The sequence below is a fragment of the Heterodontus francisci genome, chromosome 25, assembly GCF_036365525.1.
Source record: "Heterodontus francisci isolate sHetFra1 chromosome 25, sHetFra1.hap1, whole genome shotgun sequence".
NCBI lineage: Eukaryota > Metazoa > Chordata > Chondrichthyes > Heterodontiformes > Heterodontidae > Heterodontus > Heterodontus francisci.
In genome coordinates this window covers 18,251,435-18,323,523 of record NC_090395.1, presented here as the reverse complement: position 1 = coordinate 18,323,523, position 72,089 = coordinate 18,251,435, and positions in this window count along the sequence as shown.

The following is a 72,089-nucleotide window of genomic DNA, read 5'->3' as shown; positions in this document are numbered from 1 at the left end:
TTCAAATGTAACAGGAGTATGCTGAAATGTAACAGGAGTGTGTTGAAATGAAACAGGAGTGTGTTGAAATGTAACAGGAGTATGCTGAAATGTAACAGGAGTGTGCTGAAATGTAAGAGGAGTATGCTGAAATGTAACAGGAGTATGCTGAAATGGAACGGGAGTGTGTTGAAATGTAACAGGAGTATGCTGAAATGTAACAGGAGTGTGTTGAAATGTAACAGGAGTGTGTTGAAATGTAACAGGAGTATGCTGAAATGTAACAGGAGGATGTTGAAATGTAACAGCAGTATGTTGAAATGTAACAGGAGTGTGCCGAAATGTAACAGGAGTTGCCGAAGTGTAACAGGAGTGTGTTGAATCACAACAGGAGTGTGCCAAAATGTAACAGGAGTATGTTGAAATGGAACAGGAGTATGCTGAAATGTAACAGGAGTGTGTTCAAATGTAACAGCAGTCTGTTGAAATGTAACAGGAGTGTGTTCAAATGTAACAGGAGTATGCTGAATAGTAACAGGAGTGTGTTGAAATGAAACAGGAGTGTGTTGAAATGTAACAGGAGTATGCTGAAATGTAACAGGAGTATGCTGAAATGTAACAGGAGTATGCTGAAATGTAACGGGAGTGTGTTGAAATGTAACAGGAGTATGCTGAAATGCAACAGGAGTGTGTTGAAATGTAACAGGAGTGTGTCGAAATGTAACAGGAGTATTCTGAAATGTAACAGGAGTGTGTTGAAATGTAACAGGAGTATGTTGAAATGCAACAGGAGTGTGTTGAAATGTAACAGGAGTATGTTGAAATGTAACAGGAGTATGCTGAAATGTAACAGGAATGTGTTGAAATGTAACAGGAGTATGTTGAAATGTAACAAGAGTGTGTTCAAATGTAACAGGAATATGTTGAAATGCAACAGAAGTGTGCCGAAATGTAACAGGAGTATGATGAAATGTAACAGGAGTATGTTGAAATGTAACAGGAGTGTGCCGAAATGTAACAGGAGTTTGCCGAAGTGTAACAGGAGTGTGTTGAAACATAACAGGAGTGTGCCGAAATGTAACAGGAGTGTGTTGATATGTACCAAGAGTGTGCCAAAATGTAACAGGAGTGTGTTGAAACGCAACAAGAGTGTGCCGAAATGTAACAGGAGTGCTTTGAAAGTAACAGGAGTGTTTTCAAATGAAACAGGAGTATGTTGAAATGTAACAGGAATATGCTGAAATGTTACAGGAGCATGCTGAAATGTAACAGGAGTGTGTTCAAATGTAACGGGAGCGTGTTGAAATGTAACAGGAGTATGCTGAAATGTAACAGGAGTGTGTTCAAATGGAACAGGAGTATGTCAAAATGTAACAGGAGTGTGTTCAAATGTAACAGGAATGCGTTCAAATGTAACAGGAGTATGCTGAAATGTAACAGGAGTGTGTTGAAACGCAACAAGAGTGTGCCGAAATGTAACAGGAGTGCTTTGAAATGTAACAGGAGTGTGTTCAAATGTAACAGGAGTATGTTGAAATGGAACAGGAGTGTGTTCAAATGTAACAGGAGTGCGTTCAAATGTAACAGGAGTATGCTGAAATGTAACAGGAGTGTGTTGAAACGCAACAAGAGTGTGCCGAAATGTAACAGGAGTGCTTTGAAATGTAACAGGACTGTGTTCAAATGTAACAGGAGTATGTTGAAATGCAACAGGAATATGCTGAAATGTAACAGGAGTATGCTGAAATGTAACAGGAGTATGCTGAAATGTAACAGGAGCGTGTTCAAATGTAACAGTAGTATGTTGAAATGTAACAGGAGTATGTTGAAATGTAACAGGAGTGTGTTCAAATGTAACAGGAGTATGCTGAAATGTAACAGGAGTGTGTTGAAATGTAACAGAATTGTGTTGAAATGTAACAGGAGTATGCTGAAATGTAACAGGAGTGTGCTGAAATGTAACAGGAGTATGCTGAAATGTAACAGGAGTATGCTGAAGTGTAACGGGAGTGTGTTCAAATGTAACAGGGGTATGCTGAAATGTAACAGGAGTATGCTGAAATGCAACAGAAGTGTGTTGAAATGTAACAGGAGTATGTTGAAATGTAACAGGAGTGTGTTGAAATGTAACAGGAGTATGCTGAAATGTAACAGGAGGATGTTGAAATGTAACAGTTGTATGTTGAAATGTAACAGGAGTGTGCCGAAATGTAACAGGAGTTGCCGAAGTGTAACAGGAGTGTGTTGAATCATAACAGGAGTGTGCCAAAATGTAACAGGAGTATGTTGAAATGTAACAGGAGTATGCTGAAATGTAACAGGAGTGTGTTCAAATGTAACAGCAGTATGTTGAAATGTAACAGGAGTGTGTTCAAATGTAACAGGAGTATGCTGAAATGTAACAGGAGTGTGTTGAAATGAAACAGGAGTGTGTTGAAATGTAACAGGAGTATGCTGAAATGTAACAGGAGTGTGCTGAAATGTAAGAGGAGTATGCTGAAATGTAACAGGAGTATGCTGAAATGGAACGGGAGTGTGTTGAAATGTAACAGGAGTATGCTGAAATGTAACAGGAGTATGCTGAAATGCAACAGGAGTGTGTTGAAATGTAACAGGAGTGTGTCGAAATGTAACAGGAGTATGCTGAAATGTAACTGGAGTGTGTTGAAATGTAACAGGAGTATGTTGAAATGCAACAGGAGTGTGTTGAAATGTAACAGGAGTATGCTGAAATGTAACAGGAGTATGCTGAAATGTAACAGGAGTGTGTTGAAATGTAACAGGAGTGTGTTGAAATGTAACAGGAGTATGCTGAAATGTAACAGGAGTATGTTGAAATGTAACAGCAGTATGCTGAAATGTAACAGGAGTGTGTTGAAATGTTACAGGAGTATGTTGAAATGTAACAGGAGTGTGTTGAAATGTAGCAGGAGTAGATTAGATTTTTGATTAGAGATACAGCACTGAAACAGGCCCTTCGGCCCACCGAGTCTGTGCCGAACATCAACCACCCATTTATACTAATCCTACACTAATCCCATATTCCTACCAAACATCCCCACCTGTCCCTACATTCCCTACCACCTACCTACACTAGTGACAATTTATAATGGCCAATTTACCTATCAACCTGCAAGTCTTTTGGCTTGTGGGAGGAAACCGGAGCACCCGGAGGAAACCCACGCAGACACAGGGAGTACCCGGAATCGAACCCGGGTCCCTGGAGCTGTGAGGCTGCGGTGCTAACCACTGAGCCACTGAAATGTAACAGGAGTGTGTTGAAATGTAACAGGAGTATGTTGAAATGCAACAGGAGTGTGTTGGAATGTAACAGGAGTATGCTGAAATGTAACAGGAGTATGCTGAAATGTAACAGGAGTGTGTTGAAATGTAACAGGAGTATGCTGAAATGTAACAGAAGTATGCTGAAATGTAACGGGAGTGTGTTGAAATGTAACAGGAGTATGTTGAAATGTAACAGGAGTATGCTGAAATGTAACAGGAGGATGTTGAAATGTAAAAGGAGGATGTTGAAATGTAACAGGAGTATGCTGAAATGTAACAGGAGTGTGTTCAAATGTAACAGGAGTATGTTAAAATGTAACAGGAGTGTGTTCAAATGTAACAGGAGTATGCTGAAATGTAACAGGAGTGTGTTGAAGCGCAACAAGAGTGTGCCGAAATGTAACAGGAGTGCTTTGAAAGTAACAGGAGTGTTTCCAAATGTAACAGGAGTATGTTGAAATGTAACAGGAATATGCTGAAATGCAACAGGAGTATGTTGAAATGTAACAGGAGTGTGTTGAAATGTAACAGGAGTATGCTGAAATGTAACAGGAGTATGCTGAAATGTAACAGGAGTGTGTTGAAATGTAACAGGAGTGTGTTGAAATGTAACAGGAGTATGCTGAAATGTAACAGGAGGATGTTGAAATGTAAAAGGAGGATGTTGAAATGTAACAGCAGTATGTTGAAATGTAACAGGAGTGTGCCAAAATGTAACAGGAGTATGTTGAAATGTAACAGGAGTATGCTGAAATGTAACAGGAGTGTGTTCAAATGTAACAGCAGTATGTTGAAATGTAACAGGAGTGTGTTCAAATGTAACAGGAGTATGCTGAAATGTAACAGGAGTGTGTTGAAATGAAACAGGAGTGTGTTGAAATGTAACAGGAGTATGCTGAAATGTAACAGGAGTGTGCTGAAATGTAACAGGAGTATGCTGAAATGTAACAGAAGTATGCTGAAATGTAACGGGAGTGTGTTGAAATGTAACAGGAGTATGCTGAAATGTAACAGGAGTATGCTGAAATGCAACAGGAGTATGCTGAAATGTGACAGGAGTGTGTTTAAATGTAACAGGAGTGTGTTGAAATGTAACAGGAGTATGCTGAAATGTAACAGGAGTGTGCTGAAATGTAACAGGAGTATGCTGAAATGTAACAGAAGTATGCTGAAATGTAACGGGAGTGTGTTGAAATGTAACAGGAGTATGCTGAAATGTAACAGGAGTATGCTGAAATGTAACAGGAGTATGCTGAAATGTGACAGGAGTGTGTTTAAATGTAACAGGAGTGTGTTGAAATGTAACAGGAGTATGCTGAAATGTAACAGGAGTGTGCTGAAATGTAACAGGAGTCTGCTGAAATGTAACAGGAGTATGCTGAAATGTAACGGGAGTGTGTTGAAATGTAACAGGAGTATGCTGAAATGTAACAGGAGTATGCTGAAATGCAACAGGAGTGTGTTGAAATGTAACAGGAGTGTGTCGAAATGTAACAGGAGTATGCTGAAATGTAACAGGAGTGTGTTGAAATGTAACAGGAGTATGCTGAAATGTAACAGGAGTATGCTGAAATGTAACAGGAGTGTTTTGAAATGTAACAGGAGTGTGTTGAAATGTAACAGGAGTATGCTGAAATGTAACAGGAGTATGTTGAAATGTAACAGCAGTCTGCTGAAATGTAACAGGAGTGTGTTGAAATGTAACAGGAGTATGTTGAAATGTAACAGGAGTGTGTTGAAATGTAGCAGGAGCATGCTGAAATGTAACAGGAGTGTGTTCAAATGTAACAGCAGTATGCTGAAATGTAAAAGGAGTATGCTGAAATGTAACAGGAGTGTGTTGAAATGTAACAGGAGTGTGTTGAAATGTAACAGGAGTATGCTGAAACGTAACAGAAGTGTATTGAAACGTAACAGAAGTGTGCTGAGATGTTTCAGGAGAGTGCCGATAAGTAACAGGAGTGTGTTGAAATGTAACAGGAGTGTGCCGAAATGTAACAGGAATGTGTTGATGTGTAACAAGAGTGTGCCAGAATGTAACAGGAGTGTGTTGAAGCGCAACAAGAGTGTGCCGAAATGTAACAGGAGTGCTTTGAAAGTAACAGGTATGTGTTCAAATGTAACAGGTGTATATTGAAATGTAACAGGAGTATGCTGAAATGTAACAGGAGTATGCTGAAATGTAACAGGAGTGTGATCAAATGTAACAGGAGGATGCTGAAATGTAACAGGAGTGTGCTGAAATGTAACAGGAGTGTGTTGAAATGTAACAGGAGTATGCTGAAATGTAACAGGAGTGTGTTGAAACGTAACAGGAGTGTGCCAAAATGTAACAGGAGTGTGTTGAAATGCAACAGGAGTATGCTGAAACGAAACAGAAGTGTATTGAAACGTAACAGAAGTGTGCCGAGATGTAACAGGAGAGTGCCGATAAGTAACAGGAGTGTGTTGAAATGTACCAGGAGTGTGTTGATATGTAACAAGAGTGTGCCAAAACGTAACAGGAGAGTGCTGAAACGCAACAGGAGAGTGCCGAAGTGTAACAGGAGTGCTCTGAAATGTAACGGGAGTGTGTTCAAATGTAACAGGAGTGTGTTGAAATGTAACAGGAGTATTTTGAAAGGTAACAGGAGTATGCTGAAATGTAACGGGAGTATGCTGAAATGTAACGGGAGTGTGTTGCAATGTAACGGGAGTGTGTTGAAATGTAACAGGAGTCTGTTGAAATGTAACAGCAGTATGCTGAAATGTAACAGGAGTGTGTTCAAATGTAACAGGAGTATGCTGAAATGTAACAGGAGTATGCTGAAATGTGACAGGAGTGTGTTGAAATGTAACAGGAGTATGTTGAAATGTAACAGGAGTAAGCTGAAATGTAACAGGAGTGTGTTCAAATGTAACAGGAGTATGTTGAAATGTAACAGGAGAGTGTTGAAATGTAACAGGAGTGTGTTGAAACATAACAGGAGTGTGCCAAAATGTAACAGGAGTGTTTTGAAATGCAACAGGAGTATGCTGAAACGTAACAGAAGTGTATTGAAACGTAACAGAAGTGTGCTGAGATGTAACAGAAGTGTGCCGAGATGTAACAGGAGAGTGCCGATAAGGAACAGGAGTGTAGTGATATGTAACAAGAGTGTGCCGAAATGTAACAGGAGTGTGTTGAAACGCAACAGCAGTGTGCCGAAATGTAACAGGAGTGCTTTGAAATGTAACAACAGTGTGTTGAAATGTAACAGGAGTGTGCTCAAATGTAACAGTAGTATGTTGAAAAGTAACAGGAATATGCTGAAATGTAACAAGAGTATGCTGAAATGTAACAGGAGTGTGTTGAAATGTAACAGGAATGTGTAGAAATGTAACAGGGGTGTGTTGAAATGTAACAGGAGAGTGTTGAAATGTAACAGGAGTATGCTGAAATGTAACAGGAGTGTGTTGAAATGTAACAGGAGTATGCTGAAATGTAACGGGAGTGTGTTGAAATATAACAGGAGTATGCTGAAATGTAACGGGAGTGTGTTCAAATGTAACAGGAATATGTTGAAATGTAACAGAAGTGTGCGAAATGTAACAGGAGTATGTTCAAATGTAACAGGAGTATGTTGAAATGTAACAGGAGTGTGCCGAAATGTAACAGGAGTTGCCGAAGTGTAACAGGAGTGTGTTGAAATGCAACAGGAGTATGCTGAAACATAACAGAAGTGTATTGAAACGGAACAGAAGTGTGCTGAGATGTAACAGAAGTGTGCCGAGATGTAACAGGAGAGTGCCGATAAGTAACAGGAGTGTGTTGATATGTAACAAGAGTGTGCCAAAATGTAACAGGAGTGTGTTGAAACGCAACAGGAGTGTGTTGAAATGTAACAGGACTATGTTGAAATGTAACAGGAGTGTGTTGAAATGGAACAGGAGTATGCTGAAATGTAACAGGAGTATGTTGAAATGTAACAGGAGTATGCTGAAATGTAACAGGAGTGTGTTGAAATGTAACAGGAGTACTTTGAAATGTAACAGGAGTATGCTGAAATGTAACAGGAGTATAGTGAAATGTAACAGGATTGTTTTAAAATGTAACAGGAGTATGCTGAAATGTAACAGGAGTGTGTTCAAATGTAACAGGAATATGTTGAAATGTAACAGGAGTGTGCCGAAATGTAACAGGAGTTTGCCGAAGTGTAACAGGAGTGTGTTGAAACATAACAGGAGTGTGCCAAAATGTAACAGGAGTGTGCTGAAATGCAACAGGAGTATGCTGAAACGTAACAGAAGTGCATTGAAATGTAACAGAAGTGTGCTGAGATGTAACAGGAGAGTGCCGATAAGTAACAGGAGTGTGTTGAAATGTAACAGGAGTGTGCCGAAACGTAACAGGAGTGTGTTGATATGTAACAAGAGTGTGCCGAAATATAACAGGAGTGTGTTGAAACGCAACAAGAGTGTGCCGAAATGTAACAGGAGTGCTTTGAAATGTAACAGGAGTGTGTTCAAATGTAACAAGAGTATGTTGAAATGTATCAGGAATATGCTGAAATGTAACAGGAGCATGCTGAAATGCAACAGGAGTGTGTTCAAATGTAACGGGAGTGTGTTGAAATGGAACAGGAGTGTGTTGAAACGTAACAGGAGTATGCTGAAATGTAACAGGAGTGTGTTCAAATGTAACAGGAGTATGCTGAAATGTAACAGGAGTGTGTTCAAATGTAAGAGGAGTGTGTTGAAATGTAACAGGAGTATGCTGAAATGTAACAGGAGTGTGTTGAAATGTAACAGGACTATGTTGAAATGTAACAGGAGTGTGTTGAAATGGAACAGGAGTATGCTGAAATGTAACAGGAGTATGTTGAAATGTAACAGGAGTACTTTGAAATGTAACAGGAGTGTGTTGAAATGAAACAGGAGTATGCTGAAATGTAACAGGAGTATGCTGAAATGTAACAGGAGTATAGTGAAATGTAACAGGAGTGTTTTAAAATGTAACAGGAGTATGCTGAAATGTAACAGGAGTGTGTTCAAATGTAACAGGAATATGTTGAAATGTAACAGGAGTGTGCCGAAATGTAACAGGAGTTTGCCGAAGTGTAACAGGAGTGTGTTGAAACATAACAGGAGTGTGCCAAAATGTAACAGGAGTGCTTTCAAATGCAACAACAGAGTGTTGAAATGTCACAGGAATATGCTGAAATGTAACAGGAGTATGCTGAAATGTGACAGGAGTGTTTTTAAATGTAACAGGAGTGTGTTGAAATGTAACAGGAGTATGCTGAAATGTAACAGGAGTATGCTGAAATGTAACAGGAGTGTGTTGAAATGTAACAGGAGTATGCTGAAATGTAATAGGAGTGTGTTCAAATGTAACAGGAGTGTGTTGAAATGTAACAGGAGTATGCTGAAATGTAACAGGAGTATGCTGAAATCTAACAGGAGTGTGTTGAAATGTAACAGGAGTATGCTGAAATGTAACAGGAGTGTGTTGAAATGTAACAGGAGTATGCTGAAATGTAATAGGAGTGTGTTCAAATGTAACAGGAGTGTGTTGAAATGTAACAGGAGTATGCTGAAATGTAACAGCAGTGTGCTGAAATGTAACAGGAGTATGCTGATATGTAACAGGAGTATGCTGAAATGTAACAGGAGTGTGTTCAAATGTAACAGGAGTATGCTGAAATGTAACGGGAGTGTGTTGAAATGTAACAGGAGTATGCTGAAATGTAACAGGAGTATGCTGAAATGTAACAGGAGTATCGTGAAATGTAACAGGAGTGTTTTAAAATGTAACAGGAGACTGCTGAAATGTAACAGGAGTGTGTTCAAATGTAACAGGAATATGTTGAAATGTAACAGGAGTGTGCCGAAATGTAACAGGAGTTTGCCGAAGTGTAACAGGAGTGTGTTGAAACATCACAGGAGTGTGCCAAAATGTAACAGGGGTGTGTTGAAATGCAACAGGAGTATGCTGAAACGTAACAGAAGTGCATTGAAACGTAACAGAAGTGTGCTGAGATGTAACAGGAGAGTGCCTATAAGTAACAGGAGTGTGTTGAAATGTAACAGGAGTGTGCCGAAATGTAACAGGAGTGTGTTGATATGTAACAAGAGTGTGCCGAAATGTAACAGGAGTGTGTTGAAACGCAACAAGAGTGTGCCGAAATGTAACAGGAGTGCTTTGAAACGTAACAGAAGTGTGCTGAGATGTAACAGGAGAGTGCCGATAAGTAACAGGAGTGTGTTGAAATGTAACAGGAGTGTGCTGAAATGTAGCAGGAGTGTGTTGAAATGTAACAGGAGTGTGTTGAAATGTAACAGGAGTTTGTTGAAATGTAACAGGAGTGTGTTGAAAGGTAACAGGAGTATGCTGAAATGTAACAGGAGTGTGTTGAAATTTAACAGGAGTATGCTGAAATGTAACAGGATTATGTTGAAATGTAACAGGAGTATGCTGAAATGTAACAGTAGTGTGTTGAAATGTAACAGGAGTATGTTGAAATGTAACAGGAGTGTGTTCAAATGTAACAGGAATATGTTGAAATGTAACAGGTGTATGTTGAAATGTAACATGAGTATGCAGAAATGTAACAGGAGTATGCTGAAATGTAACAGGAGTGTGATCAAATGTAACAGGAGTATGCAGAAATGTAACAGGAGTATGCTGAAATGTAACAGGAGTATGCTGAAATGTAACAGGAGTGTGTTGAAATGTAACAGGAGTATGCTGAAATGTAATAGGAGTGTGTTCAAATGTAACAGGAGTGTGTTGAAATGTAACAGGAGTATGCTGAAATGTAACAGGAATATGCTGAAATCTAACAGGAGTGTGTTGAAATGTAACAGGAGTATGCTGAAATGTAACAGGAGTGTGTTGAAATGTAACAGGAGTATGCTGAAATGTAATAGGAGTGTGTTCAAATGTAACAGGAGTGTGTTGAAATGTAACAGGAGTATGCTGAAATGTAACAGCAGTGTGCTGAAATGTAACAGGAGTATGCTGATATGTAACAGGAGTATGCTGAAATGTAACAGGAGTGTGTTCAAATGTAACAGGAGTATGCTGAAATGTAACGGGAGTGTGTTGAAATGTAACAGGAGTATGCTGAAATGTAACAGGAGTATGCTGAAATGTAACAGGAGTATAGTGAAATGTAACAGGAGTGTTTTAAAATGTAACAGGAGACTGCTGAAATGTAACAGGAGTGTGTTCAAATGTAACAGGAATATGTTGAAATGTAACAGGAGTGTGCCGAAATGTAACAGGAGTTTGCCGAAGTGTAACAGGAGTGTGTTGAAACATAACAGGAGTGTGCCAAAATGTAACAGGAGTGTGTTGAAATGCAACAGGAGTATGCTGAAACGTAACAGAAGTGCATTGAAACGTAACAGAAGTGCGCTGAGATGTAACAGGAGAGTGCCTATAAGTAACAGGAGTGTGTTGAAATGTAACAGGAGTGTGCCGAAATGTAACAGGAGTGTGTTGATATGTAACAAGAGTGTGCCGAAATGTAACAGGAGTGTGTTGAAACGCAACAAGAGTGTGCCGAAATGTAACAGGAGTGCTTTGAAACGTAACAGAAGTGTGCTGAGATGTAACAGGAGAGTGCCGATAAGTAACAGGAGTGTGTTGAAATGTAACAGGAGTGTGCTGAAATGTAGCAGGAGTGTGTTGAAATGTAACAGGAGTGTGTTGAAATGTAACAGGAGTTTGTTGAAATGTAACAGGAGTGTGTTGAAAGGTAACAGGAGTATGCTGAAATGTAACAGGAGTGTGTTGAAATTTAACAGGAGTATGCTGAAATGTAACAGGATTATGTTGAAATGTAACAGGAGTATGCTGAAATGTAACAGTAGTGTGTTGAAATGTAACAGGAGTATGTTGAAATGTAACAGGAGTGAGTTCAAATGTAACAGGAATATGTTGAAATGTAACAGGTGTATGTTGAAATGTAACATGAGTATGCAGAAATGTAACAGGAGTATGCTGAAATGTAACAGGAGTGTGATCAAATGTAACAGGAGTATGCAGAAATGTAACAGGAGTATGCTGAAATGTAACAGGAGTGTGATCAAATGTAACAGGAGTATGCTGAAATGTAACAGGAGTATGTTGAAATGTAACAGAAGTATGCTGAAATGTAACAGGAGTATGCTGAAATGTAACAGGAGTGTGCCGAAATGTAACAGGAGTTGCCAAAGTGCAACAGGAGTGTGTTGAATCATAACAGGAGTGTGCCAAAATGCAACAGGAGTATGTTGAAATGTAACAGTAGTATGCTGAAATGTAACAGGAGTGTGTTCAAATGTAACAGCAGTATGTTGAAATGTAACAGGAGTGTGTTCAAATGTAACAGGAGTATGCTGAAATGTGACAGGAGTGTGTTGAAATGTAACAGGAGTGTGTTGAAATGTAACAGGAGTATGCTGAAATGTAACAGGAGTGTGCTGAAATGTAACAGGAGGATGCTGAAATGTAACAGGAGTATGCTGAAATGTAACGGGAGTGTGTTGAAATGTAACAGGAGTATGCTGAAATGTAACAGGAGTATGCTGAAATGCAACAGGAGTGTGTTGAAATGTAACAGGAGTGTGTCGAAATGGAACAGGAGTATGCTGAAATGTAACAGGAGTGTGTTGAAATGTAACAGGAGTATGTTGAAATGTAACAGGAGTGTGTTGAAATGTAACAGGAGTATGCTGAAATGTAACAGGAGTATGCTGAAATGTAACAGGAGTGTGTTGAAATGGAACAGGAGTGTGTTGAAATGTAACAGGAGTATGCTGAAATGTAACAGGAATGTGTTGAAATGTAACAGGAGTGTGTTGAAATGTAACAGGAGTATGTTGAAATGTAACAGGAGTGTGTTGAAATGTAGCAGGAGTATGCTGAAATGTAACAGGAATGTGTTCAAATGTAACAGGAGTATGCTGAAATGTAAAAGGAGTATGCTGAAATGTAACAGGAGTGTGTTGAAATGTAGCAGGAGTGTGTTGAAATGTAACAGGAGTGTGTTGAAATGTAACAGGAGTATGCTGAAACGTACCAGAAGTGTATTGAAACGTAACAGAAGTGTGCTGAGATGTATCAGGAGAGTGCCGATAAGTAACAGGAGTGTGTTGAAATGTAACAGGAGTGTGCCGAAATGTAACAGGAATGTGTTGATATGTAACAAGAGTGTGCCAGAATGTAACAGGAGTGTGTTGAAGCGCAACAAGAGTGTGCCGAAATGTAACAGGAGTGCTTTGAAAGTAACAGGTATGTGTTCAAATGTAACAGGTGTATGTTGAAATGTAACAGGAGTATGCTGAAATGTAACAGGAGTATGCTGAAATTAACAGGAGTGTGATCAAATGTAACAGGAGTATGCTGAAATGTAACAGGAGTGTGCTGAAATGTAACAGGAGTGTGTTGAAATGTAACAGGAGTATGCTGAAATGTAACAGGAGTGTGTTGAAACATAACAGGAGTGTGCCAAAATGTAACAGGAGTGTGTTGAAATGCAACAGGAGTATGCTGAAACGAAACAGAAGTGTATTGAAACGTAACAGAAGTGTGCCGAGATGTAACAGGAGAGTGCCGATAAGTAACAGGAGTGTGTTGAAATGTACCAGGAGTATGTTGATCTGTAACAAGAGTGTGCCAAAATGTAACAGGAGAGAGCTGAAACGCAACAGGAGTGTGCCGAAATGTAACAGGAGTGCTTTGAAATGTAACGGGAGTGTGTTCAAATGTAACAGGTGTGTGTTCAAATGTAACAGGAGTATTTTGAAAGGTAACAGGAGTATGCTGAAATGTAACAGGAGTATGCTGAAATGTGACAGGAGTGTGTTGAAATGTAACAGGAGTATGTTGAAATGTAACAGGAGTATGCTGAAATGTAACAGGAGTGTGTTCAAATGTAACAGGAGTATGTTGAAATGTAACAGGAGTGTGTTGAAATGTAACAGGAGTGTGTTGAAACATAACAGGAGTATGCTGAAATGTAACAGGAGTGTGTTGAAATGTAACAGGAGTGTGTTGAAATGTAACAGGAGTATGCTGAAATGTAACAGGAGTGTGTTGAAATGAAACAGGAGTATGCTGAAATGTAACAGGAGTATGCTGAAATGTAACAGGAGTGTGTTGAAATGTAACAGGAGTGTGTTGAAATGTAACAGGAGTATGCTGAAATGTAACAGGAGTATGTTGAAATGTAACAGCAGTCTGCTGAAATGTAACAGGAGTGTGTTGAAATGTAACAGGAGTATGTTGAAATGTAACAGGAGTGTGTTGAAATGTAGCAGGAGTATGCTGAAATGTAACAGGAATGTGTTCAAATCTAACAGGAGTATGCTGAAATGTAAAAGGAGTATGCTGAAATGTAACAGGAGTGTGTTGAAATGTAACAGGAGTGTGTTGAAATGTAACAGGAGTGTGTTGAAATGTAACAGGAGTATGCTGAAACGTAACAGAAGTGTATTGAAACGTAACAGAAGTGTGCTGAGATGTATCAGGAGAGTGCCGATAAGTAACAGGAGTGTGTTGAAATGTAACAGGAGTGTGCCGAAATGTAACAGGAATGTGTTGATATGTAACAAGAGTGTGCCAGAATGTAACAGGAGTGTGTTGAAGCGCAACAAGAGTGTGCCGAAATGTAACAGGAGTGCTTTGAAAGTAACAGGTATGTGTTCAAATGTAACAGGTGTATGTTGAAATGTAACAGGAGTATGCTGAAATGTAACAGGAGTATGCTGAAATGTAACAGGAGTGTGATCAAATGTAACAGGAGTATGCTGAAATGTAACAGGAGTGTGCTGAAATGTAACAGGAGTGTGTTGAAATGTAACAGGAGTATGCTGAAATGTAACAGGAGTGTGTTGAAACATAACAGGAGTGTGCCAAAATGTAACAGGAGTGTGTTGAAATGCAACAGGAGTATGCTGAAACGAAACAGAAGTGTATTGAAACGTAACAGAAGTGTGCCGAGATGTAACAGGAGAGTGCCGATAAGTAACAGGAGTGTGTTGAAATGTACCAGGAGTATGTTGATATGTAACAAGAGTGTGCCAAAATGTAACAGGAGAGAGCTGAAACGCAACAGGAGTGTGCCGAAATGTAACAGGAGTGCTTTGAAATGTAACGGGAGTGTGTTCAAATGTAACAGGAGTGTGTTCAAATGTAACAGGAGTATTTTGAAAGGTAACAGGAGTATGCTGAAATTTAACGGGAGTATGCTGAAATGTAGCGGGAGTGTGTTGCAATGTAACGGGAGTGTGTTGAAATGTAACAGGAGTGTGTTGAAATGTAACAGGAGTATGCTGAAATGTAACAGGAGTGTGTTCAAATGTAACAGGAGTATGCTGAAATGTAACAGGAGTATGCTGAAATGTGACAGGAGTGTGTTGAAATGTAACAGGAGTATGTTGAAATGTAACAGGAGTATGCTGAAATGTAACAGGAGTGTGTTGAAATGTAACAGGACTATGTTGAAATGTAACAGGAGTGTGTTGAAATGGAACAGGAGTATGCTGAAATGTAACAGGAGTATGTTGAAATGTAACAGGAGTATGCTGAAATGCAACAGGAGTGTGTTGAAATGTAACAGAAGTGTATTGAAACGTAACAGAAGTGTGCTGAGATGTAACAGAAGTGTGCCGAGATGTAACAGGAGATTGCCGATAAGTAACAGGAGTGTGTTGATATGTAACAAGAGTGTGCCGAAATGTAACAGGAGTGTGTTGAAACGCAACAGCAGTGTGCCGAAATGTAACAGGAGTGCTTTGAAATGTAACAACAGTGTGTTGAAATGTAACAGGAGTGTGTTCAAATGTTACAGTAGTATGTTGAAAAGTAACAGGAATATGCTGAAATGTAACAAGAGCATGCTGAAATGTAACAGGAGTGTGTAGAAATGTAACAGGAGTGTGTAGAAATGTAACAGGGGTGTGTTGAAATGTAACAGGAGAGTGTTGAAATGTAACAGGAGTATGCTGAAATGTAACAGGAGTGTGTTGAAATGTAACAGGAGTATGCTGAAATGTAACGGGAGTGTGTTGAAATATAACAGGAGTATGCTGAAAAGTAACGGGAGTGTGTTCAAATGTACCAGGAATATGTTGAAATGTAACAGAAGTGTGCGAAATGTAACAGGAGTATGTTCAAATGTAACAGGAGTATGTTGAAATGTAACAGGAGTGTGCCGAAATGTAACAGGAGTTGCCGAAGAGTAACAGGAGTGTATTGAATCATAACAGGAGTGTGCCAAAATGTAACAGGAGTGTGTTGAAATGCAACAGGAGTATGCTGAAACCTAACAGAAGTGTATTGAAACGTAACAGAAGTGTGCCGAGATGTAACAGAAGTGTGCCGAGATGTAACAGGAGAGTGCCGACAAGTAACAGGAGTGTGTTGATATGTAACAAGAGTGTGCCAAAATGTAACAGGAGTGTGTTGAAACGCAACAGGAGTGTGCCGAAATGTAACAGGAGTGCTTTGAAATGTAACAACAGTGTGTTGAAATGTAACAGGAATATGCTGAAATGTAACAGGAGTATGCTGAAATGTGACTGGAGTGTTTTTAAATGTAACAGGAGTGTGTTGAACGGTAACAGGGGTGTGTTGAAATCTAACAGGAATGTGTTGAAATGTAACAGGAGTATGCTGAAATGTAACAGGAGTGTGTTGAAATGTAACAGGAGTATGCTGAAATGTAATAGGAGTGTGTTCAAATGTAACAGGGGTGTGTTGAAATGTAACAGGAGTATGTTGAAATGTAACAGCAGTGTGCTGAAATGTAACAGGAGTATGCTGATATGTAACAGGAGTATGCTGAAATGTAAAGGGAGTGTGTAGAAATGTAACAGGAGTATGCTGAAATGTAACGGGAGTATGTTGAAATGTAACAGGAGTATGCTGAAATGTAACAGGAGTCTGCTGAAATGTAACAGGAGTGTGTTCAAATGTAACAGGAGTGTGTTGAAATGTAACAGGAGTATGCTGAAATGTAACAGGAGTGTGTTGAAATGTAACAGGACTATGTTGAAATGTAACAGGAGTGTGTTGAAATGGAACAGGAGTATGCTGAAATGTAACAGGAGTATGTTGAAATGTAACAGGAGTATGCTGAAATGTAACAGGAGTGTGTTGAAATGTAACAGGAGTACTTTGAAATGTAACAGGAGTGTGTTGAAATGTAACAGGAGTATGCTGAAATGTAACAGGAGTATGCTGAAATGTAACAGGAGTATAGTGAAATGTAACAGGAGTGTTTTAAAATGTAACAGGAGTATGCTGAAATGTAACAGGAGTGTGTTCAAATGTAACAGGAATATGTTGAAATGTAACAGGAGTGTGTAGAAATGTAACAGGGGTGTGTTGAAATGTAACAGGAGAGTGTTGAAATGTAACAGGAGTATGCTGAAATGTAACAGGAGTGTGTTGAAATGTAACAGGAGTATGCTGAAATGTAACGGGAGTGTGTTGAAATATAACAGGCGTATGCTGAAATGTAACGGGAGTGTGTTCAAATGTACCAGGAATATGTTGAAATGTAACAGAAGTGTGTTGAAACATAACAGGAGTGTGCCAAAATGTAACAGGAGTGTGTTGAAATGCAACAGGAGTATGCTGAAACGTAACAGAAGTGCATTGAAATGTAACAGAAGTGTGCTGAGATGTAACAGGAGAGTGCCGATAAGTAACAGGAGTGTGTTGAAATGTAACAGGAGTGTGCCGAAATGTAACAGGAGTGTGTTGATATGTAACAAGAGTGTGCCGAAATGTAACAGGAGTGCTTTGAAATGTAACAGGAGTGTGTTCAAATGTAACAAGAGTATGTTGAAATGTATCAGAAATATGATGAAATGTAACAGGAGCATGCTGAAATGCAACAGGAGTGTGTTCAAATGTAACGGGAGTGGGTTGAAATGTAACAGGAGTGTGTTGAAATGTAACAGGAGTATGCTGAAATGTAACAGGAGTGTGTTCAAATGTAACAGGAGTACGTTGAAATGTAACAGGAGTCTGTTCAAATGTGACAGGAGTATGCTGAAATGTAACTGGAGTGTGTTGAAATGTAACAGGAGTATGCTGAAATGTAACAGGAGTGTGCTGAAATGTAACAGGAGTATGCTGAAATGTAACAGGAGTGTGTTCAAATGTAACGTGAGTGTGTTGAAATGTAACAGGAGTGTGTTGAAATGTAACAGGAGTGTGTTGAAATGTAACAGGAGTATGCTGAAATGTAACAGGAGTGTGTTCAAATGTAACAGGAGTATGCTGAAATGTAACAGGAGTGTGTTGAAATGTAACAGGAGTATGCTGAAATGTAACAGGAGTGTGTTGAAATGTAACAGGAGTATGCTGAAATGTAACAGGAGTGTGCTGAAATGTAACAGGAGTATGCTGAAATGTAACAGGAGTATGCTGAAATGTAACGGGAGTGTGTTGAAATCTAACAGGAGAATGCTGAAATGTAACAGGAGTATGCTGAAATGTAGCGGGAGTGTGTTGCAATGTAACGGGAGTGTGTTGAAATGTAACAGGAGTGTGTTGAAATGTAACAGGAGTATGCTGAAATGTAACAGGAGTGTGTTCAAATGTAACAAGAGTGTGCCAAAATGTAACAGGAGTGTGTTGAAATGCAACAGGAGTGTGCCGAAATGTAACAGGAGTGCTTTGAAATGTAACAACAGAGTGTTGAAATGTAACAGGAATATGCTGAAATGTAACAGGAGTATGCTGAAATGTGACAGGAGTGTTTTTAAATGTAACAGGAGTGTGTTGAAATGTAACAGGGGTGTGTTGAAATCTAACAGGAATGTGTTGAAATGTAACAGGAGTATGCTGAAATGTAACAGGAGTGTGTTGAAATGTAACAGGAGTATGCTGAAATGTAATAGGAGTGTGTTCAAATGTAACAGGGGTGTGTTGAAATGTAACAGGAGTATGTTGAAATGTAACAGCAGTGTGCTGAAATGTAACAGGAGTATGCTGATATGTAACAGGAGTATGCTGAAATGTAACGGGAGTGTGTAGAAATGTAACAGGAGTATGCTGAAATGTAACGGGAGTATGTTGAAATGTAACAGGAGTATGCTGAAATGTAACAGGAGTCTGCTGAAATGTAACAGGAGTGTGTTCAAATGTAACAGGATTGTGTTGAAATGTAACAGGAGTATGCTGAAATGTAACAGGAGTGTGTTGAAATGTAACAGGACTATGTTGAAATGTAACAGGAGTGTGTTGAAATGGAACAGGAGTATGCTGAAATGTAACAGGAGTATGTTGAAATGTAACAGGAGTATGCTGAAATGTAACAGGAGTGTGTTGAAATGTAACAGGAGTACTTTGAAATGTAACAGGAGTGTGTTGAAATGTAACAGGAGTTTGCCGAAGTGTAACAGGAGTGTGTTGAAACACAACAGGAGTGTGCCAAAATGTAACAGGAGTGTGTTGAAATGCAACAGGAGTATGCTGAAACGTAACAGAAGTGCATTGAAATGTAACAGAAGTGTGCTGAGATGTAACAGGAGAGTGCCGATAAGTAACAGGAGTGTGTTGAAATGTAACAGGAGTGTGCCGAAATGTAACAGGAGTGTGTTGATATGTAACAAGAGTGTGCCGACATGTAACAGGAGTGCTTTGAAATGTAACAGGAGTGTGTTCAAATGTAACAAGAGTATGTTGAAATGTATCAGGAATATGCTGAAATGTAACAGGAGCATGCTGAAATGCAACAGGAGTGTGTTCAAATGTAACGGGAGTGTGTTGAAATGTAACGGGAGTGTGTTGAAATGTAACAGGAGTATGCTGAAATGTAACAGGAGTGTGTTAAAATGTAACAGGAGTATGTTGAAATGTAACAGGAGTCTGTTCAAATGTGACAGGAGTATGCTGAAATGTAACTGGAGTGTGTTGAAATGTAACAGGAGTGTGCTGAAATGTAACAGGAGTATGCTGAAATGTAACAGGAGTGTGTTCAAATGTAACGTGACTGTGTTGAAATGTAACAGGAGTGTGTTGAAATGTAACAGGAGTATGCTGAAATGTAACAGGAGTGTGTTCAAATGTAACAGGAGTATGCTGAAATGTAACAGGAGTGTGTTGAAATGTAACAGGAGTATGCTGAAATGTAACAGGAGTGTGTTGAAATGTAACAGGAGTATGCTGAAATGTAACAGGAGTGTGCTGAAATGTAACAGGAGTATGCTGAAATGTAACAGGAGTATGCTGAAATGTAACGGGAGTGTGTTGAAATCTAACAGGAGAATGCTGAAATGTAACAGGAGTATGCTGAAATGTAGCGGGAGTGTGTTGCAATGTAACAGGAGTGTGTTGAAATGTAACAGGAGTGTGTTGAAATGTAACAGGAGTATGCTGAAATGTAACAGGAGTGTGTTCAAATGTAACAGGAGTATGCTGAAATGTAACAGGAGTATGCTGAAATGTGACAGGAGTGTGTTGAAATGTAACAGGAGTATGTTGAAATGTAACAGGAGTATGCTGAAATGTAACAGGAGTGTGTTCAAATGTAACAGGAGTATGTTGAAATGTAACAGGAGTGTGTTGAAATGTAACAGGAGTGTGTTGAAACATAACAGGAGTGTGCCAAAATGTAACAGGAGTGTTTTGAAATGCAACAGGAGTATGCTGAAACGTAACAGAAGTGTATTGAAACGTAACAGAAGTGTGCTGAGATGGAACAGAAGTGTGCCGAGATGTAACAGGAGAGTGCCGATAAGTAACAGGAGTGTGTTGATATGTAACAAGAGTGTGCCGAAATGTAACAGGAGTGTGTTGAAACGCAACAGCAGTGTGCCGAAATGTAACAGGAGTGCTTTGAAATGTCACAACAGTGTGTTGAAATGTAACAGGAGTGTGTTCAAATGTTACAGTAGTATGTTGAAAAGTAACAGGAATATGCTGAAATGTAACAAGAGCATGCTGAAATGTAACAGGAGTGTGCAGAAATGTAACAGGAGTGTGTAGAAATGTAACAGGGGTGTGTTGAAATGTAACAGGAGAGTGTTGAAATGTAACAGGAGTATGCTGAAATGTAACAGGAGTGTGTTGAAATGTAACAGGAGTATGCTGAAATGTAACGGGAGTGTGTTGAAATATAACAGGAGTATGCTGAAATGTAACGGGAGTGTGTTCAAATGTACCAGGAATATGTTGAAATGTAACAGAAGTGTGCGAAATGTAACAGGAGTATGTTCAAATGTAACAGGAGTATGTTGAAATGTAACAGGAATGTGCCGAAATGTAACAGGAGTTGCCGAAGTGTAACAGGAGTGTATTGAATCATAACAGGAGTGTGCCAAAATGTAACAGGATTGTGTTGAAATGCAACAGGAGTATGCTGAAACATAACAGAAGTGTATTGAAACGTAACAGAAGTGTGCTGAGATGTAACAGAAGTGTGCCGAGATGTAACAGGAGAGTGCCGACAAGTAACAGGAGTGTGTTGATATGTAACAAGAGTGTGCCAAAATGTAACAGGAGTGTGTTGAAACGCAACAGGAGTGTGCCGAAATGTAACAGGAGTGCTTTGAAATGTAACAACAGTGTGTTGAAATGTAACAGGAATATGCTGAAATGTAACAGGAGAATGCTGAAATGTGACAGGAGTGCTTTTAAATGTAACAGGAGTGTGTTGAAATGTAACAGGGGTGTGTTGAAATCTAACAGGAATGTGTTGAAATGTAACGGGAGTATGCTGAAATGTAACAGGAGTGTGTTGAAATGTAACAGGAGTATGCTGAAATGTAATAGGAGTGTGTTCAAATGTAACAGGGGTGTGTTGAAATGTAACAGGAGTATGTTGAAATGTAACAGCAGTGTGCTGAAATGTAACAGGAGTATGCTGATAGGGAACAGGAGTATGCTGAAATGTAACGGGAGTGTGTTGAAATGTAACAGGACTATGTTGAAATGTAACAGGAGTATGTTGAAATGTAACAGGAGTATGCTGAAATGTAACAGGAGTCTGCTGAAATGTAACAGGAGTGTGTTCAAATGTAACAGGAGTGTGTTGAAATGTAACAGGAGTATGCTGAAATGTAACAGGAGTGTGTTGAAATGTAACAGGACTATGTTGAAATGTAACAGGAGTGTGTTGAAATGGAACAGGAGTATGCTGAAATGTAACAGGAGTATGTTGAAATGTAACAGGAGTATGCTGAAATGTAACAGGAGTGTGTTGAAATGTAACAGGAGTACTTTGAAATGTAACAGGAGTGTGTTGAAATGTAACAGGAGTATGCTGAAATGTAACAGGAGTATAGTGAAATGTAACAGGAGTGTTTTAAAATGTAACAGGAGTATGCTGAAATGTAACAGGAGTGTGTTCAAATGTAACAGGAATATGTTGAAATGTAACAGGAGTGTGCCTAAATGTAACAGGAGTTTGCCGAAGTGTAACAGGAGTGTGTTGAAACATAACAGGAGTGTGCCAAAATGTAACAGGAGTGTGTTGAAATGCAACAGGAGTATGCTGAAACGTAACAGGAGTGTGTTCAAATGTAACAAGAGTATGTTGAAATGTATCAGGAATATGCTGAAATGTAACAGGAGCATGCTGAAATGCAACAGGAGTGTGTTCAAATGTAACGGGAGTGTGTTGAAATGTAACAGGAGTGTGTTGAAACGTAACAGGAGTATGCTGAAATGTAACAGGAGTGTGTTCAAATGTAACAGGAGTATGCTGAAATGTAACAGGAGTGTGTTCAAATGTAACAGGAGTGTGTTGAAATGTAACAGGAGTATGCTGAAATGTAACAGGAGTGTGTTGAAATGTAACAGGACTATGTTGAAATGTAACAGAAGTGTGTTGAAATGGAACAGGAGTATGCTGAAATGTAACAGGAGTATGTTGAAATGTAACAGGAGTACTTTGAAATGTAACAGGAGTGTGTTGAAATGTAACAGGAGTATGCTGAAATGTAACAGGAGTATGCTGAAATGTAACAGGAGTATAGTGAAATGTAACAGGAGTGTTTTAAAATGTAACAGGAGTATGCTGAAATGTAACAGGAGTGTGTTCAAATGTAACAGGAATATGTTGAAATGTAACAGGAGTGTGCCGAAATGTAACAGGAGTTTGCCGAAGTGTAACAGGAGTGTGTTGAAACATAACAGGAGTGTGCCAAAATGTAACAGGGGTGTGTTGAAATGCAACAGGAGTATGCTGAAACGTAACAGAAGTGCATTGAAATGTAACAGAAGTGTGCTGAGATGTAACAGGAGAGAGCCGATAAGTAACAGGAGTGTGTTGAAATGTAACAGGAGTATGCTGAAATGTAACGGGAGTGTGTTGAAATATAACAGGAGTATGCTGAAATGTAACGGGAGTGTGTTCAAATGTACCAGGAATATGTTGAAATGTAACAGAAGTGTGCGAAATGTAACAGGAGTATGTTCAAATGTAACAGGAGTATGTTGAAATGTAACAGGAATGTGCCGAAATGTAACAGGAGTTGCCGAAGTGTAACAGGAGTGTATTGAATCATAACAGGAGTGTACCAAAATGTAACAGGATTGTGTTGAAATGCAACAGGAGTATGCTGAAACATAACAGAAGTGTATTGAAACGTAACAGAAGTGTGCTGAGATGTAACAGAAGTGTGCCGAGATGTAACAGGAGAGTGCCGACAAGTAACAGGAGTGTGTTGATATGTAACAAGAGTGTGCCAAAATGTAACAGGAGTGTGTTGAAACGCAACAGGAGTGTGCCGAAATGTAACAGGAGTGCTTTGAAATGTAACAACAGTGTGTTGAAATGTAACAGGAATATGCTGAAATGTAACAGGAGAATGCTGAAATGTGACAGGAGTGCTTTTAAATGTAACAGGAGTGTGTTGAAATGTAACAGGGGTGTGTTGAAATCTAACAGGAATGTGTTGAAATGTAACGGGAGTATGCTGAAATGTAACAGGAGTGTGTTGAAATGTAACAGGAGTATGCTGAAATGTAATAGGAGTGTGTTCAAATGTAACAGGGGTGTGTTGAAATGTAACAGGAGTATGTTGAAATGTAACAGCAGTGTGCTGAAATGTAACAGGAGTATGCTGATAGGTAACAGGAGTATGCTGAAATGTAACGGGAGTGTGTTGAAATGTAACAGGAGTATGCTGAAATGTAACGGGAGTATGTTGAAATGTAACAGGAGTATGCTGAAATGTAACAGGAGTATAGTGAAATGTAACAGGAGTGTTTTAAAATGTAACAGGAGTATGCTGAAATGTAACAGGAGTGTGTTCAAATGTAACAGGAATATGTTGAAATGTAACAGGAGTGTGCCGAAATGTAACAGGAGTTTGCCGAAGTGTAACAGGAGTGTGTTGAAACATAACAGGAGTGTGCCAAAATGTAACAGGAGTGTGTTGAAATGCAACAGGAGTATGCTGAAACGTAACAGGAGTGTGTTCAAATGTAACACGAGTATGTTGAAATGTATCAGGAATATGCTGAAATGTAACAGGAGCATGCTGAAATGCAACAGGAGTGTGTTCAAATGTAACGGGAGTGTGTTGAAATGTAACAGGAGTGTGTTGAAACGTAACAGGAGTATGCTGAAATGTAACAGGAGTGTGTTCAAATGTAACAGGAGTATGCTGAAATGTAACAGGAGTGTGTTCAAATGTAACAGGAGTGTGTTGAAATGTAACAGGAGTATGCTGAAATGTAACAGGAGTGTGTTGAAATGTAACAGGACTATGTTGAAATGTAACAGAAGTGTGTTGAAATGGAACAGGAGTATGCTGAAATGTACCAGGAGTATGTTGAAATGTAACAGGAGTACTTTGAAATGTAACAGGAGTGTGTTGAAATGTAACAGGAGTATGCTGAAATGTAACAGGAGTATGCTGAAATGTAACAGGAGTATAGTGAAATGTAACAGGAGTGTTTTAAAATGTAACAGGAGTATGCTGAAATGTAACAGGAGTGTGTTCAAATGTAACAGGAATATGTTGAAATGTAACAGGAGTGTGCCGAAATGTAACAGGAGTTTGCCGAAGTGTAACAGGAGTGTGTTGAAACATAACAGGAGTGTGCCAAAATGTAACAGGGGTGTGTTGAAATGCAACAGGAGTATGCTGAAACGTAACAGAAGTGCATTGAAATGTAACAGAAGTGTGCTGAGATGTAACAGGAGAGTGCCGATAAGTAACAGGAGTGTGTTGAAATGTAACAGGAGTGTGCCGAAATGTAACAGGAGTGTGTTGATATGTAACAAGAGTGTGCCGAAATATAACAGGAGTGTGTTGAAACGCAACAAGAGTGTGCCGAAATGTAACAGGAGTGCTTTGAAATGTAACAGGAGTGTGTTCAAATGTAACAAGAGTATGTTGAAATGTATCAGGAATATGCTGAAATGTAACAGGAGCATGCTGAAATGCAACAGGAGTGTGTTCAAATGTAACGGGAGTGTGTTGAAATGTAACAGGAGTGTGTTGAAATGTAACAGGAGTATGCTGAAATGTAACAGGAGTGTGTTCAAATGTAACAGGAGTATGTTGAAATGTAACAGGAGTCTGTTCAAATGTGACAGGAGTATGCTGAAATGTAACTGGAGTGTGTTGAAATGTAACAGGAGTATGCTGAAATGTAACAGGAGTGTGCTGAAATGTAACAGGAGTATGCTGAAATGTAACAGGAGTGTGTTCAAATGTAACGTGAGTGTGTTGAAATGTAACAGGAGTGTGTTGAAATGTAACAGGAGTATGCTGAAATGTAACAGGAGTGTGTTCAAATGTAACAGGAGTATGTTGAAATGTAACAGGAGTGTGTTGAAATGTAACAGGAGTATGCTGAAATGTAACAGGAGTGTGTTGAAATGTAACAGGAGTATGCTGAAATGTAACAGGAGTGTGCTGAAATGTAACAGGAGTATGCTGAAATGTAACAGGAGTATGCTGAAATGTAACGGGAGTGTGTTGAAATCTAACAGGAGAATGCTGAAATGTAACAGGAGTATGCTGAAATGTAACAGGAGTATGCTGAAATGTAACGGGAGTGTGTTGAAATGAAACAGGAGTATGCTGAAATGTAACAGGAGTATGTTGAAATGTAACAGGAGTGTGTTGAAATGTAATAGGAGTATGCTGTAATGTAACAGGAGTATGTTGAAATGAAACAGCAGTATGTTGAAATGTAACAGGAGTGTGTTGAAATGTAACAGGAGTATGCTGAAATGTAACAGGAGTGTGCTGAAATGTAACAGGAGTATGCTGAAATGTAACAGGAGTATGCTGAAATGTAACAGGAGTGTGTTGAAATGTAACAGGAGTATGCTGAAATGTAACAGGAGTATGCTGAAATGCAACAGGAGTGTGTTGAAATGTAACAGGAGTGTGTCGAAATGTAACAGGAGTATGCTGAAATGTAACAGGAGTGTGTTGAAATGTAACAGGAGTATGTTGAAATGTAACAGGAGTGTTTTGAAATGTAACAGGAGTATGCTGAAATGTAACAGGAGTATGCTGAAATGTAACAGGAGTGTGTTGAAATGTAACAGGAGTGTGTTGAAATGTAACAGGAGTATGCTGAAATGTAACAGGAGAATGTTGAAATGTAACAGCAGTCTGCTGAAATGTAACAGGAGTGTGTTGAAATGTAACAGGAGTATGTTGAAATGTAACAGGAGTGTGTTGAAATGTAGCAGGAGTATGCTGAAATGTAACAGGAGTGTGTTCAAATGTAACAGGAGTATGCTGAAATGTAAAAGGAGTATGCTGAAATGTAACAGGAGTGTGTTGAAATGTAACACGAGTGTGCCAAAATGTAACAGGAGTGTGTTGAAATGCAACAGGAGTATGCTGAAACGTAACAGAAGTGCATTGAAATGTAACAGAAGTGTGCTGAGATGTAACAGGAGAGTGCCGATAAGTAACAGGAGTGTGTTGAAATGTAACAGGAGTGTGCCGAAATGTAACAGGAGTGTGTTGATATGTAACAAGAGTGTGCCGAAATATAACAGGAGTGTGTTGAAACGCAACAAGAGTGTGCCGAAATGTAACAGGAGTGCTTTGAAATGTAACAGGAGTGTGTTGAAATGTAACAGGAGTGTGTTGAAATGTAACAGGAGTATGCTGAAATGTAACAGGAGTGTGTTCAAATGTAAGAGGAGTATGTTGAAATGTAACAGGAGTGTGTTCAAATGTGACAGGAGTATGCTGAAATGTAACAGGAGTGTGTTGAAATGTAACAGGAGTATGCTGAAATGTAACAGGAGTGTGCTGAAATGTAACAGGAGTATGCTGAAATGTAACAGGAGTGTGTTCAAATGTAACGGGAGTGTGTTGAAATGTAACAGGAGTGTGTTGAAATGTAACAGGAGTATGCTGAAATGTAACAGGAGTGTGTTCAAATGTAACAGGAGTATGTTGAAATGTAACAGGAGTGTGTTCAAATGTAACAGCAGTATGCTGATATGTAACAGGAGTGTGCCGAAATGTAACAGGAGTATGCTGAAATGTAACAGGAGTATGCTGAAATGTAACGGGAGTGTGTTGAAATGTAACAGGAGAATGCTGAAATGTAACAGGAGTATGCTGAAATTTAACAGGAGTATGCTGAAATGTAACAGGAGTATGTTGAAATGTAACAGGAGTATGCTGAAATGCAACAGGAGTGTGTTGAAATGTAACAGGAGTACTTTGAAATGTAACAGGAGTGTGTTGAAATGTAACAGGAGTATGCTGAAATGTAACAGGAGTATGCTGAAATGTAGCGGGAGTGTGTTGCAATGTAACAGGAGTGTGTTGAAATGTAACAGGAGTGTGTTGAAATGTAACAGGAGTATGCTGAAATGTAACAGGAGTGTGTTCAAATGTAACAGGAGTATGCTGAAATGTAACAGGAGTATGCTGAAATGTGACAGGAGTGTTTTGAAATGTAACAGGAGTATGTTGAAATGTAACAGGAGTATGCTGAAATGTAACAGGAGTGTGTTCAAATGTAACAGGAGTATGTTGAAATGTAACAGGAGTGTGTTGAAATGTAACAGGAGTGTGTTGAAACATAACAGGAGTGTGCCAAAATGTAACAGGAGTGTTTTGAAATGCAACCGGAGTATGCTGAAACGTAACAGAAGTGTCTTGAAACGTAACAGAAGTGTGCTGAGATGGAACAGAAGTGTGCCGAGATGTAACAGGAGAGTGCCGATAAGTAACAGGAGTGTGTTGATATGTAACAAGAGTGTGCCGAAATGTAACAGGAGTGTGTTGAAACGCAACAGCAGTGTGCCGAAATGTAACAGGAGTGCTTTGAAATGTCACAACAGTGTGTTGAAATGTAACAGGAGTGTGTTCAAATGTTACAGTAGTATGTTGAAAAGTAACAGGAATATGCTGAAATGTAACAAGAGCATGCTGAAATGTAACAGGAGTGTGTAGAAATGTAACAGGAGTGTGTAGAAATGTAACAGGGGTGTGTTGAAATGTAACAGGAGAGTGTTGAAATGTAACAGGAGTATGCTGAAATGTAACAGGAGTGTGTTGAAATGTAACAGGAGTATGCTGAAATGTAACGGGAGTGTGTTGAAATATAACAGGAGTATGCTGAAATGTAACGGGAGTGTGTTCAAATGTACCAGGAATATGTTGAAATGTAACAGAAGTGTGCGAAATGTAACAGGAGTATGTTCAAATGTAACAGGAGTATGTTGAAATGTAACAGGAATGTGCCGAAATGTAACAGGAGTTGCCGAAGTGTAACAGGAGTGTATTGAATCATAACAGGAGTGTGCCAAAATGTAACAGGATTGTGTTGAAATGCAACAGGAGTATGCTGAAACATAACAGAAGTGTATTGAAACGTAACAGAAGTGTGCTGAGATGTAACAGAAGTGTGCCGAGATGTAACAGGAGAGTGCCGACAAGTAACAGGAGTGTGTTGATATGTAACAAGAGTGTGCCAAAATGTAACAGGAGTGTGTTGAAACGCAACAGGAGTGTGCCGAAATGTAACAGGAGTGCTTTGAAATGTAACAACAGTGTGTTGAAATGTAACAGGAATATGCTGAAATGTAACAGGAGTATGCTGAAATGTGACAGGAGTGCTTTTAAATGTAACAGGAGTGTGTTGAAATGTAACAGGGGTGTGTTGAAATCTAACAGGAATGTGTTGAAATGTAACAGGAGTATGCTGAAATGTAACAGGAGTGTGTTGAAATGTAACAGGAGTATGCTGAAATGTAATAGGAGTGTGTTCAAATGTAACAGGGGTGTGTTGAAATGTAACAGGAGTATGTTGAAATGTAACAGCAGTGTGCTGAAATGTAACAGGAGTATGCTGATATGTAACAGGAGTATGCTGAAATGTAACGGGAGTGTGTTGAAATGTAACAGGAGTATGCTGAAATGTAACGGGAGTATGTTGAAATGTAACAGGAGTATGCTGAAATGTAACAGGAGTCTGCTGAAATGTAACAGGAGTGTGTTCAAATGTAACAGGAGTGTGTTGAAATGTAACAGGAGTATGCTGAAATGTAACAGGAGTGTGTTGAAATGTAACAGGACTATGTTGAAATGTAACAGGAGTGTGTTGAAATGGAACAGGAGTATGCTGAAATGTAACAGGAGTATGTTGAAATGTAACAGGAGTATGCTGAAATGTAACAGGAGTGTGTTGAAATGTAACAGGAGTACTTTGAAATGTAACAGGAGTGTGTTGAAATGTAACAGGAGTATGCTGAAATGTAACAGGAGTATAGTGAAATGTAACAGGAGTGTTTTAAAATGTAACAGGAGTATGCTGAAATGTAACAGGAGTGTGTTCAAATGTAACAGGAATATGTTGAAATGTAACAGGAGTGCTTTGAAATGTAACAGGAGTGTGTTGAAATGTAACAGGAGTATGCTGAAATGTAACAGGAGTATAGTGAAATGTAACAGGAGTGTTTTAAAATGTAACAGGAGTATGCTGAAATGTAACAGGAGTATGCTGAAATGTAACGGGAGTGTGTTGAAATGAAACAGGAGTATGCTGAAATGTAACAGGAGTATGTTGAAATGTAACAGGAGTGTGTTGAAATGTAATAGGAGTATGCTGAAATGTAACAGGAGTATGTTGAAATGAAACAGCAGTATGTTGAAATGTAACAGGAGTGTGTTGAAATGTAACAGGAGTATGCTGAAATGTAACAGGAGTGTGCTGAAATGTAACAGGAGTATGCTGAAATGTAACAGGAGTATGCTGAAATGTAACAGGAGTGTGTTGAAATGTAACAGGAGTATGCTGAAATGTAACAGGAGTATGCTGAAATGCAACAGGAGTGTGTTGAAATGTAACAGGAGTGTGTCGAAATGTAACAGGAGTATGCTGAAATGTAACAGGAGTGTGTTGAAATGTAACAGGAGTATGTTGAAATGTAACAGGAGTGTTTTGAAATGTAACAGGAGTATGCTGAAATGTAACAGGAGTATGCTGAAATGTAACAGGAGTGTGTTGAAATGTAACAGGAGTGTGTTGAAATGTAACAGGAGTATGCTGAAATGTAACAGGAGAATGTTGAAATGTAACAGCAGTCTGCTGAAATGTAACAGGAGTGTGTTGAAATGTAACAGGAGTATGTTGAAATGTAACAGGAGTGTGTTGAAATGTAGCAGGAGTATGCTGAAATGTAACAGGAGTGTGTTCAAATGTAACAGGAGTATGCTGAAATGTAAAAGGAGTATGCTGAAATGTAACAGGAGTGTGTTGAAATGTAACACGAGTGTGCCAAAATGTAACAGGAGTGTGTTGAAATGCAACAGGAGTATGCTGAAACGTAACAGAAGTGCATTGAAATGTAACAGAAGTGTGCTGAGATGTAACAGGAGAGTGCCGATAAGTAACAGGAGTGTGTTGAAATGTAACAGGAGTGTGCCGAAATGTAACAGGAGTGTGTTGATATGTAACAAGAGTGTGCCGAAATATAACAGGAGTGTGTTGAAACGCAACAAGAGTGTGCCGAAATGTAACAGGAGTGCTTTGAAATGTAACAGGAGTGTGTTCAAATGTAACAAGAGTATGTTGAAATGTATCAGGAATATGCTGAAATGTAACAGGAGCATGCTGAAATGCAACAGGAGTGTGTTCAAATGTTAAGGGAGTGTGTTGAAATGTAACAGGAGTGTGTTGAAATGTAACAGGAGTATGCTGAAATGTAACAGGAGTGTGTTCAAATGTAAGAGGAGTATGTTGAAATGTAACAGGAGTGTGTTCAAATGTGACAGGAGTATGCTGAAATGTAACAGGAGTGTGTTGAAATGTAACAGGAGTATGCTGAAATGTAACAGGAGTGTGCTGAAATGTAACAGGAGTATGCTGAAATGTAACAGGAGTGTGTTCAAATGTAACGGGAGTGTGTTGAAATGTAACAGGAGTGTGTTGAAATGTAACAGGAGTATGCTGAAATGTAACAGGAGTGTGTTCAAATGTAACAGGAGTATGTTGAAATGTAACAGGAGTGTGTTCAAATGTAACAGCAGTATGCTGATATGTAACAGGAGTGTGCCGAAATGTAACAGGAGTATGCTGAAATGTAACAGGAGTATGCTGAAATGTAACGGGAGTGTGTTGAAATGTAACAGGAGAATGCTGAAATGTAACAGGAGTATGCTGAAATTTAACAGGAGTATGCTGAAATGTAACAGGAGTATGTTGAAATGTAACAGGAGTATGCTGAAATGCAACAGGAGTGTGTTGAAATGTAACAGGAGTACTTCGAAATGTAACAGGAGTATGCTGAAATGTAACAGGAGTATGCTGAAATGTAGCGGGAGTGTGTTGCAATGTAACAGGAGTGTGTTGAAATGTAACAGGAGTGTGTTGAAATGTAACAGGAGTATGCTGAAATGTAACAGGAGTGTGTTCAAATGTAACAGGAGTATGCTGAAATGTAACAGGAGTATGCTGAAATGTGACAGGAGTGTTTTGAAATGTAACAGGAGTATGTTGAAATGTAACAGGAGTATGCTGAAATGTAACAGGAGTGTGTTCAAATGTAACAGGAGTATGTTGAAATGTAACAGGAGTGTGTTGAAATGTAACAGGAGTGTGTTGAAACATAACAGGAGTGTGCCAAAATGTAACAGGAGTGTTTTGAAATGCAACAGGAGTATGCTGAAACGTAACAGAAGTGTCTTGAAACGTAACAGAAGTGTGCTGAGATGGAACAGAAGTGTGCCGAGATGTAACAGGAGAGTGCCGATAAGTAACAGGAGTGTGTTGATATGTAACAAGAGTGTGCCGAAATGTAACAGGAGTGTGTTGAAACGCAACAGCAGTGTGCCGAAATGTAACAGGAGTGCTTTGAAATGTCACAACAGTGTGTTGAAATGTAACAGGAGTGTGTTCAAATGTTACAGTAGTATGTTGAAAAGTAACAGGAATATGCGGAAATGTAACAAGAGCATGCTGAAATGTAACAGGAGTGTGTAGAAATGTAACAGGAGTGTGTAGAAATGTAACAGGGGTGTGTTGAAATGTAACAGGAGAGTGTTGAAATGTAACAGGAGTATGCTGAAATGTAACAGGAGTGTGTTGAAATGTAACAGGAGTATGCTGAAATGTAACGGGAGTGTGTTGAAATATAACAGGAGTATGCTGAAATGTAACGGGAGTGTGTTCAAATGTACCAGGAATATGTTGAAATGTAACAGAAGTGTGCGAAATGTAACAGGAGTATGTTCAAATGTAACAGGATTATGTTGAAATGTAACAGGAATGTGCCGAAATGTAACAGGAGTTGCCGAAGTGTAACAGGAGTGTATTGAATCATAACAGGAGTGTGCCAAAATGTAACAGGATTGTGTTGAAATGCAACAGGAGTATGCTGAAACATAACAGAAGTGTATTGAAACGTAACAGAAGTGTGCTGAGATGTAACAGAAGTGTGCCGAGATGTAACAGGAGAGTGCCGACAAGTAACAGGAGTGTGTTGATATGTAACAAGAGTGTGCCAAAATGTAACAGGAGTGTGTTGAAACGCAACAGGAGTGTGCCGAAATGTAACAGGAGTGCTTTGAAATGTAACAACAGTGTGTTGAAATGTAACAGGAATATGCTGAAATGTAACAGGAGTATGCTGAAATGTGACAGGAGTGCTTTTAAATGTAACAGGAGTGTGTTGAAATGTAACAGGGGTGTGTTGAAATCTAACAGGAATGTGTTGAAATGTAACAGGAGTATGCTGAAATGTAACAGGAGTGTGTTGAAATGTAACAGGAGTATGCTGAAATGTAATAGGAGTGTGTTCAAATGTAACAGGGGTGTGTTGAAATGTAACAGGAGTATGTTGAAATGTAACAGCAGTGTGCTGAAATGTAACAGGAGTATGCTGATAGGTAACAGGAGTATGCTGAAATGTAACGGGAGTGTGTTGAAATGTAACAGGAGTATGCTGAAATGTAACGGGAGTATGTTGAAATGTAACAGGAGTATGCTGAAATGTAACAGGAGTCTGCTGAAATGTAACAGGAGTGTGTTCAAATGTAACAGGAGTGTGTTGAAATGTAACAGGAGTATGCTGAAATGTAACAGGAGTGTGTTGAAATGTAACAGGACTATGTTGAAATGTAACAGGAGTGTGTTGAAATGGAACAGGAGTATGCTGAAATGTAACAGGAGTATGTTGAAATGTAACAGGAGTATGCTGAAATGTAACAGGAGTGTGTTGAAATGTAACAGGAGTACTTTGAAATGTAACAGGAGTGTGTTGAAATGTAACAGGAGTATGCTGAAATGTAACAGGAGTATAGTGAAATGTAACAGGAGTGTTTTAAAATGTAACAGGAGTATGCTGAAATGTAACAGGAGTGTGTTCAAATGTAACAGGAATATGTTGAAATGTAACAGGAGTGCTTTGAAATGTAACAGGAGTGTGTTGAAATGTAACAGGAGTATGCTGAAATGTAACAGGAGTATAGTGAAATGTAACAGGAGTGTTTTAAAATGTAACAGGAGTATGCTGAAATGTAACAGGAGTGTGTTCAAATGTAACAGGAATATGTTGAAATGTAACAGGAGTGTGCCGAAATGTAACAGGAGTTTGCCGAAGTGTAACAGGAGTGTGTTGAAACATAACAGGAGTGTGCCAAAATGTAACAGGAGTGTGTTGAAATGCAACAGGAGTATGCTGAAACGTAACAGAAGTGCATTGAAATGTAACAGAAGTGTGCTGAGATGTAACAGGAGAGTGCCGATAAGTAACAGGAGTGTGTTGAAATGTAACAGGAGTGTGCCGAAATGTAACAGGAGTGTGTTGATATGTAACAAGAGTGTGCCGAAATATAACAGGAGTGTGTTGAAACGCAACAAGAGTGTGCCGAAATGTAACAGGAGTGCTTTGAAATGTAACAGGAGTGTGTTCAAATGTAACAAGAGTATGTTGAAATGTATCAGGAATATGCTGAAATGTAACAGGAGCATGCTGAAATGCAACAGGAGTGTGTTCAAATGTAACGGGAGTGTGTTGAAATGTAACAGGAGTGTGTTGAAATGTAACAGGAGTATGCTGAAATGTAACAGGAGTGTGTTCAAATGTAACAGGAGTATGCTGAAATGTAACAGGAGTGTGTTCAAATGTAACAGGAGTGTGTTGAAATGTAACAGGAGTATGCTGAAATGTAACAGGAGTGTGTTGAAATGTAACAGGACTATGTTGAAATGTAACAGGAGTGTGTTGAAATGGAACAGGAGTATGCTGAAATGTAACAGGAGTATGTTGAAATGTAACAGGAGTACTTTGAAATGTAACAGGAGTGTGTTGAAATGTAACAGGAGTATGCTGAAATGTAACAGGAGTATGCTGAAATGTAACAGGAGTATAGTGAAATGTAACAGGAGTGTTTTAAAATGTAACAGGAGTATGCTGAAATGTAACAGGAGTGTGTTCAAATGTAACAGGAATATGTTGAAATGTAACAGGAGTGTGCCGAAATGTAACAGGAGTTTGCCGAAGTGTAACAGGAGTGTGTTGAAACATAACAGGAGTGTGCCAAAATGTAACAGGGATGTGTTGAAATGCAACAGGAGTATGCTGAAACGTAACAGAAGTGCATTGAAATGTAACAGAAGTGTGCTGAGATGTAACAGGAGAGTGCCGATAAGTAACAGGAGTGTGTTGAAATGTAACAGGAGTGTGCCGAAATGTAACAGGAGTGTGTTGATATGTAACAAGAGTGTGCCGAAATATAACAGGAGTGTGTTGAAACGCAACAAGAGTGTGCCGAAATGTAACAGGAGTGCTTTGAAATGTAACAGGAGTGTGTTCAAATGTAACAAGAGTATGTTGAAATGTATCAGGAATATGCTGAAATGTAACAGGAGCATGCTGAAATGCAACAGGAGTGTGTTCAAATGTAACGGGAGTGTGTTGAAATGTAACAGGAGTGTGTTGAAATGTAACAGGAGTATGCTGAAATGTAACAGGAGTGTGTTCAAATGTAACAGGAGTATGTTGAAATGTAACAGGAGTCTGTTCAAATGTGACAGGAGTATGCTGAAATGTAACTGGAGTGTGTTGAAATGTAACAGGAGTATGCTGAAATGTAACAGGAGTGTGCTGAAATGTAACAGGAGTATGCTGAAATGTAACAGGAGTGTGTTCAAATGTAACGTGAGTGTGTTGAAATGTAACAGGAGTGTGTTGAAATGGAACAGGAGTATGCTGAAATGAAACAGGAGTGTGTTCAAATGTAACAGGAGTATGCTGAAATGTAACAGGAGTGTGTTGAAATGTAAAAGGAGTATGCTGAAATGTAACAGGAGTGTGTTGAAATGTAACAGGAGTATGCTGAAATGTAACAGGAGTGTGCTGAAATGTAACAGGAGTATGCTGAAATGTAACAGGAGTATGCTGAAATGTAACGGGAGTGTGTTGAAATCTAACAGGAGAATGCTGAAATGTAACAGGAGTATGCTGAAATGTAACAGGAGTATGCTGAAATGTAACGGGAGTGTGTTGAAATGAAACAGGAGTATGCTGAAATGTAACAGGAGTATGTTGAAATGTAACAGGAGTGTGTTGAAATGTAATAGGAGTATGCTGAAATGTAACAGGAGTATGTTGAAATGAAACAGCAGTATGTTGAAATGTAACAGGAGTGTGTTGAAATGTAACAGGAGTATGCTGAAATGTAACAGGAGTGTGCTGAAATGTAACAGGAGTATGCTGAAATGTAACAGGAGTATGCTGAAATGTAACAGGAGTGTGTTGAAATGTAACAGGAGTATGCTGAAATGTAACAGGAGTATGCTGAAATGCAATAGGAGTGTGTTGAAATGTAACAGGAGTGTGTCGAAATGTAACAGGAGTATGCTGAAATGTAACAGGAGTGTGTTGAAATGTAACAGGAGTATGTTGAAATGTAACAGGAGTGTTTTGAAATGTAACAGGAGTATGCTGAAATGTAACAGGAGTATGCTGAAATGTAACAGGAGTGTGTTGAAATGTAACAGGAGTGTGTTGAAATGTAACAGGAGTATGCTGAAATGTAACAGGAGTATGTTGAAATGTAACAGCAGTCTGCTGAAATGTAACAGGAGTGTGTTGAAATGTAACAGGAGTATGTTGAAATGTAACAGGAGTGTGTTGAAATGTAGCAGGAGTATGCTGAAATGTAACAGGAGTGTGTTCAAATGTAACAGGAGTATGCTGAAATGTAAAAGGAGTATGCTGAAATGTAACAGGAGTGTGTTGAAATGTAACACGAGTGTGCCAAAATGTAACAGGAGTGTGTTGAAATGCAACAGGAGTATGCTGAAACGTAACAGAAGTGCATTGAAATGTAACAGAAGTGTGCTGAGATGTAACAGGAGAGTGCCGATAAGTAACAGGAGTGTGTTGAAATGTAACAGGAGTGTGCCGAAATGTAACAGGAGTGTGTTGATATGTAACAAGAGTGTGCCGAAATATAACAGGAGTGTGTTGAAACGCAACAAGAGTGTGCCGAAATGTAACAGGAGTGCTTTGAAATGTAACAGGAGTGTGTTCAAATGTAACAAGAGTATGTTGAAATGTATCAGGAATATGCTGAAATGTAACAGGAGCATGCTGAAATGCAACAGGAGTGCGTTCAAATGTTAAGGGAGTGTGTTGAAATGTAACAGGAGTGTGTTGAAATGTAACAGGAGTATGCTGAAATGTAACAGGAGTGTGTTCAAATGTAACAGGAGTATGTTGAAATGTAACAGGAGTGTGTTCAAATGTGACAGGAGTATGCTGAAATGTAACAGGAGTGTGTTGAAATGTAACAGGAGTATGCTGAAATGTAACAGGAGTGTGCTGAAATGTAACAGGAGTATGCTGAAATGTAACAGGAGTGTGTTCAAATGTAACGGGAGTGTGTTGAAATGTAACAGGAGTGTGTTGAAATGTAACAGGAGTATGCTGAAATGTAACAGGAGTGTGTTCAAATGTGACAGGAGTATGCTGAAATGTAACAGGAGTGTGTTGAAATGTAACAGGAGTATGCTGAAATGTAACAGGAGTGTGCTGAAATGTAACAGGAGTATGCTGAAATGTAACAGGAGTGTGTTCAAATGTAACGGGAGTGTGTTGAAATGTAACAGGAGTGTGTTGAAATGTAACAGGAGTATGCTGAAATGTAACAGGAGTGTGTTCAAATGTAACAGGAGTATGTTGAAATGTAACAGGAGTGTGTTCAAATGTAACAGCAGTATGCTGATATGTAACAGGAGTGTGCCGAAATGTAACAGGAGTATGCTGAAATGTAACAGGAGTATGCTGAAATGTAACGGGAGTGTGTTGAAATGTAACAGGAGAATGCTGAAATGTAACAGGAGTATGCTGAAATTTAACAGGAGTATGCTGAAATGTAACAGGAGTATGTTGAAATGTAACAGGAGTATGCTGAAATGCAACAGGAGTGTGTTGAAATGTAACAGGAGTACTTTGAAATGTAACAGGAGTGTGTTGAAATGTAACAGGAGTATGCTGAAATGTAACAGGAGTATGCTGAAATGTAGCGGGAGTGTGTTGCAATGTAACAGGAGTGTGTTGAAATGTAACAGGAGTGTGTTGAAATGTAACAGGAGTATGCTGAAATGTAACAGGAGTGTGTTCAAATGTAACAGGAGTATGCTGAAATGTAACAGGAGTATGCTGAAATGTGACAGGAGTGTTTTGAAATGTAACAGGAGTATGTTGAAATGTAACAGGAGTATGCTGAAATGTAACAGGAGTGTGTTCAAATGTAACAGGAGTATGTTGAAATGTAACAGGAGTGTGTTGAAATGTAACAGGAGTGTGTTGAAACATAACAGGAGTGTGCCAAAATGTAACAGGAGTGTTTTGAAATGCAACCGGAGTATGCTGAAACGTAACAGAAGTGTCTTGAAACGTAACAGAAGTGTGCTGAGATGGAACAGAAGTGTGCCGAGATGTAACAGGAGAGTGCCGATAAGTAACAGGAGTGTGTTGAAACGCAACAGCAGTGTGCCGAAATGTAACAGGAGTGCTTTGAAATGTCACAACAGTGTGTTGAAATGTAACAGGAGTGTGTTCAAATGTTACAGTAGTATGTTGAAAAGTAACAGGAATATGCTGAAATGTAACAAGAGCATGCTGAAATGTAACAGGAGTGTGTAGAAATGTAACAGGAGTGTGTAGAAATGTAACAGGGGTGTGTTGAAATGTAACAGGAGAGTGTTGAAATGTAACAGGAGTATGCTGAAATGTAACAGGAGTGTGTTGAAATGTAACAGGAGTATGCTGAAATGTAACGGGAGTGTGTTGAAATATAACAGGAGTATGCTGAAATGTAACGGGAGTGTGTTCAAATGTACCAGGAATATGTTGAAATGTAACAGAAGTGTGCGAAATGTAACAGGAGTATGTTCAAATGTAACAGGAGTATGTTGAAATGTAACAGGAATGTGCCGAAATGTAACAGGAGTTGCCGAAGTGTAACAGGAGTGTATTGAATCATAACAGGAGTGTGCCAAAATGTAACAGGATTGTGTTGAAATGCAACAGGAGTATGCTGAAACATAACAGCAGTGTATTGAAACGTAACAGAAGTGTGCTGAGATGTAACAGAAGTGTGCCGAGATGTAACAGGAGAGTGCCGACAAGTAACAGGAGTGTGTTGATATGTAACAAGAGTGTGCCAAAATGTAACAGGAGTGTGTTGAAACGCAACAGGAGTGTGCCGAAATGTAACAGGAGTGCTTTGAAATGTAACAACAGTGTGTTGAAATGTAACAGGAATATGCTGAAATGTAACAGGAGTATGCTGAAATGTGACAGGAGTGCTTTTAAATGTAACAGGAGTGTGTTGAAATGTAACAGGGGTGTGTTGAAATCTAACAGGAATGTGTTGAAATGTAACAGGAGTATGCTGAAATGTAACAGGAGTGTGTTGAAATGTAACAGGAGTATGCTGAAATGTAATAGGAGTGTGTTCAAATGTAACAGGGGTGTGTTGAAATGTAACAGGAGTATGTTGAAATGTAACAGCAGTGTGCTGAAATGTAACAGGAGTATGCTGATATGTAACAGGAGTATGCTGAAATGTAACGGGAGTGTGTTGAAATGTAACAGGAGTATGCTGAAATGTAACGGGAGTATGTTGAAATGTAACAGGAGTATGCTGAAATGTAACAGGAGTCTGCTGAAATGTAACAGGAGTGTGTTCAAATGTAACAGGAGTGTGTTGAAATGTAACAGGAGTATGCTGAAATGTAACAGGAGTGTGTTGAAATGTAACAGGACTATGTTGAAATGTAACAGGAGTGTGTTGAAATGGAACAGGAGTATGCTGAAATGTAACAGGAGTATGTTGAAATGTAACAGGAGTATGCTGAAATGTAACAGGAGTGTGTTGAAATGTAACAGGAGTACTTTGAAATGTAACAGGAGTGTGTTGAAATGTAACAGGAGTATGCTGAAATGTAACAGGAGTATAGTGAAATGTAACAGGAGTGTTTTAAAATGTAACAGGAGTATGCTGAAATGTAACAGGAGTGTGTTCAAATGTAACAGGAATATGTTGAAATGTAACAGGAGTGCTTTGAAATGTAACAGGAGTGTGTTGAAATGTAACAGGAGTATGCTGAAATGTAACAGGAGTATAGTGAAATGTAACAGGAGTGTTTTAAAATGTAACAGGAGTATGCTGAAATGTAACAGGAGTATGCTGAAATGTAACGGGAGTGTGTTGAAATGAAACAGGAGTATGCTGAAATGTAACAGGAGTATGTTGAAATGTAACAGGAGTGTGTTGAAATGTAATAGGAGTATGCTGAAATGAAACAGCAGTATGTTGAAATGTAACAGGAGTATGCTGAAATGTAACAGGAGTGTGCTGAAATGTAACAGGAGTATGCTGAAATGTAACAGGAGTATGCTGAAATGTAACAGGAGTGTGTTGAAATGTAACAGGAGTATGCTGAAATGTAACAGGAGTATGCTGAAATGCAACAGGAGTGTGTTGAAATGTAACAGGAGTGTGTCGAAATGTAACAGGAGTATGCTGAAATGTAACAGGAGTGTGTTGAAATGTAACAGGAGTATGTTGAAATGTAACAGGAGTGTTTTGAAATGTAACAGGAGTATGCTGAAATGTAACAGGAGTATGCTGAAATGTAACAGGAGTGTGTTGAAATGTAACAGGAGTGTGTTGAAATGTAACAGGAGTATGCTGAAATGTAACAGGAGAATGTTGAAATGTAACAGCAGTCTGCTGAAATGTAACAGGAGTGTGTTGAAATGTAACAGGAGTATGTTGAAATGTAACAGGAGTGTGTTGAAATGTAGCAGGAGTATGCTGAAATGTAACAGGAGTGTGTTCAAATGTAACAGGAGTATGCTGAAATGTAAAAGGAGTATGCTGAAATGTAACAGGAGTGTGTTGAAATGTAACACGAGTGTGCCAAAATGTAACAGGAGTGAGTTGAAATGCAACAGGAGTATGCTGAAACGTAACAGAAGTGCATTGAAATGTAACAGAAGTGTGCTGAGATGTAACAGGAGAGTGCCGATAAGTAACAGGAGTGTGTTGAAATGTAACAGGAGTGTGCCGAAATGTAACAGGAGTGTGTTGATATGTAACAAGAGTGTGCCGAAATATAACAGGAGTGTGTTGAAACGCAACAAGAGTGTGCCGAAATGTAACAGGAGTGCTTTGAAATGTAACAGGAGTGTGTTCAAATGTAACAAGAGTATGTTGAAATGTATCAGGAATATGCTGAAATGTAACAGGAGCATGCTGAAATGCAACAGGAGTGTGTTCAAATGTTAAGGGAGTGTGTTGAAATGTAACAGGAGTGTGTTGAAATGTAACAGGAGTATGCTGAAATGTAACAGGAGTGTGTTCAAATGTAAGAGGAGTATGTTGAAATGTAACAGGAGTGTGTTCAAATGTGACAGGAGTATGCTGAAATGTAACAGGAGTGTGTTGAAATGTAACAGGAGTATGCTGAAATGTAACAGGAGTGTGCTGAAATGTAACAGGAGTATGCTGAAATGTAACAGGAGTGTGTTCAAATGTAACGGGAGTGTGTTGAAATGTAACAGGAGTGTGTTGAAATGTAACAGGAGTATGCTGAAATGTAACAGGAGTGTGTTCAAATGTAACAGGAGTATGTTGAAATGTAACAGGAGTGTGTTCAAATGTAACAGCAGTATGCTGATATGTAACAGGAGTGTGCCGAAATGTAACAGGAGTATGCTGAAATGTAACAGGAGTATGCTGAAATGTAACGGGAGTGTGTTGAAATGTAACAGGAGAATGCTGAAATGTAACAGGAGTATGCTGAAATTTAACAGGAGTATGCTGAAATGTAACAGGAGTATGTTGAAATGTAACAGGAGTATGCTGAAATGCAACAGGAGTGTGTTGAAATGTAACAGGAGTACTTTGAAATGTAACAGGAGTGTGTTGAAATGTAACAGGAGTATGCTGAAATGTAACAGGAGTATGCTGAAATGTAGCGGGAGTGTGTTGCAATGTAACAGGAGTGTGTTGAAATGTAACAGGAGTGTGTTGAAATGTAACAGGAGTATGCTGAAATGTAACAGGAGTGTGTTCAAATGTAACAGGAGTATGCTGAAATGTAACAGGAGTATGCTGAAATGTGACAGGAGTGTTTTGAAATGTAACAGGAGTATGTTGAAATGTAACAGGAGTATGCTGAAATGTAACAGGAGTGTGTTCAAATGTAACAGGAGTATGTTGAAATGTAACAGGAGTGTGTTGAAATGTAACAGGAGTGTGTTGAAACATAACAGGAGTGTGCCAAAATGTAACAGGAGTGTTTTGAAATGCAACAGGAGTATGCTGAAACGTAACAGAAGTGTCTTGAAACGTAACAGAAGTGTGCTGAGATGGAACAGAAGTGTGCCGAGATGTAACAGGAGAGTGCCGATAAGTAACAGGAGTGTGTTGATATGTAACAAGAGTGTGCCGAAATGTAACAGGAGTGTGTTGAAACGCAACAGCAGTGTGCCGAAATGTAACAGGAGTGCTTTGAAATGTCACAACAGTGTGTTGAAATGTAACAGGAGTGTGTTCAAATGTTACAGTAGTATGTTGAAAAGTAACAGGAATATGCGGAAATGTAACAAGAGCATGCTGAAATGTAACAGGAGTGTGTAGAAATGTAACAGGAGTGTGTAGAAATGTAACAGGGGTGTGTTGAAATGTAACAGGAGAGTGTTGAAATGTAACAGGAGTATGCTGAAATGTAACAGGAGTGTGTTGAAATGTAACAGGAGTATGCTGAAATGTAACGGGAGTGTGTTGAAATATAACAGGAGTATGCTGAAATGTAACGGGAGTGTGTTCAAATGTACCAGGAATATGTTGAAATGTAACAGAAGTGTGCGAAATGTAACAGGAGTATGTTCAAATGTAACAGGAGTATGTTGAAATGTAACAGGAATGTGCCGAAATGTAACAGGAGTTGCCGAAGTGTAACAGGAGTGTATTGAATCATAACAGGAGTGTGCCAAAATGTAACAGGATTGTGTTGAAATGCAACAGGAGTATGCTGAAACATAACAGAAGTGTATTGAAACGTAACAGAAGTGTGCTGAGATGTAACAGAAGTGTGCCGAGATGTAACAGGAGAGTGCCGACAAGTAACAGGAGTGTGTTGATATGTAACAAGAGTGTGCCAAAATGTAACAGGAGTGTGTTGAAACGCAACAGGAGTGTGCCGAAATGTAACAGGAGTGCTTTGAAATGTAACAACAGTGTGTTGAAATGTAACAGGAATATGCTGAAATGTAACAGGAGTATGCTGAAATGTGACAGGAGTGCTTTTAAATGTAACAGGAGTGTGTTGAAATGTAACAGGGGTGTGTTGAAATCTAACAGGAATGTGTTGAAATGTAACAGGAGTATGCTGAAATGTAACAGGAGTGTGTTGAAATGTAACAGGAGTATGCTGAAATGTAATAGGAGTGTGTTCAAATGTAACAGGGGTGTGTTGAAATGTAACAGGAGTATGTTGAAATGTAACAGCAGTGTGCTGAAATGTAACAGGAGTATGCTGATAGGTAACAGGAGTATGCTGAAATGTAACGGGAGTGTGTTGAAATGTAACAGGAGTATGCTGAAATGTAACGGGAGTATGTTGAAATGTAACAGGAGTATGCTGAAATGTAACAGGAGTCTGCTGAAATGTAACAGGAGTGTGTTCAAATGTAACAGGAGTGTGTTGAAATGTAACAGGAGTATGCTGAAATGTAACAGGAGTGTGTTGAAATGTAACAGGACTATGTTGAAATGTAACAGGAGTGTGTTGAAATGGAACAGGAGTATGCTGAAATGTAACAGGAGTATGTTGAAATGTAACAGGAGTATGCTGAAATGTAACAGGAGTGTGTTGAAATGTAACAGGAGTACTTTGAAATGTAACAGGAGTGTGTTGAAATGTAACAGGAGTATGCTGAAATGTAACAGGAGTATAGTGAAATGTAACAGGAGTGTTTTAAAATGTAACAGGAGTATGCTGAAATGTAACAGGAGTGTGTTCAAATGTAACAGGAATATGTTGAAATGTAACAGGAGTGCTTTGAAATGTAACAGGAGTGTGTTGAAATGTAACAGGAGTATGCTGAAATGTAACAGGAGTATAGTGAAATGTAACAGGAGTGTTTTAAAATGTAACAGGAGTATGCTGAAATGTAACAGGAGTGTGTTCAAATGTAACAGGAATATGTTGAAATGTAACAGGAGTGTGCCGAAATGTAACAGGAGTTTGCCGAAGTGTAACAGGAGTGTGTTGAAACATAACAGGAGTGTGCCAAAATGTAACAGGAGTGTGTTGAAATGCAACAGGAGTATGCTGAAACGTAACAGAAGTGCATTGAAATGTAACAGAAGTGTGCTGAGATGTAACAGGAGAGTGCCGATAAGTAACAGGAGTGTGTTGAAATGTAACAGGAGTGTGCCGAAATGTAACAGGAGTGTGTTGATATGTAACAAGAGTGTGCCGAAATATAACAGGAGTGTGTTGAAACGCAACAAGAGTGTGCCGAAATGTAACAGGAGTGCTTTGAAATGTAACAGGAGTGTGTTCAAATGTAACAAGAGTATGTTGAAATGTATCAGGAATATGCTGAAATGTAACAGGAGCATGCTGAAATGCAACAGGAGTGTGTTCAAATGTAACGGGAGTGTGTTGAAATGTAACAGGAGTGTGTTGAAACGTAACAGGAGTATGCTGAAATGTAACAGGAGTGTGTTCAAATGTAACAGGAGTATGCTGAAATGTAACAGGAGTGTGTTCAAATGTAACAGGAGTGTGTTGAAATGTAACAGGAGTATGCTGAAATGTAACAGGAGTGTGTTGAAATGTAACAGGACTATGTTGAAATGTAACAGGAGTGTGTTGAAATGGAACAGGAGTATGCTGAAATGTAACAGGAGTATGTTGAAATGTAACAGGAGTACTTTGAAATGTAACAGGAGTGTGTTGAAATGTAACAGGAGTATGCTGAAATGTAACAGGAGTATGCTGAAATGTAACAGGAGTATAGTGAAATGTAACAGGAGTGTTTTAAAATGTAACAGGAGTATGCTGAAATGTAACAGGAGTGTGTTCAAATGTAACAGGAATATGTTGAAATGTAACAGGAGTGTGCCGAAATGTAACAGGAGTTTGCCGAAGTGTAACAGGAGTGTGTTGAAACATAACAGGAGTGTGCCAAAATGTAACAGGGATGTGTTGAAATGCAACAGGAGTATGCTGAAACGTAACAGAAGTGCATTGAAATGTAACAGAAGTGTGCTGAGATGTAACAGGAGAGTGCCGATAAGTAACAGGAGTGTGTTGAAATGTAACAGGAGTGTGCCGAAATGTAACAGGAGTGTGTTGATATGTAACAAGAGTGTGCCGAAATATAACAGGAGTGTGTTGAAACGCAACAAGAGTGTGCCGAAATGTAACAGGAGTGCTTTGAAATGTAACAGGAGTGTGTTCAAATGTAACAAGAGTATGTTGAAATGTATCAGGAATATGCTGAAATGTAACAGGAGCATGCTGAAATGCAACAGGAGTGTGTTCAAATGTAACGGGAGTGTGTTGAAATGTAACAGGAGTGTGTTGAAATGTAACAGGAGTATGCTGAAATGTAACAGGAGTGTGTTCAAATGTAACAGGAGTATGTTGAAATGTAACAGGAGTCTGTTCAAATGTGACAGGAGTATGCTGAAATGTAACTGGAGTGTGTTGAAATGTAACAGGAGTATGCTGAAATGTAACAGGAGTGTGCTGAAATGTAACAGGAGTATGCTGAAATGTAACAGGAGTGTGTTCAAATGTAACGTGAGTGTGTTGAAATGTAACAGGAGTGTGTTGAAATGGAACAGGAGTATGCTGAAATGAAACAGGAGTGTGTTCAAATGTAACAGGAGTATGCTGAAATGTAACAGGAGTGTGTTGAAATGTAAAAGGAGTATGCTGAAATGTAACAGGAGTGTGTTGAAATGTAACAGGAGTATGCTGAAATGTAACAGGAGTGTGCTGAAATGTAACAGGAGTATGCTGAAATGTAACAGGAGTATGCTGAAATGTAACGGGAGTGTGTTGAAATCTAACAGGAGAATGCTGAAATGTAACAGGAGTATGCTGAAATGTAACAGGAGTATGCTGAAATGTAACGGGAGTGTGTTGAAATGAAACAGGAGTATGCTGAAATGTAACAGGAGTATGTTGAAATGTAACAGGAGTGTGTTGAAATGTAATAGGAGTATGCTGAAATGTAACAGGAGTATGTTGAAATGAAACAGCAGTATGTTGAAATGTAACAGGAGTGTGTTGAAATGTAACAGGAGTATGCTGAAATGTAACAGGAGTGTGCTGAAATGTAACAGGAGTATGCTGAAATGTAACAGGAGTATGCTGAAATGTAACAGGAGTGTGTTGAAATGTAACAGGAGTATGCTGAAATGTAACAGGAGTATGCTGAAATGCAATAGGAGTGTGTTGAAATGTAACAGGAGTGTGTCGAAATGTAACAGGAGTATGCTGAAATGTAACAGGAGTGTGTTGAAATGTAACAGGAGTATGTTGAAATGTAACAGGAGTGTTTTGAAATGTAACAGGAGTATGCTGAAATGTAACAGGAGTATGCTGAAATGTAACAGGAGTGTGTTCAAATGTAACAGGAGTGTGTTGAAATGTAACAGGAGTATGCTGAAATGTAACAGGAGTATGTTGAAATGTAACAGCAGTCTGCTGAAATGTAACAGGAGTGTGTTGAAATGTAACAGGAGTATGTTGAAATGTAACAGGAGTGTGTTGAAATGTAGCAGGAGTATGCTGAAATGTAACAGGAGTGTGTTCAAATGTAACAGGAGTATGCTGAAATGTAAAAGGAGTATGCTGAAATGTAACAGGAGTGTGTTGAAATGTAACACGAGTGTGCCAAAATGTAACAGGAGTGTGTTGAAATGCAACAGGAGTATGCTGAAACGTAACAGAAGTGCATTGAAATGTAACAGAAGTGTGCTGAGATGTAACAGGAGAGTGCCGATAAGTAACAGGAGTGTGTTGAAATGTAACAGGAGTGTGCCGAAATGTAACAGGAGTGTGTTGATATGTAACAAGAGTGTGCCGAAATATAACAGGAGTGTGTTGAAACGCAACAAGAGTGTGCCGAAATGTAACAGGAGTGCTTTGAAATGTAACAGGAGTGTGTTCAAATGTAACAAGAGTATGTTGAAATGTATCAGGAATATGCTGAAATGTAACAGGAGCATGCTGAAATGCAACAGGAGTGCGTTCAAATGTTAAGGGAGTGTGTTGAAATGTAACAGGAGTGTGTTGAAATGTAACAGGAGTATGCTGAAATGTAACAGGAGTGTGTTCAAATGTAACAGGAGTATGTTGAAATGTAACAGGAGTGTGTTCAAATGTGACAGGAGTATGCTGAAATGTAACAGGAGTGTGTTGAAATGTAACAGGAGTATGCTGAAATGTAACAGGAGTGTGCTGAAATGTAACAGGAGTATGCTGAAATGTAACAGGAGTGTGTTCAAATGTAACGGGAGTGTGTTGAAATGTAACAGGAGTGTGTTGAAATGTAACAGGAGTATGCTGAAATGTAACAGGAGTGTGTTCAAATGTAACAGGAGTATGTTGAAATGTAACAGGAGTGTGTTCAAATGTAACAGGAGTATGCTGATATGTAACAGGAGTGTGCCGAAATGTAACAGGAGTATGCTGAAATGTAACAGGAGTATGCTGAAATGTAACGGGAGTGTGTTGAAATCGAACAGGAGAATGCTGAAATGTAACAGGAGTGTGCTGAAATGTAACAGGAGTATGCTGAAATGTGACAGGAGTGTGTTCAAATGTAACGTGAGTGTGTTGAAATGTAACAGGAGTGCGTTGAAATGTAACAGGAGTATGCTGAAATGTAACAGGAGTGTGTTCAAATGCAACAGGAGTATGCTGAAATGTAACAGGAGTGTGTTGAAATGTAACAGGAGGATGCTGAAATGTAACAGGAGTGTGTTGAAATGTAACAGGAGTATGCTGAAATGTAACAGGAGTGTGCTGAAATGTAACAGGAGTATGCTGAAATGTAACAGGAGTATGCTGAAATGTAACGGGAGTGTGTTGAAATCGAACAGGAGAATGCTGAAATGTAACAGGAGTATGCTGAAATGTAACAGGAGTATGCTGAAATGTAACGGGAGTGTGTTGAAATGTAACAGGAGTATGCTGAAATGTAACAGGAGTATGTTGAAATGTAACAGGAGTGTGTTGAAATGTAATAGGAGTATGCTGAAATGTAACAGGAGTATGTTGAAATGAAACAGCAGTATGTTGAAATGTAACAGGAGTGTGTTGAAATGGAACAGGAGAGTGTTGAAATGTAACAGGAGTATGCTGAAATGTAACAGGAGTGTGCTGAAATTTAACAGGAGTATGCTGAAATGTAACGGGAGTGTGTTGAAATGTAACAGGAGTATGCTGAAATGTAACAGGAGTATGCTGAAATGCAACATGAATGTGTTGAAATGTAACAGGAGTGTGTCGAAATGTAACAGGAGTATGCTGAAATGTAACAGGAGTGTGTTGAAATGTAACTGGAGTATGTTGAAATGTAACAGGAGTGTGTTGAAATGTAACAGGAGTATGCTGAAATGTAACAGGAGTATGCTGAAATGTAACAGGAGTGTGTTGAAATGTAACAGGAGTGTGTTGAAATGTAACAGGAGTATGCTGAAATGTAACAGGAGTATGTTGAAATGTAACAGCAGTCTGCTGAAATGTAACAGGAGTGTGTTGAAATGTAACAGGAGTATGTTGAAATGTAACAGGAGTGTGTTGAAATGTAGCAGGAGTATGCTGAAATGTAACAGGAGTGTGTTCAAATGTAACAGGAGTATGCTGAAATGTAAAAGGAGTATGCTGAAATGTAACAGGAGTGTGTTGAAATGTAACACGAGTGTGCCAAAATGTAACAGGAGTGTGTTGAAATGCAACAGGAGTATGCTGAAACGTAACAGAAGTGCATTGAAATGTAACAGAAGTGTGCTGAGATGTAACAGGAGAGTGCCGATAAGTAACAGGAGTGTGTTGAAATGTAACAGGAGTGTGCCGAAATGTAACAGGAGTGTGTTGATATGTAACAAGAGTGTGCCGAAATTTAACAGGAGTGTGTTGAAACGCAACAAGAGTGTGCCGAAATGTAACAGGAGTGCTTTGAAATGTAACAGGAGTGTGTTCAAATGTAACAAGAGTATGTTGAAATGTATCAGGAATATGCTGAAATGTAACAGGAGCATGCTGAAATGCAACAGGAGTGTGTTCAAATGTTAAGGGAGTGTGTTGAAATGTAACAGGAGTGTGTTGAAATGTAACAGGAGTATGCTGAAATGTAACAGGAGTGTGTTCAAATGTAACAGGAGTATGTTGAAATGTAACAGGAGTGTGTTCAAATGTGACAGGAGTATGCTGAAATGTAACAGGAGTGTGTTGAAATGTAACAGGAGTATGCTGAAATGTAACAGGAGTGTGCTGAAATGTAACAGGAGTATGCTGAAATGTAACAGGAGTGTGTTCAAATGTAACGGGAGTGTGTTGAAATGTAACAGGAGTGTGTTGAAATGTAACAGGAGTATGCTGAAATGTAACAGGAGTGTGTTCAAATGTAACAGGAGTATGTTGAAATGTAACAGGAGTGTATTCAAAAGTAACAGGAGTATGCTGATATGTAACAGGAGTGTTTTGAAATGTAACAGGAGTATGCTGAAATGTAACAGGAGTGTGCCGAAATGTAACAGAAGTATGCTGAAATGTAACAGGAGTATGCTGAAATGTAACGGGAGTGTGTTGAAATCGAACAGGAGAATGCTGAAATGTAACAGGAGTATGCTGAAATGTAACAGGAGTATGCTGAAATGTAACGGGAGTGTGTTGAAATCTAACAGGAGTATGCTGAAATGTAACAGGAGTATGTTGAAATGTAACAGGAGTGTGTTGAAATGTAATAGGAGTATGCTGAAATGTAACAGGAGTATGTTGAAATGAAACAGCAGTATGCTGAAATGTAACAGGAGTGTGTTGAAATGTAACAGGAGTGTGTTGAAATGTAACAGGAGTATGCTGAAATGTAACAGGAGTGTGCTGAAATGTAACAGGAGTATGCTGAAATGTAACAGGAGTACTTTGAAATGTAACAGGAGTGTGTTGAAATGTAACAGGAGTATGCTGAAATGTAACAGGAGTATGCTGAAATGCAACAGGAGTTTGCTGAAATGTAACAGGAGTCTGTCGAAATGTAACAGGAGTATGCTGAAATGTAACAGGAGTGTCTTGAAATGTAACAGGAGTATGTTGAAATGTAACAGGAGTGTGTTGAAATGTAACAGGAGTATGCTGAAATGTAACAGGAGTATGCTGAAATGTAACAGGAGTGTGTTGAAATGTAACAGGAGTGTGTTGAAATGTAACAGGAGTATGCTGAAATGTAACAGGAGTGTGTTGAAATGTAACAGGAGTGTGCCAAAATGTAACAGGAGTGTGTTGAAATGCAACAGGAGTATGCTGAAACGAAACAGAAGTGTATTGAAACGTAACAGAAGTGTGCCGAGATGTAACAGGAGAGTGCCGATAAGTAACAGGAGTGTGTTGAAATGTACCAGGAGTGTGTTGATATGGAACAAGAGTGTGCCAAAATGTAACAGGAGAGTGCTGAAACACAACAGGAGTGTGCCGAAATGTAACAGGAGTGCTTTGAAATGTAACGGGAGTGTGTTCAAATGTAACAGGAGTGTGTTCAAATGTAACAGGAATATGTTGAAATGTAACAGGAGTGTGCCGAAATGTAACAGGAGTTTGCCGAAGTGTAACAGGAGTGTGTTGAAACATAACAGGAGTGTGCCAAAATGTAACAGGGGTGTGTTGAAATGCAACAGGAGTATGCTGAAACGTAACAGAAGTGCATTGAAATGTAACAGAAGTGTGCTGAGATGTAACAGGAGAGTGCCGATAAGTAACAGGAGTGTGTTGAAATGTAACAGGAGTGTGCCGAAATGTAACAGGAGTGTGTTGATATGTAACAAGAGTGTGCCGAAATATAACAGGAGTGTGTTGAAACGCAACAAGAGTGTGCCCAAATGTAACAGGAGTGCTTTGAAATGTAACAGGAGTGTGTTCAAATGTAACAAGAGTATGTTGAAATGTAACAGCAGTCTGCTGAAATGTAACAGGAGTGTGTTGAAATGTAACAGGAGTATGTTGAAATGTAACAGGAGTGTGTTGAAATGTAGCAGGAGTATGCTGAAATGTAACAGGAGTGTGTTCAAATGTAACAGGAGTATGCTGAAATGTAAAAGGAGTATGCTGAAATGTAACAGGAGTGTGTTGAAATGTAACACGAGTGTGCCAAAATGTAACAGGAGTGTGTTGAAATGCAACAGGAGTATGCTGAAACGTAACAGAAGTGCATTGAAATGTAACAGAAGTGTGCTGAGATGTAACAGGAGAGTGCCGATAAGTAACAGGAGTGTGTTGAAATGTAACAGGAGTGTGCCGAAATGTAACAGGAGTGTGTTGATATGTAACAAGAGTGTGCCGAAATTTAACAGGAGTGTGTTGAAACGCAACAAGAGTGTGCCGAAATGTAACAGGAGTGCTTTGAAATGTAACAGGAGTGTGTTCAAATGTAACAAGAGTATGTTGAAATGTATCAGGAATATGCTGAAATGTAACAGGAGCATGCTGAAATGCAACAGGAGTGTGTTCAAATGTTAAGGGAGTGTGTTGAAATGTAACAGGAGTGTGTTGAAATGTAACAGGAGTATGCTGAAATGTAACAGGAGTGTGTTCAAATGTAACAGGAGTATGTTGAAATGTAACAGGAGTGTGTTCAAATGTGACAGGAGTATGCTGAAATGTAACAGGAGTGTGTTGAAATGTAACAGGAGTATGCTGAAATGTAACAGGAGTGTGCTGAAATGTAACAGGAGTATGCTGAAATGTAACAGGAGTGTGTTCAAATGTAACGGGAGTGTGTTGAAATGTAACAGGAGTGTGTTGAAATGTAACAGGAGTATGCTGAAATGTAACAGGAGTGTGTTCAAATGTAACAGGAGTATGTTGAAATGTAACAGGAGTGTATTCAAAAGTAACAGGAGTATGCTGATATGTAACAGGAGTGTTTTGAAATGTAACAGGAGTATGCTGAAATGTAACAGGAGTGTGCCGAAATGTAACAGAAGTATGCTGAAATGTAACAGGAGTATGCTGAAATGTAACGGGAGTGTGTTGAAATCGAACAGGAGAATGCTGAAATGTAACAGGAGTATGCTGAAATGTAACAGGAGTATGCTGAAATGTAACGGGAGTGTGTTGAAATCTAACAGGAGTATGCTGAAATGTAACAGGAGTATGTTGAAATGTAACAGGAGTGTGTTGAAATGTAATAGGAGTATGCTGAAATGTAACAGGAGTATGTTGAAATGAAACAGCAGTATGCTGAAATGTAACAGGAGTGTGTTGAAATGTAACAGGAGTGTGTTGAAATGTAACAGGAGTATGCTGAAATGTAACAGGAGTGTGCTGAAATGTAACAGGAGTATGCTGAAATGTAACAGGAGTACTTTGAAATGTAACAGGAGTGTGTTGAAATGTAACAGGAGTATGCTGAAATGTAACAGGAGTATGCTGAAATGCAACAGGAGTTTGCTGAAATGTAACAGGAGTCTGTCGAAATGTAACAGGAGTATGCTGAAATGTAACAGGAGTGTCTTGAAATGTAACAGGAGTATGTTGAAATGTAACAGGAGTGTGTTGAAATGTAACAGGAGTATGCTGAAATGTAACAGGAGTATGCTGAAATGTAACAGGAGTGTGTTGAAATGTAACAGGAGTGTGTTGAAATGTAACAGGAGTATGCTGAAATGTAACAGGAGTGTGTTGAAATGTAACAGGAGTGTGCCAAAATGTAACAGGAGTGTGTTGAAATGCAACAGGAGTATGCTGAAACGAAACAGAAGTGTATTGAAACGTAACAGAAGTGTGCCGAGATGTAACAGGAGAGTGCCGATAAGTAACAGGAGTGTGTTGAAATGTACCAGGAGTGTGTTGATATGGAACAAGAGTGTGCCAAAATGTAACAGGAGAGTGCTGAAACACAACAGGAGTGTGCCGAAATGTAACAGGAGTGCTTTGAAATGTAACGGGAGTGTGTTCAAATGTAACAGGAGTGTGTTCAAATGTAACAGGAATATGTTGAAATGTAACAGGAGTGTGCCGAAATGTAACAGGAGTTTGCCGAAGTGTAACAGGAGTGTGTTGAAACATAACAGGAGTGTGCCAAAATGTAACAGGGGTGTGTTGAAATGCAACAGGAGTATGCTGAAACGTAACAGAAGTGCATTGAAATGTAACAGAAGTGTGCTGAGATGTAACAGGAGAGTGCCGATAAGTAACAGGAGTGTGTTGAAATGTAACAGGAGTGTGCCGAAATGTAACAGGAGTGTGTTGATATGTAACAAGAGTGTGCCGAAATATAACAGGAGTGTGTTGAAACGCAACAAGAGTGTGCCCAAATGTAACAGGAGTGCTTTGAAATGTAACAGGAGTGTGTTCAAATGTAACAAGAGTATGTTGAAATGTATCAGGAATATGCTGAAATGTAACAGGAGCATGCTGAAATGCAACAGGAGTGTGTTCAAATGTAACGGGAGTGTGTTGAAATGTAACAGGAGTGTGTTGAAATGTAACAGGAGTATGCTGAAATGTAACAGGAGTGTGTTCAAATGTAACAGGAGTATGTTGAAATGTAACAGGAGTCTGTTCAAATGTGACAGGAGTATGCTGAAATGTAACTGGAGTGTGTTGAAATGTAACAGGAGTATGCTGAAATGTAACAGGCGTGTGCTGAAATGTAACAGGAGAATGCTGAAATGTAACAGGAGTGTGTTCAAATGTAACGTGAGTGTGTTGAAATGTAACAGGAGTGTGTTGAAATGTAACAGGAGTATGCTGAAATGTAACAGGAGTGTGCTGAAATGTAACAGGAGTATGCTGAAATGTAACAGGAGTGTGTTGAAATGTAACAGGAGTATGCTGAAATGTAACAGGAGTGTGTTGAAATGTAACAGGAGTATGCTGAAATGTAACAGGAGTGTGCTGAAATGTAACAGGAGTATGCTGAAATGTAACAGGAGTATGCTGAAATGTAACGGGAGTGTGTTGAAATCTAACAGGAGAATGCTGAAATGTAACAGGAGTATGCTGAAATGTAACAGGAGTATGCTGAAATGTAACGGGAGTGTGTTGAAATGAAACAGGAGTATGCTGAAATGTAACAGGAGTATGTTGAAATGTAACAGGAGTGTGTTGAAATGTAATAGGAGTATGCTGAAATGTAACAGGAGTATGTTGAAATGAAACAGCAGTATGTTGAAATGTAACAGGAGTGTGTTGAAATGTAACAGGAGTATGCTGAAATGTAACAGGAGTGTGCTGAAATGTAACAGGAGTATGCTGAAATGTAACAGGAGTATGCTGAAATGTAACGGGAGTGTGTTGAAATGTAACAGGAGTATGCTGAAATGTAACAGGAGTATGCTGAAATGCAACAGGAGTGTGTTGAAATGTAACAGGAGTGTGTCGAAATGTAACAGGAGTATGCTGAAATGTAACAGGAGTGTGTTGAAATGTAACAGGAGTATGTTGAAATGTAACAGGAGTGTGTTGAAATGTAACAGAAGTATGCTGAAATGTAACAGGAGTATGCTGAAATGTAGCAGGAGTGTGTTGAAATGTAACAGGAGTGTGTTGAAATGTAACAGGAGTATGCTGAAATGTAACAGGAGTATGTTGAAATGTAACAGCAGTCTGCTGAAATGTAACAGGAGTGTGTTGAAATGTAACAGGAGTATGTTGAAATGTAACAGGAGTGTGTTGAAATGTAGCAGGAGTATGCTGAAATGTAACAGGAGTGTGTTCAAATGTAACAGGAGTATGCTGAAATGTAAAAGGAGTATGCTGAAATGTAACAGGAGTGTGTTGAAATGTAACACGAGTGTGCCAAAATGTAACAGGAGTGTGTTGAAATGCAACAGGAGTATGCTGAAACGTAACAGAAGTGCATTGAAGTGTAACAGAAGTGTGCTGAGATGTAACAGGAGAGTGCCGATAAGTAACAGGAGTGTGTTGAAATGTAACAGGAGTGTGCCGAAATGTAACAGGAGTGTGTTGATATGTAACAAGAGTGTGCCGAAATATAACAGGAGTGTGTTGAAACGCAACAAGAGTGTGCCGAAATGTAACAGGAGTGCTTTGAAATGTAACAGGAGTGTGTTCAAATGTAACAAGAGTATGTTGAAATGTATCAGGAATATGCTGAAATGTAACAGGAGCATGCTGAAATGCAACAGGAGTGTGTTCAAATGTTAAGGGAGTGTGTTGAAATGTAACAGGAGTGTGTTGAAATGTAACAGGAGTATGCTGAAATGTAACAGGAGTGTGTTCAAATGTAACAGGAGTATGTTGAAATGTAACAGGAGTGTGTTCAAATGTGACAGGAGTATGCTGAAATGTAACAGGAGTGTGTTGAAATGTAACAGGAGTATGCTGAAATGTAACAGGAGTGTGCTGAAATGTAACAGGAGTATGCTGAAATGTAACAGGAGTGTGTTCAAATGTAACGGGAGTGTGTTGAAATGTAACAGGAGTGTGTTGAAATGTAACAGGAGTATGCTGAAATGTAACAGGAGTGTGTTCAAATGTAACAGGAGTATGTTGAAATGTAACAGGAGTGTGTTCAAAAGTAACAGGAGTATGCTGATATGTAACAGGAGTGTGTTGAAATGTAACAGGAGTGTGTTGAAATGTAACAGGAGTGTGCCAAAATGTAACAGGAGTGTGTTGAAATGCAACAGGAGTATGCTGAAACGAAACAGAAGTGTATTGAAACGTAACAGAAGTGTGCCGAGATGTAACAGGAGAGTGCCGATAAGTAACAGGAGTGTGTTGAAATGTACCAGGAGTGTGTTGATATGGAACAAGAGTGTGCCAAAATGTAACAGGAAAGTGCTGAAACACAACAGGAGTGTGCCGAAATGTAACAGGAGTGCTTTGAAATGTAACGGGAGTGTGTTCAAATGTAACAGGAGTGTGTTCAAATGTAACAGGAATATGTTGAAATGTAACAGGAGTGTGCCGAAATGTAACAGGAGTTTGCCGAAGTGTAACAGGAGTGTGTTGAAACATAACAGGAGTGTGCCAAAATGTAACAGGGGTGTGTTGAAATGCAACAGGAGTATGCTGAAACGTAACAGAAGTGCATTGAAATGTAACAGAAGTGTGCTGAGATGTAACAGGAGAGTGCCGATAAGTAACAGGAGTGTGTTGAAATGTAACAGGAGTGTGCCGAAATGTAACAGGAGTGTGTTGATATGTAACAAGAGTGTGCCGAAATATAACAGGAGTGTGTTGAAACGCAACAAGAGTGTGCCCAAATGTAACAGGAGTGCTTTGAAATGTAACAGGAGTGTGTTCAAATGTAACAAGAGTATGTTGAAATGTATCAGGAATATGCTGAAATGTAACAGGAGCATGCTGAAATGCAACAGGAGTGTCTTCAAATGTAACGGGAGTGTGTTGAAATGTAACAGGAGTGTGTTGAAATGTAACAGGAGTATGCTGAAATGTAACAGGAGTGTGTTCAAATGTAACAGGAGTATGTTGAAATGTAACAGGAGTCTGTTCAAATGTGACAGGAGTATGCTGAAATGTAACTGGAGTGTGTTGAAATGTAACAGGAGTATGCTGAAATGTAACAGGCGTGTGCTGAAATGTAACAGGAGTATGCTGAAATGTAACAGGAGTGTGTTCAAATGTAACGTGAGTGTGTTGAAATGTAACAGGAGTGTGTTGAAATGTAACAGGAGTATGCTGAAATGTAACAGGAGTGTGCTGAAATGTAACAGGAGTATGCTGAAATGTAACAGGAGTGTGTTGAAATGTAACAGGAGTATGCTGAAATGTAACAGGAGTGTGTTGAAATGTAACAGGAGTATGCTGAAATGTAACAGGAGTGTGCTGAAATGTAACAGGAGTATGCTGAAATGTAACAGGAGTATGCTGAAATGTAACGGGAGTGTGTTGAAATCTAACAGGAGAATGCTGAAATGTAACAGGAGTATGCTGAAATGTAACAGGAGTATGCTGAAATGTAACGGGAGTGTGTTGAAATGAAACAGGAGTATGCTGAAATGTAACAGGAGTATGTTGAAATGTAACAGGAGTGTGTTGAAATGTAATAGGAGTATGCTGAAATGTAACAGGAGTATGTTGAAATGAAACAGCAGTATGTTGAAATGTAACAGGAGTGTGTTGAAATGTAACAGGAGTATGCTGAAATGTAACAGGAGTGTGCTGAAATGTAACAGGAGTATGCTGAAATGTAACAGGAGTATGCTGAAATGTAACGGGAGTGTGTTGAAATGTAACAGGAATATGCTGAAATGTAACAGGAGTATGCTGAAATGCAACAGGAGTGTGTTGAAATGTAACAGGAGTGTGTCGAAATGTAACAGGAGTATGCTGAAATGTAACAGGAGTTTCTTGAAATGTAACAGGAGTATGTTGAAATGTAACAGGAGTGTGTTGAAATGTAACAGGAGTATGCTGAAATGTAACAGGAGTATGCTGAAATGTAGCAGGAGTGTGTTGAAATGTAACAGGAGTGTGTTGAAATGTAACAGGAGTATGCTGAAATGTAACAGGAGTATGTTGAAATGTAACAGCAGTCTGCTGAAATGTAACAGGAGTGTGTTGAAATGTAATAGGAGTATGCTGAAATGTAACAGGAGTATGTTGAAATGAAACAGCAGTATGTTGAAATGTAACAGGAGTGTGTTGAAATGTAACAGGAGTATGCTGAAATGTAACAGGAGTGTGCTGAAATGTAACAGGAGTATGCTGAAATGTAACAGGAGTATGCTGAAATGTAACGGGAGTGTGTTGAAATGTAACAGGAGTATGCTGAAATGTAACAGGAGTATGCTGAAATGCAACAGGAGTGTGTTGAAATGTAACAGGAGTGTGTCGAAATGTAACAGGAGTATGCTGAAATGTAACAGGAGTGTGTTGAAATGTAACAGGAGTATGTTGAAATGTAACAGGAGTGTGTTGAAATGTAACAGGAGTATGCTGAAATGTAACAGGAGTATGCTGAAATGTAGCAGGAGTGTGTTGAAATGTAACAGGAGTGTGTTGAAATGTAACAGGAGTATGCTGAAATGTAACAGGAGTATGTTGAAATGTAACAGCAGTCTGCTGAAATGTAACAGGAGTGTGTTGAAATGTAACAGGAGTATGTTGAAATGTAACAGGAGTGTGTTGAAATGTAGCAGGAGTATGCTGAAATGTAACAGGAGTGTGTTCAAATGTAACAGGAGTATGCTGAAATGTAAAAGGAGTATGCTGAAATGTAACAGGAGTGTGTTGAAATGTAACACGAGTGTGCCAAAATGTAACAGGAGTGTGTTGAAATGCAACAGGAGTATGCTGAAACGTAACAGAAGTGCATTGAAGTGTAACAGAAGTGTGCTGAGATGTAACAGGAGAGTGCCGATAAGTAACAGGAGTGTGTTGAAATGTAACAGGAGTGTGCCGAAATGTAACAGGAGTGTGTTGATATGTAACAAGAGTGTGCCGAAATATAACAGGAGTGTGTTGAAACGCAACAAGAGTGTGCCGAAATGTAACAGGAGTGCTTTGAAATGTAACAGGAGTGTGTTCAAATGTAACAAGAGTATGTTGAAATGTATCAGGAATATGCTGAAATGTAACAGGAGCATGCTGAAATGCAACAGGAGTGTGTTCAAATGTTAAGGGAGTGTGTTGAAATGTAACAGGAGTGTGTTGAAATGTAACAGGAGTATGCTGAAATGTAACAGGAGCGTGTTCAAATGTAACAGGAGTATGTTGAAATGTAACAGGAGTGTGTTCAAATGTGACAGGAGTATGCTGAAATGTAACAGGAGTGTGTTGAAATGTAACAGGAGTATGCTGAAATGTAACAGGAGTGTGCTGAAATGTAACAGGAGTATGCTGAAATGTAACAGGAGTGTGTTCAAATGTAACAGGAATATGTTGAAATGTAACAGGAGTGTGCCGAAATGTAACAGGAGTTTGCCGAAGTGTAACAGGAGTGTGTTGAAACATAACAGGAGTGTGCCAAAATGTAACAGGAGTGTGTTGAAATGCAACAGGAGTATGCTGAAACGTAACAGAAGTGCATTGAAATGTAACAGGAGTGTGTTGAAATGTAACAGGAGTATGCTGAAATGTAACAGGAGTGTGTTCAAATGTAACAGGAGTATGTTGAAATGTAACAGGAGTGTGTTCAAATGTAACAGGAGTATGCTGATATGTAACAGGAGTGTGTTGAAATGTAACAGGAGTATGCTGAAATGTAACAGGAGTGTGCCGAAATGTAACAGGAGTATGCTGAAATGTAACAGGAGTATGCTGAAATGTAACGGGAGTGTGTTGAAATCGAACAGGAGAATGCTGAAATGTAACAGGAGTATGCTGAAATGTAACAGAAGTATGCTGAAATGTAACAGGAGTATGTTGAAATGTAACAGGAGTATGCTGAAATGCAACAGGAGTGTGTTGAAATGTAACAGGAGTACTTTGAAATGTAACAGGAGTGTGTTGAAATGTATGAGGAGTATGCTGAAATGTAACAGGAGTATGCTGAAATGTAACAGGAGTGTTTTAAAATGTAACAGGAGTATGCTGAAATGTAACAGGAGTGTGTTCAAATGTAACAGGAATATGTTGAAATGTAACAGGATTGTGCCGAAATGCAACAGGAGTTTGCCGAAGTGTAACAGGAGTGTGTTGAAACATAACAGGAGTGTGCCAAAATGTAACAGGAGTGTGTTGAAATGCAACAGGAGTATGCTGAAACGTAACAGAAGTGCATTGAAATGTAACAGAAGTGTGCTGAGATGTAACAGGAGAGTGCCGATAAGTAACAGGAGTGTGTTGAAATGTAACAGGAGTGTGCCGAAATGTAACAGGAGTGTGTTGATATGTAACAAGAGTGTGCCGAAATATAACAGGAGTGTGTTGAAACGCAACAAGAGTGTGCCGAAATGTAACAGGAGTGCTTTGAAATGTAACAGGAGTGTGTTCAAATGTAACAAGAGTATGTTGAAATGTATCAGGAATATGCTGAAATGTAACAGGAGCATGCTGAAATGCAACAGGAGTGTGTTTAAATGTTAAGGGAGTGTGTTGAAATGTAACAGGAGTGTGTTGAAATGTAACAGGAGAATGCTGAAATGTAACAGGAGTGTGTTCAAATGTAACAGGAGTATGTTGAAATGTAACAGGAGTGTGTTCAAATGTGACAGGAGTATGCTGAAATGTAACAGGAGTGTGTTCAAATGTAACAGGAGTATGCTGAAATGTAACAGGAGTGTGCTGAAATGTAACAGGAGAATGCTGAAATGTAACAGGAGTGTGTTCAAATGTAACGGGAGTGTGTTGAAATGTAACAGGAGTGTGTTGAAATGTAACAGGAGTATGCTGAAATGTAACAGGAGTGTGTTCAAATGTAACAGGAGTATGTTGAAATGTAACAGGAGTGTGTTCAAATGTAACAGGAGTATGCTGATATGTAACAGGAGTGTGTTGAAATGTAACAGGAGTATGCTGAAATGTAACAGGAGTGTGCCGAAATGTAACAGGAGTATGCTGAAATGTAACAGGAGTATGCTGAAATGTAACGGGAGTGTGTTGAAATCGAACAGGAGAATGCTGAAATGTAACAGGAGTATGCTGAAATGTAACAGGAGTATGCTGAAATGTAACAGGAGTATGTTGAAATGTAACAGGAGTATGCTGAAATGCAACAAGAGTGTGTTGAAATGTAACAGGAGTACTTTGAAATGTAACAGGAGTGTGTTGAAATGTAACAGGAGTATGCTGAAATGTAACAGGAGTATGCTGAAATGTAACAGGAGTATAGTGAAATGTAACAGGAGTGTTTTAAAATGTAACAGGAGTATGCTGAAATGTAACAGGAGTGTGTTCAAATGTAACAGGAATATGCTGAAATGTAACAGGAGTGTGTTGAAATGTAACAGGAGTATGCTGAAATGTAACAGGAGTGTGTTTAAATGTAACAGGAGTATGCTGAAATGTAACAGGAGTGTGCTGAAATGTAACAGGAGTATGCTGAAATGTAACAGGAGTATGCTGAAATGTAACGGTAGTGTGTTGAAATCTAACAGGAGAATGCTGAAATGTAACAGGAGTATGCTGAAATGTAACAGGAGTATGCTGAAATGTAACGGGAGTGTGTTGAAATGTAACAGGAGTATGCTGAAATGTAACAGGAGTATGTTGAAATGTAACAGGAGTGTGTTGAAATGTAATAGGAGTATGCTGAAATGTAACAGGAGTATGTTGAAATGAAACAGCAGTATGTTGAAATGTAACAGGAGTGTGTTGAAATGTAACAGGAGTGTGTTGAAATGTAACAGGAGTATGCTGAAATGTAACAGGAGTGTGCTGAAATGTAACAGGAGTATGCTGAAATGTAACAGGAGTATGCTGAAATGTAACGGGAGTGTGTTGAAATGTAACAGGAGTATGCTGAAATGTAACAGGAGTATGCTGAAATGCAACAGGAGTGTGTTGAAATGTAACAGGAGTGTGTCGAAATGTAACAGGAGTATGCTGAAATGTAACAGGAGTGTGTTGAAATGTAACAGGAGTATGTTGAAATGTAACAGGAGTGTGTTGAAATGTAACAGGAGTATGCTGAAATGTAACAGGAGTATGCTGAAATGTAACAGGAGTGTGTTGAAATGTAACAGGAGTGTGTTGAAATGTAACAGGAGTATGCTGAAATGTAACAGGAGTATGTTGAAATGTAACAGCAATCTGCTGAAATGTAACAGGAGTGTGTTGAAATGTAACAGGAGTATGTTGAAATGTAACAGGAGTGTGTTGAAATGTAACAGGAGTATGCTGAAATGTAACAGGAGTGTGTTCAAATGTAACAGGAGTATGCTGAAATGTAAAAGGAGTATGCTGAAATGTAACAGGAGTGTGTTGAAATGTAACACGAGTGTGCCAAAATGTAACAGGAGTGTGTTGAAATGCAACAGGAGTATGCTGAAACGTAACAGAAGTGCATTGAAATGTAACAGAAGTGTGCTGAGATGTAACAGGAGAGTGCCGATAAGTAACAGGAGTGTGTTGAAATGTAACAGGAGTGTGCCGAAATGTAACAGGAGTGTGTTGATATGTAACAAGAGTGTGCCGAAATATAACAGGAGTGTGTTGAAACGCAACAAGAGTGTGCCGAAATGTAACAGGAGTGCTTTGAAATGTAACAGGAGTGTGTTCAAATGTAACAAGAGTATGTTGAAATGTATCAGGAATATGCTGAAATGTAACAGGAGCATGCTGAAATGCAACAGGAGTGTGTTCAAATGTTAAGGGAGTGTGTTGAAATGTAACAGGAGTGTGTTGAAATGTAACAGGAGTATGCTGAAATGTAACAGGAGTGTGTTCAAATGTAACAGGAGTATGTTGAAATGTAACAGGAGTGTGTTCAAATGTGACAGGAGTATGCTGAAATGTAACAGGAGTGTGTTGAAATGTAACAGGAGTATGCTGAAATGTAACAGGAGTGTGCTGAAATGTAACAGGAGTATGCTGAAATGTAACAGGAGTGTGTTCAAATGTAACGGGAGTGTGTTGAAATGTAACAGGAGTGTGTTGAAATGTAACAGGAGTATGCTGAAATGTAACAGGAGTGTGTTCAAATGTAACAGGAGTATGTTGAAATGTAACAGGAGTGTGTTCAAATGTAACAGGAGTATGCTGATATGTAACAGGAGTGTGTTGAAATGTAACAGGAGTATGCTGAAATGTAACAGGAGTGTGCCGAAATGTAACAGGAGTATGCTGAAATGTAACAGGAGTATGCTGAAATGTAACGGGAGTGTGTTGAAATCGAACAGGAGAATGCTGAAATGTAACAGGAGTATGCTGAAATGTAACAGGAGTCTGCTGAAATGTAACGGGAGTGTGTTGAAATCTAACAGGAGTATGCTGAAATGTAACAGGAGTATGTTGAAATGTAACAGGAGTGTGTTGAAATGTAATAGGAGTATGCTGAAATGTAACAGGAGTATGTTGAAATGAAACAGCAGTATGCTGAAATGTAACAGGAGTGTGTTGAAATGTAACAGGAGTGTGTTGAAATGTAACAGGAGTATGCTGAAATGTAACAGGAGTGTGCTGAAATGTAACAGGAGTATGCTGAAATGTAACAGGAGTACTTTGAAATGTAACAGGAGTGTGTTGAAATGTAACAGGAGTATGCTGAAATGTAACAGGAGTATGCTGAAATGCAACAGGAGTATGCTGAAATGTAACAGGAGTGTGTCGAAATGTAACAGGAGTATGCTGAAATGTAACAGGAGTGTGTTGAAATGTAACAGGAGTATGTTGAAATGTAACAGGAGTGTGTTGAAATGTAACAGGAGTATGCTGAAATGTAACAGGAGTATGCTGAAATGTAACAGGAGTGTGTTGAAATGTAACAGGAGTGTGTTGAAATGTAACAGGAGTATGCTGAAATGTAACAGGAGTATGTTGAAATGTAACAGCAGTCTGCTGAAATCTAACAGGAGTGTGTTGAAATGTAACAGGAGTATGTTGAAATGTAACAGGAGTGTGTTGAAATGTAGCAGGAGTATGCTGAAATGTAACAGGAGTGTGTTCAAATGTAACAGGAGTATGCTGAAATGTAAAAGGAGTATGCTGAAATGTAACAGGAGTGTGTTGAAATGTAACAGGAGTGTGTTGAAATGTAACAGGAGTATGCTGAAATGTAACAGAAGTGTATTGAAACGTAACAGAAGTGTGCTGAGATGTATCAGGAGAGTGCCGATAAGTAACAGGAGTGTGTTGAAATGTAACAGGAGTGTGCCGAAATGTAACAGGAATGTGTTGATATGTAACAAGAGTGTGCCAGAATGTAACAGGAGTGTGTTGAAGCGCAACAAGAGTGTGCCGAAATGTAACAGGAGTGCTTTGAAAGTAACAGGTATGTGTTCAAATGTAACAGGTGTATGTTGAAATGTAACAGGAGTATGCTGAAATGTAACAGGAGTATGCTGAAATGTAACAGGAGTGTGATCAAATGTAACAGGAGTATGCTGAAATGTAACAGGAGTGTGCTGAAATGTAACAGGAGTGTGTTGAAATGCAACAGGAGTATGCTGAAATGTAACAGGAGTGTGTTGAAACATAACAGGATTGTGCCAAAATGTAACAGGAGTGTGTTGAAATGCAACAGGAGTATGCTGAAACGAAACAGAAGTGTATTGAAACGTAACAGAAGTGTGCCGAGATGTAACAGGAGAGTGCCGATAAGTAACAGGAGTGTGTTGAAATGTACCAGGAGTGTGTTGATATGGAACAAGAGTGTGCCAAAATGTAACAGGAGAGTGCTGAAACGCAACAGGAGTGTGCCGAAATGTAACAGGAGTGCTTTGAAATGTAACGGGAGTGTGTTCAAATGTAACAGGAGTGTGTTCAAATGTAACAGGAGTATTTTGAAAGGTAACAGGAGTATGCTGAAATGTAACGGGAGTATGCTGAAATGTAACGGGAGTGTGTTGCAATGTAACGGGAGTGTGTTGAAATGTAACAGGAGTGTGTTGAAATGTAACAGGAGTATGCTGAAATGTCACAGGAGTGTGTTCAAATGTAACAGGAGTATGCTGAAATGTAACAGGAGTATGCTGAAATGTGACAGGAGTGTGTTGAAATGTAACAGGAGTATGTTGAAATGTAACAGGAGTATGCTGAAATGTAACAGGAGTGTGTTCAAATGTAACAGGAGTATGTTGAAATGTAACAGGAGAGTGTTGAAATGTAACAGGAGTGTGTTGAAACATAACAGGAGTGTGCCAAAATGTAACAGGAGTGTTTTGAAATGCAACAGGAGTATGCTGAAACGTAACATTAGTGTATTGAAACGTAACAGAACTGTGCTGAGATGTAACAGAAGTGTGCTGAGATGTAACAGGAGAGTGTTGATATGAAACAAGAGTGTGCCGAAATGTAACAGGAGTGTGTTGAAACGCAACAGCAGTGTGCCGAAATGTAACAGGAGTGCTTTGAAATGTAACAACAGTGTGTTGAAATGTAACAGGAGTGTGTTCAAATATAACAGTAGTATGTTGAAAAGTAACTGGAATATGCTGAAATGTAACAAGAGTATGCTGAAATGTAACAGGAGTGTGTTGAAATGTAACAGGAGTGTGTAGAAATGTAACAGGGGTGTGTTGAAATGAAACAGGAGAGTGTTGAAATGTAACAGGAGTATGCTGAAATGTAACAGGAGTGTGTTGAAATGTAACAGGAGTATGCTGAAATGTAACGGGAGTGTGTTGAAATATAACAGGAGTATGCTGAAATGTAATGGGAGTGTGTTCAAATGTAACAGGAATATGTTGAAATGTAACAGAAGTATGCGAAATGTAACAGGAGTATGTTCAAATGTAACAGGAGTATGTTGAAATGTAACAGGAGTGTGCCGATATGTAACAGGAGTTGCCGAAGTGTCACAGGAGTGTATTGAATCATAACAGGAGTGTGCCAAAATGTAACAGGAGTGTGTTGAAATGCAACAGGAGTATGCTGAAACATAACAGAAGTGTATTGAAACGTAACAGAAGTGTGCTGAGATGTAACAGAAGTGTGCCGAGATGTAACAGGAGAGTGCCGATAAGTAACAGGAGTGTGTTGATATGTAACAAGAGTGTGCCAAAATGTAACAGGAGTGTGTTGAAACGCAACAGGAGTGTGCCGAAATGTAACAGGAGTGCTTTGAAATGTAACAACAGTGTGTTGAAATGTAATAGGAGTGTGTTCAAATGTAACAGGGGTGTGTTGAAATGTAACAGGAGTATGCTGAAATGTAACAGCAGTGTGCTGAAATGTAACAGGAGTATGCTGATATGCAACAGGAGTATGCTGAAATGTAACGGGAGTGTGTTGAAATGTAACAGGAGTATGCTGAAATGTAACGGGAGTATGTTGAAATGTAACAGGAGTATGCTGAAATGTGACAGGAATGTGTTGAAATGTAACAGGAGTATGCTGAAATGTAACAGGAGTGTGTTGAAATGTAACAGGACTATGTTGAAATGTAACAGGAATGTGTTGAAATGGAACAGGTGTACGCTGAAATGTAACAGGAGTATGTTGAAATGTAACAGGCGTATGCTGAAATGTAACAGGAGTGTGTTGAAATGTAACAGGAGTACTTTGAAATGTAACAGGAGTGTGTTGAAATGTAACAGGAGTATAGTGAAATGTAACAGGAGTGTTTTAAAATGTAACAGGAGTATGCTGAAATGTAACAGGAGTGTGTTCAAATGTAACAGGAATATGTTGAAATGTAACAGGAGTGTGCCGAAATGTAACAGGAGTTTGCCGAAGTGTAACAGGAGTGTGTTGAAACATAACAGGACTGTGCCAAAATGCAACAGGAGTGTGTTGAAATGCAACAGGAGTATGCTGAAACGTAACAGAAGTGCATTGAAATGTAACAGAAGTGTGCTGAGATGTAACAGGAGAGTGCCGATAAGTAACAGGAGTGTGTTGAAATGTAACAGGAGTGTGCCGAAATGTAACAGGAGAGTGTTGATATGTAACAAGAGTGTGCCGAAATGTAACAGGAGTGTGTTGAAACGCAACAAGAGTGTGCCGAAATGTAACAGGAGTGCTTTGAAATGTAACAGGAGTGTGTTCAAATGTAACAAGAGTATGTTGAAATGTATCAGGAATATGCTGAAATGTAACAGGAGCATGCTGAAATGCAACAGGAGTGTGTTCAAATGTAACAGGAGTGTGTTGAAATGTAACAGGAGTGTGTTGAAATGTAACAGGAGTATGCTGAAATGTAACAGGAGTGTGTTCAAATGTAACGGGAGTGTGTTGAAATGTAACAGGAGTGTGTTGAAATGTAACAGGAGTATGCTGAAATGTAACAGGAGTGTGTTCAAATGTAACAGGAGTATGTTGAAATGTAACAGGAGTGTCTTCAAATGTGACAGGAGTATGCTGAAATGTAACAGGAGTGTGTTGAAATGTAACAGGAGTATGCTGAAATGTAACAGGAGTGTGCTGAAATGTAACAGGAGTATGCTGAAATGTAACAGGAGTGTGTTCAAATGTAACGGGAGTGTGTTGAAATGTAACAGGAGTGTGTTGAAATGTAACAGGAGTATGCTGAAATGTAACAGGAGTGTGTTCAAATGTAACAGGAGTATGCTGAAATGTAACAGGAGTGTGTTGAAATGTAACAGGAGTATGCTGAAATGTAACAGGAGTGTGCTGAAATGTAACAGGAGTATGCTGAAATGTAACAGGAGTACGCTGAAATGTAACGGGAGTGTGTTGAAATCTAACAGGAGTATGCTGAAATGTAACAGGAGTATGTTGAAATGTAACAGGAGTGTGTTGAAATGTAATAGGAGTATGCTGAAATGTAACAGGAGTATGTTGAAATGAAACAGCAGTATGCTGAAATGTAACAGGAGTGTGTTGAAATGTAACAGGAGTATGTTGAAATGTAACAGGAGTGTGTTGAAATGTAACAGGGGTGTGTTGAAATGAACAGGAGTGTGTTGAAATGTAACAGGAATATGCTGAAATGTAACAGGAGTGTGTTGAAATTTAACAAGAGTATGCTGAAATGTAACAGGAATATGCTGAAATGTAACAGGAGTATGCTGAAATGTAACAGGAGTGTGTTGAAATGTAACAGGAGTATGTTGAAATGTAACAGGAGTATGCTGAAATGTAACAGGAGTGTGTTGAAATGTAACAGGAGTATGTTGAAATGTAACAGGAGTGTGTTGAAAGGTAACAGGAGTATGCTGAAATTTAACAGGAGTGTGTTCAAATGTAACAGGAGTATGCTGAAATGTAACAGGAGTATGTTGAAATGTAACAGGAGTCTGTTGAAATGTAACAGGAGTATGCTGAAATGTAACAGGAGTGTGTTGAAATGTAACAGGAGTGTGTTTAAATGTCACAGGAATATGTTGAAATGTAACAGGAGTATGTTGAAATGTAACAGGAGTGTGTTGAAAGGTAACAGGAGTATGCTGAAATTTAACAGGAGTGTGTTCAAATGGAACAGGAGCATGTTGAAATGTAACAGGAATATGTTTGAATGTAACATAAGTGTGTCGAAATGTAACAGGAGTATGTTGAAATGTAACAGGAGTATGTTGAAATGTAACAGGAGTGTGCCGAAATGTAACAGGAGTTGCCGAAGTGTAACAGGAGAGTGTTGAATCATAACAGGAGTGTGCCAAAATGTAACAGGAGTGTGTTGAAATGCAACAGGAGTATGCTGAAATGTAACAGCAGTCTGCTGAAATGTAACAGGAGTGTGTTGAAATGTAACAGGAGTATGTTGAAATGTAACAGGAGTGTGTTGAAATGTAACAGGAGAATGCTGAAATGTAACAGGAGTGTGTTCAAATGTAACAGGAGTATGCTGAAATGTAAAAGGAGTATGCTGAAATGTAACAGGAGTGTGTTGAAATGTAACAGGAATATGTTGAAATGTAACAGGATTGTGCCGAAATGCAACAGGAGTTTGCCGAAGTGTAACAGGAGTGTGTTGAAACATAACAGGAGTGTGCCAAAATGTAACAGGAGTGTGTTGAAATGCAACAGGAGTATGCTGAAACGTAACAGAAGTGCATTGAAATGTAACAGAAGTGTGCTGAGATGTAACAGGAGAGTGCCGATAAGTAACAGGAGTGTGTTGAAATGTAACAGGAGTGTGCCGAAATGTAACAGGAGTGTGTTGATATGTAACAAGAGTGTGCCGAAATATAACAGGAGTGTGTTGAAACGCAACAAGAGTGTGACGAAATGTAACAGGAGTGCTTTGAAATGTAACAGGAGTGTGTTCAAATGTAACAAGAGTATGTTGAAATGTATCAGGAATATGCTGAAATGTAACAGGAGCATGCTGAAATGCAACAGGAGTGTGTTCAAATGTTAAGGGAGTGTGTTGAAATGTAACAGGAGTGTGTTGAAATGTAACAGGAGTATGCTGAAATGTAACAGGAGTGTGTTCAAATGTAACAGGAGTATGTTGAAATGTAACAGGAGTGTGTTCAAATGTGACAGGAGTATGCTGAAATGTAACAGGAGTGTGTTGAAATGTAACAGGAGTATGCTGAAATGTAACAGGAGTGTGCTGAAATGTAACAGGAGTATGCTGAAATGTAACAGGAGTGTGTTCAAATGTAACGGGAGTGTGTTGAAATGTAACAGGAGTGTGTTGAAATGTAACAGGAGTATGCTGAAATGTAACAGGAGTGTGTTCAAATGTAACAGGAGTATGTTGAAATGTAACAGGAGTGTGTTCAAATGTAACAGGAGTATGCTGATATGTAACAGGAGTGTGTTGAAATGTAACAGGAGTATGCTGAAATGTAACAGGAGTGTGCCGAAATGTAACAGGAGTATGCTGAAATGTAACAGGAGTATGCTGAAATGTAACGGGAGTGTGTTGAAATCGAACAGGAGAATGCTGAAATGTAACAGGAGTATGCTGAAATGTAACAGGAGTCTGCTGAAATGTAACGGGAGTGTGTTGAAATCTAACAGGAGTATGCTGAAATGTAACAGGAGTATGTTGAAATGTAACAGGAGTGTGTTGAAATGTAATAGGAGTATGCTGAAATGTAACAGGAGTATGTTGAAATGAAACAGCAGTATGCTGAAATGTAACAGGAGTGTGTTGAAATGTAACAGGAGTGTGTTGAAATGTAACAGGAGTATGCTGAAATGTAACAGGAGTGTGCTGAAATGTAACAGGAGTATGCTGAAATGTAACAGGAGTACTTTGAAATGTAACAGGAGTGTGTTGAAATGTAACAGGAGTGTGTTGAAATGTAACAGGAGTATGTTGAAATGTAACAGGAGTGTGTTGAAATGTAACAGGAGTATGCTGAAATGTAACAGGAGTATGCTGAAATGTAACAGGAGTGTGTTGAAATGTAACAGGAGTGTGTTGAAATGTAACAGGAGTATGCTGAAATGTAACAGGAGTATGTTGAAATGTAACAGCAGTCTGCTGAAATGTAACAGGAGTGTGTTGAAATGTAACAGGAGTATGTTGAAATGTAACAGGAGTGTGTTGAAATGTAGCAGGAGTATGCTGAAATGTAACAGGAGTGTGTTCAAATGTAACAGGAGTATGCTGAAATGTAAAAGGAGTATGCTGAAATGTAACAGGAGTGTGTTGAAATGTAACAGGAGTGTGTTGAAATGTAACAGGAGTATGCAGAAATGTAACAGAAGTGTATTGAAACGTAACAGAAGTGTGCTGAGATGTATCAGGAGAGTGCCGATAAGTAACAGGAGTGTGTTGAAATGTAACAGGAGTGTGCCGAAATGTAACAGGAATGTGTTGATATGTAACAAGAGTGTGCCAGAATGTAACAGGAGTGTGTTGAAGCGCAACAAGAGTGTGCCGAAATGTAACAGGAGTGCTTTGAAAGTAACAGGTATGTGTTCAAATGTAACAGGTGTATGTTGAAATGTAACAGGAGTATGCTGAAATGTAACAGGAGTATGCTGAAATGTAACAGGAGTGTGATCAAATGTAACAGGAGTATGCTGAAATGTAACAGGAGTGTGCTGAAATGTAACAGGAGTGTGTTGAAATGTAACAGGAGTATGCTGAAATGTAACAGGAGTGTGTTGAAACATAACAGGATTGTGCCAAAATGTAACAGGAGTGTGTTGAAATGCAACAGGAGTATGCTGAAACGAAACAGAAGTGTATTGAAACGTAACAGAAGTGTGCCGAGATGTAACAGGAGAGTGCCGATAAGTAACAGGAGTGTGTTGAAATGTACCAGGAGTGTGTTGATATGGAACAAGAGTGTGCCAAAATGTAACAGGAGAGTGCTGAAACGCAACAGGAGTGTGCCGAAATGTAACAGGAGTGCTTTGAAATGTAACGGGAGTGTGTTCAAATGTAACAGGAGTGTGTTCAAATGTAACAGGAGTATTTTGAAAGGTAACAGGAGTATGCTGAAATGTAACGGGAGTATGCTGAAATGTAACGGGAGTGTGTTGCAATGTAACGGGAGTGTGTTGAAATGTAACAGGAGTGTGTTGAAATGTAACAGGAGTATGCTGAAATGTCACAGGAGTGTGTTCAAATGTAACAGGAGTATGCTGAAATGTAACAGGAGTATGCTGAAATGTGACAGGAGTGTGTTGAAATGTAACAGGAGTATGTTGAAATGTAACAGGAGTATGCTGAAATGTAACAGGAGTGTGTTCAAATGTAACAGGAGTATGTTGAAATGTAACAGGAGAGTGTTGAAATGTAACAGGAGTGTGTTGAAACATAACAGGAGTGTGCCAAAATGTAACAGGAGTGTTTTGAAATGCAACAGGAGTATGCTGAAACGTAACATTAGTGTATTGAAACGTAACAGAACTGTGCTGAGATGTAACAGAAGTGTGCCGAGATGTAACAGGAGAGTGCCGATAAGTAACAGGAGTGTGTTGATATGAAACAAGAGTGTGCCGAAATGTAACAGGAGTGTGTTGAAACGCAACAGCAGTGTGCCGAAATGTAACAGGAGTGCTTTGAAATGTAACAACAGTGTGTTGAAATGTAACAGGAGTGTGTTCAAATATAACAGTAGTATGTTGAAAAGTAACTGGAATATGCTGAAATGTAACAAGAGTATGCTGAAATGTAACAGGAGTGTGTTGAAATGTAACAGGAGTGTGTAGAAATGTAACAGGGGTGTGTTGAAATGAAACAGGAGAGTGTTGAAATGTAACAGGAGTATGCTGAAATGTAACAGGAGTGTGTTGAAATGTAACAGGAGTATGCTGAAATGTAACGGGAGTGTGTTGAAATATAACAGGAGTATGCTGAAATGTAATGGGAGTGTGTTCAAATGTAACAGGAATATGTTGAAATGTAACAGAAGTATGCGAAATGTAACAGGAGTATGTTCAAATGTAACAGGAGTATGTTGAAATGTAACAGGAGTGTGCCGATATGTAACAGGAGTTGCCGAAGTGTAACAGGAGTGTATTGAATCATAACAGGAGTGTGCCAAAATGTAACAGGAGTGTGTTGAAATGCAACAGGAGTATGCTGAAACATAACAGAAGTGTATTGAAACGTAACAGAAGTGTGCTGAGATGTAACAGAAGTGTGCCGAGATGTAACAGGAGAGTGCCGATAAGTAACAGGAGTGTGTTGATATGTAACAAGAGTGTGCCAAAATGTAACAGGAGTGTGTTGAAACGCAACAGGAGTGTGCCGAAATGTAACAGGAGTGCTTTGAAATGTAACAACAGTGTGTTGAAATGTAACAGGAATATGCTGAAATGTAACAGGAGTATGCTGAAATGTGACAGGAGTGTTTTGAAATGTAACAGGAGTATGCTGAAATGTAATAGGAGTGTGTTCAAATGTAACAGGGGTGTGTTGAAATGTAACAGGAGTGTGCTGAAACGTAACAGCAGTGTGCTGAAATGTAACAGGAGTATGCTGATATGCAACAGGAGTATGCTGAAATGTAACGGGAGTGTGTTGAAATGTAACAGGAGTATGCTGAAATGTAACGGGAGTATGTTGAAATGTAACAGGAGTATGCTGAAATGTGACAGGAATGTGTTGAAATGTAACAGGAGTATGCTGAAATGTAACAGGAGTGTGTTGAAATGTAACAGGACTATGTTGAAATGTAACAGGAGTGTGTTGAAATGGAACAGGAGTACGCTGAAATGTAACAGGAGTATGTTG